General features: G+C 39.7%; 1 long non-coding RNA gene and 1 pseudogene across 1 annotated transcript; one reads left to right on the top strand and one right to left on the bottom strand.

The window, feature by feature from the left end:
- LOC123733074 (NLR family CARD domain-containing protein 3-like) overlaps positions 1-20,432 on the bottom strand; it is a 26,168-nt pseudogene extending 5,736 nt beyond the window's left edge.
- Positions 20,433-51,398: 30,966 nt separating this feature from the next.
- Positions 51,399-62,783, top strand: LOC123733073 (uncharacterized). Its single transcript, XR_006763554.1, has 3 exons — positions 51,399-51,460; positions 58,677-58,781; positions 62,718-62,783. It is a non-coding gene; the product is annotated as an uncharacterized lncRNA (long non-coding RNA).
- The last annotated feature ends 9,306 nt before the right edge of the window (positions 62,784-72,089 follow it).

The raw sequence follows: 72,089 nt of genomic DNA, 5'->3' as shown, positions 1-72,089 counted from the left end.
CAGATCCATTACTAAAATGCATAGGCTGATCCATAGAGAAGTAGCTCTTCATGGACAGATGACTGGGTACTGGAGAGACTGATCTCTGGAGAGACTGAGTTTGCTTGGAGATTCTGAAAAACATAATGAATCACCATGTAACTACATTTCAAAATATATCCAAATTATATATCGATAGATTACATACATTACATAAAGCATTAAAATATATGGCATTACATAAAGCAAAAAACATACACTGAGTGTACAAAACATTAAGAACACCCTCCTAATACTGAGTGCCCCCCCCCCACCTTTTTGCCCTAAAATTAACCTCAACTCGTCAAGGCATTGACTCTTCAAGGTGTCGAAATCGTTCCACAGAGATGCTGGCCCATGTTGACTCCTATGATTCTCACAGTTGTGTCAAGTGGGCAGGATGTCCTTTGGGTGGTGGACCATTTTTGAGACACATGGGAAACTGTTAAGCGTGGAAAAACCCAGCAGCGTTGCAGGTCTTAACACTAATCTGTGCGCCTGGCACTGATTGATGTGGATTCAACAAGTGACATCAACAAGGGATCATAGCTTTTCATGTTTCAAGGAGCGGGAGTAAACAAAACTGTCAAGGAGGTGTGTAAACAAAACTCCTTAAAAATTTGGCAAGATAAGAAGTTGGGGTATGGGGGAGACAAAATACTGATGCCTACATAGAAAAACATTTTGGTTTACATAACTTAAAATGCATTTAATAAATAAATATCTTTAGGGTTACGGTATATTTTGGAGTTTTGGACAATGTTTTCATATGACCTCAATATTCTAAAAGTGTTACTGAGTTAACCTGGAAGCCTATAAGAAATCCTGCTATGCCCTCCAATGAACCATCAAACAGGCAAAGCATCAATACAGGACTGAGATCGAATACAACTACACCAGCTCTTCCGGACGACTATGTGATCACGCTCTCAGCAGTCAATGTAAGACCTTTAAACAGGTCAACATTCACAAGGCCGCAAGGCCAGACGGATTACCAGGATGTGTACTCTGAGCATGCGCTGACCAACTGGCAAGTGTCTTCACTGACATTTTCAACCTTTCCCTGTCCGAGTCTTTAATACCAACATATTTTAAGCAGACCACCATAGTCCCTGTGCCTAAGAACACTAAGGTAACCTGCCTAAATGACTACCGACCCGTAACACTCACATCTGTAGCCATGAAGTGCTTTGAAAGGCTGGTCATGGCTCACATTAACACCATCATCCCAGAAACCCAAGACCCACTGCAATTTGCATACAGCCCCAACAGATCCACAGATGATGCAATCTCTATTGCACTCCACACTGCCCTTTCCCACCTGGACAAAAGGAACACCTATGTGAGAATGATATTCATTGACTACAGCTCAGCGTTCAACACCATAGTGCCCTCAAAGCTCATCACTAAGCTAAGGACCCTGGGACTAAACACCTCCCTCTGCAACTGGATCCTGGACTTCCTGACGGGCCGCCCCCAGCTGGTAAGGGTAGGTAACAACACATCCGCCACGCTGATCCTCAACACGGGGGCCCCTTAGGGGTGCGTGCTCAGTCCCCTCCTGTACTCCCTGTTCATTCATGGCTGCACGGCCAGGCACGACTCCAACACCATCATTAAGTTTGCTGATGACACAACAGTGGTAGGCCTGATCACCAACAACGATGAGACAGCCTATAGGGAGGTCAGAGACCTGGCCGTGTGGTCCCAGGACAACAACCTCTCCCTCAACGTGATCAAGACCAAGGAGATGATTGTGGACCACAGGAAAAAGAGGACCAAGCACGCCCCCATTCTTATCGACGGGGCTGTAGTGGAGCAGGTTGAGAGCTTCAAGTTCCTTGGCGTCCGCATCACCAACAAACTAACATGGTCCAAGCACACCAAGACAGTCGTAAAGAGGGCATGACAAAACCTATTCCCCCAAAGAATACTGAAAAGATTTAGCATGGGTCTTCAGATCCTCAAAAGGTTCTACAGCTGCACCATTGAGAGCATCCTGACTGGTGGCATGACTGCATGGTATGGCAACTGCTCGGCCTCCGACCGCAAGGCACTACAGAGGGTAGTGCGAACGGCCCAGTACATCACTGGGACCAAGCTTCCTGCCATCCAGGACCTCTATACCAGACGGTGTCAGAGGAATTGCCCTAAAAATTGTCAAAGACTCCAACCACCCAAGTCATAGACTGTTCTCTCTGCTACCGCACGGCAAACGGTACCGGAGCGCCAAGTCTAGGTCCAAGAGGCTTCTAAACAACTTCTACCCCCAAGCCATAAGACTCCTGAACACCTAATCAAATTGCTACCCAGACTATTTGCATTGCCCCCCCCCTCCCCTATACGCCGCTGCTACTCTCTGTCATCATCTATGCATGGTCACTTTAATAACTCTACCTACATGTACATATTACCTCGACTAACCAGTGCCCCCGCACATTGACTCTGTACCGGTACCCCCTGTATATAGTCTAGCAATTGTTATTTTACTGCTGCTCTATACTTTTATCTCTTATTCTCATTCATACTTTTTAAACTGCATTGTGGGTTAGGGCTTGTAGGAAAGCATTTCACTGTATTCGGCGCATGTGACTGATAAAATTTGATTTGATTCAACTTGTCAATCTACGTCATGGAAAGAGCAGGTGTTCATAATGTTTTGTAAACACAGTGTCTTAAAATATATGACATAAACAACAAATGATAAGCAGATGCTTTACAGTATATACTCAGATACACAAAATACATCTGGTTTCAGATCTTGAAGGTTCTCCTCTTCAATAGTAATATCATCAATTCTGACCGGTAACTTACCTGGGGTCAAAGGTCCCTGATCCATTACTAAAATGCATAGGCTGATCCATAGAGAAGTAGCTCTTCATGGACAGATGACTGGGTACTGGAGAGACTGATCTCTGGAGAGACTGAGTTTGGTTGGAGATTCTGAAAAACATAATGAATCACCATGTAACTACATTTCAAAATGTATCAAAATTATATATCAATAGATTACATACATTACATAAAGCATTAAAATATATGGCATTACATAAAGCAAAAAACATACACTGAGTGTACAAAACATTAAGAACACCCTCCTAATACTGAGTGTCCCTCCTCTTTTTGCCCTACAATTAGCCTCAACTTGTCAAGGCATCGACTCTTCAAGGTGTAGAAAACGTTCCACAGAGATGCTGGCCCATGTTGACTCCTATGATTCCCACAGTTGTGTCAAGTGGGCTGGATGTCCTTTGGGTGGTGGACCATTTTTGAGACACACGGGAAACTGTTGAGCATTAACAACCCAGCAGCGTTGCAGTTCTTGATACAAATCGGTGCGCCCGGCAGCAAGAAAGTAAAATAAATAGGTTTTGATTATGTTTTAATGGTAATGGCGACATACAGTGGGGGAAAAAGTATTTGATCCCCTGCTGATTTTGTACGTTTGCCCACTGACAAAGAAATGATCAGTCTATCATTTTAATGGTAGGTTTATTTGAACAGTGAGAGGCAGAATAACAACAAAAAAATCCAGAAAAACGCATGTCAAAAATGTTATGAATTGATTTGCATTTTAATGAGGGAAATAAGTATTTGACCCCTCTGCAAAACATGACTTAGTACTTGGTGGCAAAACCCTTGTTGGCAATCACAGAGGTGGCTGGCTGAGGGAAGGAGGTTCTCACCCAAGATTTGACGTTACATGGCCCCATTCATCATCTCTTTGATGCGGTGAAGTTGTCATGTCCCCTTAGCAGAAAAAGACCCCAAAGCATAATGTTTCCACCTCCATGTTTGACGGTGGGGATGGTGTTCTTGGGGTCATAGGCAACATTCCTCCTCCTCCAAACAGGGCGAGTTGAGTTGATGCCAAAGAGCTCCATTTTGGTCTCATCTGACCACAACACTTTCACCAGTTGTCCTCTGAATCATTCAGATGTTCATTGGCAAATTTCAGACGGGTATGTATATGTGCTTTCTTGAGCAGGGGGACCTTGCAGGCGCTGCAGGATTTCAGTCCTTCACGGCGTAGTGTGTTACCAATTGTTTTCTTGGTGACTATGGTCCCAGCAGCCTGACAAGATCCTCCCGTGTAGTTCTGGGCTGATTCCTCACCGTTCTCATGATCATTGCAACTTCACGAGGTGAGATCTTGCATGGAGCCCCAGGCCGAGGGAGATTGACAGTTCTTTTGTGTTTCTTCCTTTTGCGAATAATCGCACCAACTGTTGTGTCATGACGTTGGCCTGTGGGTAAGGTTTATGACCCCCCCCCCATAAATACCTTTCTCCCCCTCTCTGAATCTACTGAAGGACTTGAATAGCCTGTGTTAAATATAGAGAGTCTTGGAACATCAAACAAATGGGGAAAGGTACCACATATTTTGTTAATAAAACCAGTTGGAAATATGCTTGGGAACGTAATGAGTATGTATGTCAGTTCGGTTGTCATCTGAGACATTATGACTGTTGACAGGACGACATAAACTGTATCTGAGAAAGTATACGCCCAGTAGTTATCAGAGTCACATGGAATTGTTATGCAATTGAAATGTTTGATATTGAAAATGTTTGTTAGGAGATGAAATGTAATTTTAGCTTCCGAATGAGAGATTTGGGTTTTCATAAGGAAAGTGCCCTGCTCGATCAGTGGCCCAACCCTGTGAAGAGACAGGGGTTATAAACGATGAAACACCTCCCTCCCCCCTCTCCACTATATAATCCTTTGACGAAAAGATAACCAGGTGGTTCCAGTACTTCCGAGTACGGAAGGTCTGTTGGCCAACCCGGCCAGCATCTACGACCAATCTACCGAAGCGCAGCTCAGAGTAAATATTTATTGCATTTTCCTTTTCCAAATGGGCGGTAATTTAGAATGCATAAGATAATGTATTTACGATAGCATAGCTGCTGTTTCTTTGTTCCTAAATCTTCCCGCTCTTTCATTCAAGCCCAACCCCTTTCCTTTGTGTAACCAGCTTTCATACAGGTTCCGTCCACCAGGGATGTTTTCTGTATGACATCATTGTATTCTGTGTATTTGTAATTCTGTGTGATTAGTTAGGTATTTAGTAAATAAATAATTAAACCCAATTTTGTATTGCTGATTCAACTTGTTAGCCAGGGTTCGTGAAGATAACCAAGAATTTACAACTTTCATTATGAGACTGAAAATAAGACAAGGGTTAACATTGACTGCTATCGATGTAAAATATTACTAAGTATTTTAAGAGTTTATTCGGAAGATAACGGCTCTATAAACGTTCTTCCGTGGTGCCCCGACTTTCTAGTTAATTACATTTACATGATTAGCTTAATCAGGTAATATTAATTACAGAGAAATCATTTTCTAAGTTAGCATGTCATATCACTTAATCCGGCATAGCCAAAGACACGACAGTTGTCACCTTTTCACCAAGCTGCTTGGCGATGGTCGTGTTGCCCATTCCAGCCTTGTGTAGGTCTACAATCTTGTCCCTGACATCCTTGGAGAGCTCTTTGGTCTTGGCCATGGTGGAGAGTTTGGAATCTGATTGATTGATTGCTTCTGTGGACAGGTGTCTTTTATACAGGTAACAAACTGAGATTAGGAGCACTCCTTTTAAGAGTGTGCTCCTAATCTCAGCTCGTTACCTGTATAAAAGACACCTGGGAGTCAGAAATCTTTCTGATTGAGAGGGGGTCAAATACTTATTTCCCTCATTAAAATGCAAATCAATTTATAACATTTTTGACATGCGTTTTTCTGGATTTTTTGTTGTTGTTATTCTGTCTCTCACTGTTCAAATTAACCTACCATTAAAGTTATAGACTGATCATTACTTTGTCAGTGGGCAAACGTACAAAATCAGCTGGGGATCAAATACTTTTTTCCCCTCACTGTACGTAAATGCCAACAAAATAACTTTTTGGTCTGTGTGTGTGTGTGTGTGTGTGTGTGTGTGTGTGTGTGTGTGTGTGTGTGTGTGTGTGTGTGTGTGTGTGTGTGTGTGTGTGTGTTTCAACTATTTAACTGTAGTAGAATGCTGAGAAGGCAGCTAAAATTTTAAATATCGGTTATCGGTATCGGGTTGTTTGGCAAGGAAAATATCGGATATCGGGTTGTTTGGCAAGGAAAATATCGGATATTGGGTTGTTTGGCAAGAAAAATATCGGATATCGGGTTGTTTGGCAAGGAAAATATCGGATATCGGGTTGTTTGGCAAGGAAAATATCGGATATCGGGTTGTTTGGCAAGGAAAATATCAGATATCGGGTTGTTTGGCAAGGAAAATATCGGATATCGGGTTGTTTGGCAAGAAAAATATCGGATATCGGGTTGTTTGGCAAGGAAAATATCGGATATCGGGTTGTTTGGCAAGAAAAATATTGGATATCGGGTTGTTTGGCAAGGAAAATATCGGATATCGGGTTGTTTGGCAAGGACAATATCGGATATGGGTATCGGCCAAAAATGTCATATCGATGCATCCCTATTAAACCTGTCTGGTCCCCTTCATCTACACTGATTGAAGAGGATTTAACAAGTGGCATCAATAAGGATCATTGCTTTCACCTGGATTCACCTTGTCAATCTACGTCATGGAAAAAGCAGGTGTTCATAATGTTTTGTGCACTTACTGTATAAAAATATATGACATAAACAACAAATGATAAGCAGATGCTTTACAGTATATACTCAGATACACAAAATACATCTGGTTTCAGATCTTGAAGGTTCTCCTCTTCAATAGTAATATCATCAATTCTGACCGGTAACTTACCTGGGGTCAAAGGTCCCTGATCCATCACTAAACTGTACAGGATGATGCATAGAGGAGTCACTCTTCATGGACAGATGACTGGGTACTGGAGAGACTGGTCTCAGAGTTTGGTTGGGGATTCTGAAAAACATAATGAATCACCATGTAACTACATTTCAAAATGTATCAAAATTATATATCAATAGATTAAATACATTACATAAAGCATTAAAATATATGGCATTACATAAAGCAAAAGACATACACTGAGTGTACAAAACATTAAGAACACCCTCCTAATACTGAGTGTCCCCCTCTTTTTTGTCCTCAGAACAGCCTCAACTCATTAAGAAATGGACACATAAGGTGTGGAAAGCGTCCCACAGGGATGCTGGCCCATGTTGACTCCAATGCTTCCCTCAGTTGTGTCAAGATGGCTGGATGTCCTTTGTGTGGACCATTCTTGATTCCTACCTGTCTCCTCCCCTTCATCTACACTGATTGAAGTGGATTTAACAAGTGTAACTTAATTGTAACATAATCACATAGGCCTACTGATTCACTTCATCTCAGTTCCACTTGAATCCTTCAGAGTCTATTGATGCACATACTTCATAGTATGTCCATATGTACAGTACCAGTCAGAAGTTTGGACACACCTCCTCATTGCAGGGTTTTTCTTTATTTTTACTATTTTCTACATTGTAGAATAATAGTGAAGACATCAAAACTATGAAATAACATATGTGGAGTCATGTAGTAACCAAAAAAGTGTTAAACAAATCAAAATATATTTTATATTTGAGTTTCTTCAAAGTAGCCACCTTGATGACAGCTATGCACACTCTTGGCATTCTCTCAACCAGCTTTTTGAGGTAGTCACCTGGAATGCATTTCAATTAACAGGTGTACCTTGTTAAAAGTTAATTAGTTAATTAATTTCCTTCTTAATACATTTGAGCCAATCAGTTGTGTTGTGAAATGGTAGGGGTGGTATACAGAAGATTATTTATTTTACCTTTATTTAACTAGGCAAGTCCGTTAAGAACAAATTCTTATTTTCAATGACAGCCAAGGAACAGTGGGTTAAAACTAGTTAGGGCTAGGGGGCAGTATTGAGAATTTTGAAAAAATATGTGGCCATTTTTAACTGCCTCCTACACCAACTCAGAAGCTAGGATATGCATATTATTAACGGATTTGGATAGAAAACACTCTGAATTTTCTAAAAACTGTTTGAATGGTGTCTGTAAGTATAACAGAACTCATATGGCAGGCAAAAACCTGAGAAAAATACAAGCAGGAAATTAGAATTTTGTGGCTGTACTATCTTTGAGTCATTGCCAATAGAACACACAGTGACAAAGGATTCATTTTGCACTTCCTACGGCTTCCACTAGATGTCAACGATCTTTATAAAGTTGTTTGAAGCGTCTATGATGAACAGAGACCGGATGAGAAGGAAGGGAAGTTGACGTCCCTGGGATGTCGTCACTTCATTATTGCGCGCTCATGTGAGATGAGACTTTGTATTTCAAACGTTTATCAAGACACAGGAGAGGTCCTGTTGAAATATTTATCCGTTTCACGTTCTCAAGGCCCTAAAGATTGATGCTAAACAACGTTTGACATGTTTGAACGAACGTAAATAGATTTTTTTTTTTACTTTTTGTCGTGACTTTTCCCTCCCCCGCCCTACATTTTGAGTAGCCTACCGAACGCGCTAACAACATGGAACAACTTGGAGTTATTTGGACATAAATTATGAACTTTGTCGAAAGAAACAACATTTGTTGTGGACCTGGGATTCCTGTGCCGTCTGATGAAGATTATTAAAGGTAAGGGAATAGTTCTAATGTTATTTATGATGTTAGATGACTCCAACATGCCAGTTAACTGTATAGCCTAGTGTATTTTTCTGAGTGCAGTAGTCAGATTATTGCAAAGTGTGCTTTCCCAGTAAAGTTATTTTGAAATCTGTCAATGCGGTTACTTTCACGAGATATTAATCTATAATTCTTTGAATAACAGTTTAATATTTTATCCACGTTTTATAATGAGTATTTTAGAAAATTCACCGGCAGTTTTTGGGGGAACACATTTTCTGAACATCACGCCACCGATGTAAAATGCTGTTTTTAGATATAAATATGAACATGATGGAACAGAAAATGCATGTATTGTCTAACATAATGTCCTAGGAGTGTCATCTGATGAAGATTGTCAAAGGTTAGTGCATAATTTTAGCTGGTTTTCTGCTTTTGGTGACGCCTGTCTTTGCATTGACAAAACATTACACACAGCTATTTTCAATGTACTCTCCTAACATAACCTAACTTTATGCTTTCGCCGTAAAACCTCTTTGAAATCGGACAATGTGGTTGGATTTAGGAGATGTTTATCTTTCAAATGGTGAAAAATAGTTGATTGCTTGAGAAATGGAAATTATTTGATTCATGCAGTTTTGAATTTCCCGCCATGGTATCTTGTCAAGCAATCCCGTTACCGGGATCAGAGCGGAAGGGGTCCCCAACATATATAGTGATTTTGGTTTATGTCAGTTTAATTGTTTGTTATGGTATAAGTTGTTATTTTATGATTGTAAGTGATAAAATGAACTAGTAATTCTGAGTAATTACTACTCTAGTAAGGAATAACACATGTTTCAGTACTACTGCAGTTGTTACATAATTCCAATAGATGGCAGCATAAGACCACAAATGATATTTCAGAATACTAGTTTAGCTTTTTCCCTGGATGCATCGCCACTCCCCTCACAGGAAAACTCCTGTGTGGCTTCTTTCTGTCCATTTCCACACTGCTAACGCAAGAGGAAGGACTGAAAAAGCATTTAACCTGTTGGGTCTAGGGGGGCAGCATTTGCACGTCTGGATAAAAAAAATGTACCCGATTTAATCTGGTTACTAATCCTACCCAGTAACTAGAATATGCATATACTTATTATATATGGATAGAAAACACTCTAAAGTTTCCAAAACTGTTTGAATGGTGTCTGTGAGTATAACAGAACTCATTTGGCAGGCAAAACCCTGAGACATTTTCTGACAGGAAGTGGATACCTGATGTGTTGTATTGAGTTTAAACCTATCCCATTGAAAAACACAGGGGTTTAGGAATATTTTGGCACTTCCTATTGCTTCCACTAGATGTCACCAGCCTTTACAAAGTGTTTTGAGTCTTCTGGAGGGAGATCTGACCGAACAAGAGCCATGGAACGGTGATGTCCCATTAGACACCTGGCGCGCTACTTCATGTTGGGTACCCTCGTTCCAATACGTTATAAAAGGCTATGCATTCGTCCACCTTGAATATTATTCATGTTCTGGTTAAAAAGGCCCTAATGATTTATGCTATACAACGTTTGACATGTTTGAACGAACGGAAATATATTTTTTCCCTCGTTCATGACGAGAAGTCCGGCTGGCTTACATCATGTGCTAACGAGACGGAGATTTTTGGACATAAATGATGAGCTTTTTTGAACAAAACTACATTCGTTATGGACCTGTGATACCTGGAAGTGACATCTGATGAAGAGAATCAAAGGTAATGGATTATTTACATAGTATTTTCGATTTTAGATCTCCCCAACATGACGTCTAGTCTGTATCGCAACGCGTATTTTTCTGGGCACAGTGCTCAGATTATTGCAAAGTGTGATTTCCCAGTAAGGTTATTTTTAAATCTGGCAAGTTGATTGCGTTCAAAAGATGTAAATCTATAATTCTTTAAATGACAATATAATATTTTACCAATGTTTTCTAATTTTAATTATTTAATTTGTGACGCTGACTTGACTGCCGGTTATTGGAGGGAAACGATTTCCTCAACATCAATGCCATAGTAAAACGCTGTTTTTGTATATAAATATGAACTTGATAGAACTAAAAATGCATGCATTGTCTAACATAATGTCCTAGGAGTGTCATCTGATGGAGATTGTAAAAGGTTAGTGTATCATTTTAGCTGGTTTTATGGTTTTGGTGACCCTGTCTTTGACTTGACAAAACATTACACACAACTCTTGTAAATGTACTGTCCTAACATACTCTAAATTTATGCTTTCGCCGTAAAACCTTTTTGAAATCGTAAAACGTGGTTAGATTAAGGAGATGTTTATCTTTCAAATGGTGTAACATAGTTGTATTTTTGAAAAATTTTAATTTTGACATTTATTTGGATTCAAATTTGCCGCTCTTGAAATGCACCTGCTGTTGATGGAGTGCACCACGGGTGGCACGCTAGCGTCCCACCTAGCCCCAAGAGGTTAACAGATTACTGTGAAGTAATATAACGATCGTTGATGTTTATTATTCCCTGTTTTTATGCTCATGTTTTACACTTCATTAATATAACGATTATCATTAAGCCTGAACATTAATTCAGTCACCTCTGGTCGAGAAAAACATATTTTCCCAGTACATTCATTCTCTAATTCATCAACCAGCATCGACCCGCTCTGCCTTCTCGAGCAAGCCAGGGGCATGTGGAGGTAAATTTAATTTAAAGGTAAAATGTTGAGGTAAATTTACTAACCGGGAGGGTTGAATTATGTCATTTATTGGCGGGCTGGAAGACATGCTCATCTTTTCTATTCCGAGGTTGTTTACTCGCAATATCAGATATTAAGATGATGTTTCATAATGTATGTATACTGAGGTTGAAGTTCTGAGTAGTGATCATTTACCAGGGGTTCAATACCTGCTATAGTCACTATTTATTTGCTCTCCCAAAAGCAACACAGGCCTAATACGAGATATATAGCTAACTAAAGTAATGAGTGACCATTTTAGAAAATCAGGGACATATAGTCTGTGGTTGCATGCTATTTTATTTCAATCATATTGCTGCTTGTAGCCTATAACTGATGCTTCGTGGTCTTATGCTGCCATCTATTGAAAATATTTAGCAATTAAAAGTTATTAATTCACCTACAGACATTGGTGAGGCAGCTGAGAATTAAAAAAAACGTCATGTGTCCAGCCTACTTGAGGCGCCCTGAAAATAATATTCAAAAGATTAGTCCTTGGATACAGAGGGGTTAAACACTAAAGTTACCGTCCATCTAGTGAAGAGAGGAGAACCTGACAGAGGTAGCCAGCATCCGTCAACGATAGAGGGACAAGCCCTCCACGGGATTGAACAGGTGGAAGAAACAACTGGGGAGCTCCATCGGTCCACAAGAAATGCAGGCAGCCGGTGATGATGTACTGGTAGCTAGGATAACTAGGATACTGCTGGTAGAGTAGCTAGCTAGCTTACCTAGCTGTACCGACTAGCTAGGATAACTAGGATGCTGCTGGTAGAGTAGCTAGCTAGCTTACCTAGCTGTACCGACTAGCTAGGATAACTAGGATGCTGCTGGTAGTAAATGAATTTATAACATTTTTGACATGCGTTTCTCTGGATTTTTTTGTTGTTATTCTGTCTCTCACTTTTCAAATAAACCTACCATTAAAATTATAGACTGATCATTTCTTTATCAGTGGGCAAACGTACAAAATCAGCAGGGGATCAAATACTTTTTTTCCCCCACTGTAAAAGTGTAAAATAAACACGTTTTTCTTTTGATTATTTAATTATCTACATCATGTTATTTCAAGATATCCCTTTGGAGCGCAACATCACGTTGTTAAAAAATAATCCTAAATTGGGCATGGCTATAAATTAGGCAAATTGAAGGCATCTCGGGCGTAATATGTGTTTGATGAAAATGAACATTGTATGCAACGTTGTAGGCAACATTATTGGCAAGGGACTTGATGCCTACTATGCTAAAGCTATTTAGAGTTGTTAAACGGGAGTGAAGAGTGTGTTGATATAACGGTAAAATTGTCAAAATTGTTATTGTAACAACGATCAGAATTGGTAAAGAAAATATGCATTCCATTATATTAGGCAATAATTAAGAGTAGGAAAAGTGGTCGTGTCATGTGAAAATTCTATCAAATGTGTTACATTGCAACGAGTACAGTCAGGGTGCCGTAGAGCCCCTGCAGTACCTCCACAGACCCCGGATTGAGATCCCCTGATTTAGCAGATGCTCTTATCCAGAGAGATTTACAGTAACTGCATTCATCTTAACATAGCTATTTATTTTGGAAATAAACTTAATAAATTATTCATAAAACTGTCATCTTACCTCTTAGCTTTGTTGTCATGTCTCCCAGAGATTCTCATTTTAGAGGCAGGGCCCCCCTCTTCTCTCTCCCCAGAGAGACTCATTTTAGAGCACTGACCCCTAAACAGAGATCCTGCATGTTGGTTGTGGTTAACACAGTAACAACTAATTCTTGATTGTCAATTGTTCTCATTTATTCATTATCTCTTTGATAAATAAAACATTTACTAACAGACATAGAAACAGTCAGGTGATTTAATGCATCACATTAACTTGTAGGTGTGACATTTCATCTCCATGGTAACTGTCAATAATAATAATAAGTCACTGTTTGTTAAGGTAGTTCTAGACAGTACAGCAACAACAATAATAATAATAATAATAATAATAAGTCACTGTTTGTTAAGGTAGTTATAGACAGAACAACAACAATAATAATAATAATAATAATAATAATTATGTCACTGTTTGTTAAGGTAGTTCTAGACAGTACAGCAACAACAATAATAATAATAATAATAATAATAATAATAAGTCACTGTTTGTTAAGGTATTTATAGACAGTACAGAAACAATAATAATAATAATAATAATAATAAGTCACTGTTAGTTAAGGTAGTTCTAGACAGTACAGCAACAACAATAATAATAATAATAATAATAATAAGTCACTGTTTGTTAAGGTAGTTACAGACAGTACAGCAACAATAATAATAATAATAATAAGTACTGTTTGTTAAGGTAGTTATAGACAGTACAGCAACAATAATAATAATAATAATAATAATAATAATAATAATATGACACTGTTTGTTAACCTGTTTAGGATAGGGGGAAGTATTTTCACGGCCGGATAAAAAAACGTACCCGATTTAATCTGGTTATTACTCCTGCCCAGAAACTAGAATATGCATATAATGATTTGATTTGGATAGAAAACACCCTAAAGTTTCTAAAACTGTTTGAATGGTGTCTGTGAGTATAGCAGAACTCATACGGCAGGCCAAAACCTGAGAAGATTCTATATGGGAAGTGCCCTGTCTGAACATTTCTTGGCCTTCTGTAGCCTCTTTATCAAAAATAGAGGATCTCTGCTGTAACGTGACATTTTCTAAGGCTCCCATAGGCTCTCAGAAGGCGCCAGAACGGGGAATGATAACTCTGCAGTCCCTGGGCGAAAAACAGTAGGGCTTTTGGAAAGTGGTTGTTCTGAGAACAATGACACTGGTGCGCGCGTGCATGTGAAGACTCCATTTTCTATTTTCAGTGTTTGAACAAAAACAAGGTCTCCCGGTCGGAATATTATCGCTTTTTTACGAGAAAAATCGCATAAAAATTGATTTTAAACAGCGTTTGACATGCTTCGAAGTACGGTAATGGAATATTTAGAATTTTTTTGTCACGATACACGCCGGCGTCACCCTTCGGATACTGTCTTGAACACAAGAACAAAACGCAGCTATTTGGATATAACTATGGATTATTTGGAACCAAAACAGCATAGGTAATCCAATTTTTCTTATAGTAAATCTGAGTTTGGTGAGTGCCAAACTTGGTGGGTGTCAAAATAGCTAGCCATGATGGCCGGGCTATCTACTCAGAATATTGCAAAATGTGAGTAATCGTGAGTAATTTTGTAAATTCACCGGAAGTTTTCGGTGGGTATGCTAGTTCTGAATGTCACATGCTAATGTAAAAAGCTGATTTTTTATATAAATATGAACTTGATTGAACAAAACATGCATGAATTGTATAACATAATGTCCTAGGAGTGTCATCTGATGAAGATCATCAAAGGTTAGTGCTGCATTTAGCTGTGGTTTTGGTTTTTGTGACATTATATGCTAGCTTGAAAAATGGGTGTCTGATTATTTCTGGCTGGGTACTCTGCTGACATAATCTAATGTTTTGCTTTCGTTGTAAAGCCTTTTTGAAATTGGACAGTGTGGTTAGATTAATTAGTCCCGTGCTTCGACTACTCAGACCCCTCACACATCCGGTCCATTCTGATGACCTCACAGACACCATACCACTTCTGACACCAATGTAGCAAACAGCTGGGCAGGGAAGTGAACCCAGGTCGCACATGTAAAAGGCCAACAACCTACGCATCGCGCCATTGGCACCAATTGGGTCACTTGGTTGGAATTGTGAAGTGGCTCATATAGCGAGGATCACTGCACTTTAGTGGAGCTATGATACAATTACATTATCATATGAAATGTAGAGGATCACTACATTAAAGTGGAACTATGATACAATTACATTATCATATAAATGTAGAGGATCACTGCACTTTAAGAACTATATACAATTAATTATCATATGAAATGTAGAGGATCACTACACTATAGTGGAACTATGATACAATTACATTATCATATGAAATGTTAAATGTAGAAGTATAATATATGAATATTGATATATTGAATTTGACTTGACCAAGTCGTCCAGAATGGACCACGTCCATTCTGTCAAAACACTAACACATGTTTTCTATCCAAGAGGAACATATAATCAATCATAGCACAACGACTTTCAAAATACTAACAGTTGATGGCATTACATAAACTGCATTACTTTTCATGTTTCAGTTCTACCTGCAGACAATAGACAATATAAAATCCATTGTTTTTTATAATTCAGTTTCCTTTTACTGTAAACCACTCTAGATTTTACTGTAAACCACTCTAGATTTTACTGTAAACCACTCTAGATTTTTGTGTTGAGTGTCGAATGTGTGCATTTTTGGCAACATACTGTGACGACCCTCCCACTCTGTCTGCCGAATTCTTTCTCTTTGCTCTTGTTTTCCTTAATAGGATGTCGGTGGGCGGAGCCTGGAGGGTCGTTAGCGAAATGGGACACACCTTGGCTCGGGTGTGTCCCGGGATAAATACCCCACTTCCCCATTCATTGAAGACTCTCTCCATGCATCATATTGTTTGGTTGTGGCATTTTTGTGTTTGTTTTGTTTGTTTGCTTTGGCACCATTCAAAATGAGTCATCTTTACTTTATAGAATGTACAGTAGAAACAAACAGGAAGTGACAGAATTGCTTCAGTAAAAGCTTTTTTAGCAACCTGAAATTGCTGCCAGTGATCAACAACAAATCCAACATACATGGCCTTTGGTTCCAAATGTGTAAAAATAAAACACAATTACAGTAAAGAAGGGAAAAAACACAAAAATGCACAGTCCTGTTCTAATCTATACAATCTTCAGCATTTGGCCACATGCTAGGTGCCTTACATATGAAACAGCCTACAAGGCAACATCCTCTGAGGCTGCTATTGAATCTGATCATCCTGTCAGGAATAGAGCTCACCAACTCTGGATTACAGTATATGTATCAGCCTATAAAACACTGGCAGCTAATCTGCCTGCATGGTGCTTTACCTATGAAACAGCCAACTAGGCAGCATCCTGATTGAATCTGATCAGCCTGTCAGGAATGGAGCTCACCCACTCTGTACATTTAAATATTATCCATAAAACATGAAGTGTCCCTTACAATTAAACACATATCAGTTATGCAAGCTAACAACCAACATAGATAAGAGGACTACATAGCTAACTAGCTAGCTAGCAAACAACCAACATAGATAAGACTACATAGCTAACTAGCTAGCTAGCTAACAACCAACATAGATGAGAAGACTACATAGCTAACTAGCTAGCTAGCTGACAACCAACATAGATAAGAAGACTACATAGCTAACTAGGTAGCTAGCTGACAACCAACATAGATAAGAAGAATACATAGCTAACTAGCTAGCTAGCTGACAACCAACATAGATAAGAAGACTACATAGCTAGCTAGTGTCGTGTCTTTGGCTATGCCGGATTAAGTGATATGACATGCTAACCTATAAAATTCTCTCTGTAATTAATATTACCTGATTAAGCTAATCATGTAACTGTAATTAACTAGAAAGTCGGGGCACCACGGAAGAACGTTTATAGAGCCGTTATCTTCCGAATAAACTCTTAAAATACTTAGTAATATTTTACATCGGTAGCAGTCACTATTAACCCTTATCTTATTTTCAGTCTCATAATGAAAGTTGTAAATTCTTGGTTATCTTCACGAACCCTGGCTAACAAGTTGAATCAGCAATACAAAATTGGGTTTAATTATTTATTTACTAAATACCTAACTAATCACACAGAATTACAAATACACAGAATACAATGATGTCATACAGAAAACGTCCTGGTGGACGGAACCTGTATCATGGCTAGTTACACAAAGGAAAGGGGGTTGGGCTTGAATGAAAGAGCGGGAAGATTTAGGACCAGAGAAACAGCAGCTATGCTATCGTAAATACATTATCTTATGCATTCTAAATTACCGCCCATTTGGAAAAGGAAAATGCAATAACTATTTACTCTGAGCTGCGCTTCGGTAGATTGGTCGTAGATGCTGGCCGGGTTGGCCAACAGATCTTCCTGTACTCGGAACAATGTCTCTGGTGGTAAATTCGATACGTGGTGGTATCTTCGTCTGTTTGTTAGACTGGATCCGTCGTCCGTCCTTTCCTAGCCCACGTCGACAGCGGCTAGGAAGTATCACTTCTGTAGTGAATAAGCTCAAAGTTCATACCATTCGCCATCAAAGCTCACGCCGAGGTTGGCATTTTCTGTACTTGACCTGTGTGTCCTTCTAACGTAGAGGCTGCAGACCTCCCGTACTGGAACTACGTGGTTATCTTTTCGTCAAAGGCTTATATAGTGGAGAGGGGGGAAGGAGGTGTTTCATCGTTTATAACCCCTGTCTCTTCACAGGGTTGGGCCACTGATCGAGCAGGGCACTTTCCTTATGAAAACCCAATTCTCTCATTTGGAAGCTAAAATTACATTTAATCTCCTAACAAACAATTTCAATATCAAACATTTCAATTGCATAACAATTCCAGGTGACTCTGATAACTAGAGGGTGTATACTTTCTCAGGTACAGTTTATGTCGTCCTGTCATCAATCATAATGTCCCAGATAACAACGAACCTGACATACATACTCATTACGTTATCAAGCATATTTCCAACTGGTTTTATTACCAAAATATGGTTCCTTTCCTCATTTGTTTGATGTTCCCAGACTCTCTATATTTAACAGGACAGCAGTCCTTCATAGGGTCAGTAAGAGAGGGGAAGGGAGAAAGGTATTTATGGGGGGGGGGGGTCATAAACCTTACCCACAGGCCAACGTCATGACACTAGCTAACAACCAACATAGATAAGAAGACTACATAGCTAACTAGCTAGCTAGCTAGCTAAAAACCAACATAGATAAGAAGAATACATAGTTAACTAGCTAGCTAGCTGACAGCCAACATAGATAAGAAGACTACATAGCTAACTAGCTAGCTGACAACCAACATAAATAAGAAGACTACATAGCTAGCTAGTGTTGGGATATATTTTCTTAAACTAGATGTGGTGCATAGCTTATGAATGCATGAATGTTAAACATAACAGGTTTGTATTGTATTAACATAGATTGAGCAACATATAATAGACGTGACTAACTGGAGGGTTGCTGTGCAGCAGGGGTGTAGGCTGAGTTAGACTCGTGACACACACACACACACACACACACACACACACACACACACACACACACACACACACACACACACACACACACACACACACACACACACACACACACACACACACACACACACACACACAAGCCTGGTTGTGAAGCTGCTCAAGGACATGTGTCCGTGAGGAACTGGTAGAGTGGAAAATAACTGTAGCATAAAAACAGGCACTGTCCTTGGGGTTGCTGACTCTCGGGTGCAAACACGAAGATAAGCTGGAAGACAGTGATGCGCCAAGAGGCTGGGACCAGCCTGGGCGCCTGCGATAGGCTGAGCAAGTCTAAACCACGCTCAGCCTCTACTCTGACAGGCCTGCTCTGAGCGGGAACTATCTCTGTCAGAGTATTAAAGAAGAACTTTGTGTTTGAACAGTTAGTTCTCTGTTTGCCCTGCGTGGAGGGAACCCATGTACACGAAGATTGCATTTACCATTTATCGCTTGACTATAATAAAAAGACATAGAATATATTCGGTGACTCCGTGTCGCACTTTGTCCTGATACCAGATTTGATTGACGCAACCTAACACTAGCTTGCTCACAAGACTAGCCAAGTTAGCTGCATTGTTGCATGCGATTGGCTGTGTTCTTGGGGATAGCAGAGAGCCTGGAGGACAGTGTTGCCTGTCAAGCATTGTTCAGGGTTTAAATGCCCCTCCAGTGTTTAGCTGCCTAAACTGATAATGAGCTCCAAACACAAATGAAAGCATGATGCCATCAGGAAATGTACCATCCCTTATTGTAGCAATCAATACAAATGTATGCGTTTCCCCACCGTGGGCTCTGCATCCTCAGCCATACTGTCAATCTATCATCGATATGTCCACTCCTAATTATAGAGTTTATCTCGTGTTCTCAACAAAACAACTTTTGTTATTAGTGATCATGAGATAAATAAAGTGTGATCTCAACATAACGTGGGAGTTATTTTATATTCATATGTCCTCTCTGGACATCCTGATGACTAGCGCGCCATATATTCTTATGGATGAGCTCTAATGTGAAGCTAACTGAAGCTGGCTAGCTTTAGAAAACCAGTATATCAAGCCTGTATCATAGTATACCCCTCAGGCTACGTTCAGGTTTCAGCAAGAGGCAGGCATCAACATGCCGAGTCGTAGGCAACAACCTGGGTTGTATTCATTAGTTTACTCCACAGCCAACAGTTTTGCAACATTGCATAAACAGTTTACTCCAAATGCTGTACAATGTGACCTAAATGGTTTAAGCTGCCAAACATTTTGCTATGGTGGGCACTAATGAATTCACTCAACCTGTTTTGAGGAAGTGTAAGTTGTTGTAAGTCTCTTCACAATATTTATTTGTCTCTCTTTCAAACAACATACCTTCCTGAGTGAAAAGAGTTAACAGTAGATTAGAAAGAGAAAATGTTTGTTTGTTGCTTGTTGTGATTTAAGCCTGTTTAGAGAAGACAAGTCTATAGACCTACGATACAGTAGGAGATCACCCTGGGGAACACAGGTGGGCACTGAACGAATCCACATCTAATTTACATCAAATACATTTTAAGGAGAGTAGGCCTATTATAACACTCTGTCCACCAAAAACATCAACTATATTAATACACATAACAATATCATCAACTATATGAATACACATAACAATATCATCAACTATATTAATACACATAACAATATCATCAACTATATTAATACACACAACAATACCATCAACTATATTAATACACATAACAATATCATCAACTATATTAATACACACAACAATATCATCAACTATATTAATACACATAACAATATCATCAACTATATGAATACACAATCGTCGTCTTACCTTTTATCTCTCTCTCAACAGAAGCAGAGTCTGGAATGATCCTTCGTCGTCAAAAGTTAATTTCAGTTGCTCAACTCTTATTTATTTTTTCAGGTTCAGGCCTGTTCTCTCTCACTCCCTCTCTCTTTGTCTCTTTCTGTCTCTCTGTTTCTCTCTTTCTCTCACACAGCCAACCAATGGAACAAATACATTTTCTTTCTAATAAACGAAAATAATACAGACATGTACAGAAACATATCCTTGACTCAAAAGTTCCAAGAAATACTATATTTTAGTATCAACTAATATTGTATTCTAATGACATCATCATGATTTATCAATTAAACTTTAATTTGAGCCATTAGTATGTAAGAGACATGATTTTGTCAAAACTATGTCAATGTATACCAGCATAAAGTACAACAACAGATCGATGTCAATGTAGATCTGCATAAAGTACAACAACAGATCTATGTCAGTGTAGACCAGCATAAAGTACAACAACAGATCTATGTCAATGTAGACCAGCATAAAGTACAACAACAGATCTATGTCAATGTAGACCAGCATAAAGTACAACAACAGATCTATGTCAATGTAGACCAGCATAAAGTACAACAACAGATCTATGTCAATGTAGACCAGCATAAAGTACAACAACAGATCTATGTCAATGTAGACCAGCATAAAGTACAAGAACAGATGGATTGCAGTGATGAGTAACATACACCTACAGGTAACTGCCAAAACAAAGGAAACACCAACATAGTCTTACAGTTTTTTTTTACAATCGCTTACAAGTGTTTACCTGTACATACTTTTACTAAACTCATTACAGCAACACACCTACATCACACAATTAGCCAAATAGTACATTTTCTGCTCAAACCACGTTTTATTCATTAATAAACACCAAATCTACATTTCAAAATGCAAAAAAACTTTCTCTACATACACTAACTCTATCAAAACACGGCAGACCCAACTCAATATCTAATAATTCAGTCAAAAGACTAGCTGTCACGATCGTCGAAATGAGTAGACCAAGGTGCAGCGTGCCTAGAGTTCCACATGTTTATTAGATGAAACTCACAGAAACCAATAAAGAGCAAACCAAAACATGCCTCTCGTAGGCAACTATACATAGACAAGATCCCACAAACAACAGCTGGGAAAAGGCTGCCTAAATATGATCCCCAATCAGAGACAACGATAGACTCTGATTGGGAACCATATCAGGCCAACATAGAAATACAAAAAACTAGAGTACCCACCCTAGTCACACCCTGACCTAACCAAAATAGAGAATAAAAAGGTCTTCTAAGGCAGGGCCCCCCTCCTCTTTCTCCTCAGAGAGACTCATTTTAGAGCACTGACCCCTGTAAACAGAGATCCAGCATGTTGGTTGTGGTTAACACAGTGACAACTAAACAGAGATCCAGCGTGTTGGTTGTAGTTAACACAGTGACAACTAAACAGAGATCCAGCATGTTGGTTGTGGTTAACACAGTGACAACTAAACAGAGATCCAACATGTTGGTTGTGGTTAACACAGTGACAACTAAACAGAGATCCAGCATGTTGGTTGTGGTTAACACAGTGACAACTAAACAGAGATCCAACATGTTGGTTGTGGTTAACACAGTGACAACTAAACAGAGATCCAACATGTTGGTTGTGGTTAACACAGTGACAGGTGATTTAATGCATCACATTAACATGTAGTTGTGACATTTCATCTCCATGGTAACTGTCAATAATAATAATAATAATAATTAGCCACTGTTTGTTAAGGTAGTTATAGACAGTACAGCAACAATAACAATAACAATAACAATAATAATAATAATTAGCCACTGTTTGTTAAGGTAATTATAGACAGTACAGCAACAATAATAATAATAATAATAAGTCACTGTTTGTTAAGGTAGTTATAGACAGTACAGCAACACAAGGCCATGTCTCACACATATTTGTATTCACTAACAGTAGGCTATTTATTGTCTTTCAATCTGTTATTTTCTAAACGTATCTGAGAATTTATCTGAGAGAGCAGCTTCCTGATGACTAGCGCTCTGTATATTCTGATGGATGAGGCCTGAGCTGGAATGTGAAGCTAACTGAAGCTGGCTAGCTTTAGAAAACCAGTATATCAAGCCAGTATCATAGTATACCCCTCAGGCCACGTTCAGGTTTCAGCATCAGGCCGATTCGTAGGCTGCAACCTGGGTCGCATTCACTAGTTTACTCTACAGCCAACATTTTTGCAACATTGCATAAACAGTTTACTCCAAATGCTGTACAGCGTGACCTAAACGGCTACCGTTGTCAAATATTTTGCTACGGTGGGCACTAATGAACACACACAACCTGTTTTGAGGAGGCGTAAGTTGTTAGTCTTTCCACAATATTTATTAGTCTCTCTTTCACACAAAATACCTTCCTGAGTGAAAAGAGTTAACTGTAGATTAGAAAGAGAAAATCTCTCTCTTTTTATAATCTCTAACAAGTGTTTACCTGTAATTAATATACTTTTACTAAACTCTTATCACAGCAACACACCTACATCACACAATTAGCCAAATAGTTACTTTTCTGCTCAAAACCACATTTTCTTCATTAAATACCAACTCTACATTTCAAAATGCTAAAAAAGAAAAATCTCTACATACACTAACTCAGCAAACCCGACTCAATATCTAATCATTCTGTCAAAACACTAACACATGTTTTCTATCCAAGAGGAACATATAATCAATCATAGCACAACGACTTTCAAAATACTAACAGTTGATGGCATTACATAAACTGCATTACTTTTCATGTTTCAGTTCTACCTGCATACAATAGACAATATGAAATCCATTGTTTTTTATAATTCAGTTTCCTTTTACTGTAAACCACTCGAATGTGTTGCATTTTTTGTCAACATACTATCTAAAAGTGAATGAGTCATCTTTACTTTATAGAATGTACAGTATAAAAAAATAGCATGTGACAGAATTGCTGCAGTAAAAGCTTGATTAGCAACCTGAAATTGCTGCCAGTGATCAACAAAACATCCAACATACATAGCCTTTGGTTCCAAATGTGAAAAATAAAACACAATTACAGTAATAAAGGCACAGAAGGGAAAAAACACAAACATGCACAGTCCTGTTCTAATCTATACAATCTTCAGCATTTGGACACATGTTCTCATCCACATCACATCTTATGTCATCTCTCGCTATGCACCTTGGATAGAAACGCTTGGCATGTCTTATCCACCCCTGGCATGTCTTATCCACCACTGGCATGCCTTATCCACCCCTGGCATGCCTTATCCACCCCTGGCATGCCTTATCCACCCCTGGCATGCTTTATCCACCCCTGGCATGCCTTATCCACCCCTGGCATGCCTTATCCACCCCTGGCATGCTTTATCCACCCCTGGCATGCCTTATCCACCCCTGGCAGGCCTCATCCACCCCTGGCATGCCTTATCCACCCCTGGCATGCCTTATCCACCCCTGGCAGGCCTTATCCACCCCTGGCAGGCCTTATCCACCCCTGGCATGCCTTATCCACCCCTGGCAGCATCCACCCCTGGCATGCCTTATCCACCCCTGGCATGCTTTATCCACCCCTGGCATGCCTTATCCACCCCTGGCATGTCTTATCCACCCCTGGCATGCCTTATCCACCCCTGGCATGCCTTATCCATCCTGGCATGCCTTATCCACCCCTGGCATACCTTATCCACCCCTGGCATGCCTTATCCACCCCTGGCATACCTTATCCACCCCTGGCATACCTTATCCACCCCTGGCATGCCTTATCCACCCCTGGCATGCCTTATCCACCCTGGCATGCCTTATCCACCCCTGGCATACCTTATCCACCCCTGGCAGGCCTTATCCAACCCTGGCATACCTTATCCACCCCTGGCAGGCCTTATCCACCCCTGTCAGTATTCAGCTGAGATGTCTCTGCAGCCGACATCCATTGCATCCAGGAAGGACATTTGGCCATGTGGCCGATAATCATCCACTTTCCACCTCCAGGCAGAAAAATGTTTGTCAATGGGGTTGAGGAAAGGTGAGTAGGGGGGAGGAAAGGTGAGTAGGGGGGAGGAAAGGTGAGTAGGGGGGAGGAAAGGTGAGTAGGGGGGAGGAAAGGTGAGTAGGGGGGAGGAAAGGTGAGTAGGGGGAGGAAATGTGAGTAGGGGGAGGAAAGGTGAGTGGGGGAGGAAAGGAGAGTAGGGGGGGAAAGGTGAGTGGGGGAGGAAAAGTGAGTAGTGGGGAGGAAAGGTGAGTAGGGGGAGGAAAGGTGAGTAGGGGGGAGGAAAGGTGAGTAGGGGGGGAGGAAAGGTGAGTAGGGGGGAGGAAAGGTGAGTAGGGGGAGGAAAGGTGAGTGGGGGAGGAAAGGAGAGTAGGGGGGGAAAGGTGAGTGGGGGAGGAAAAGTGAGTAGTGGGGAGGAAAGGTGAGTAGGGGGAGGAAAGGTGAGTAGGGGGAGAAAAGGTGAGTAGGGGTGGAGGAAAGGTGAGTAGGGGGGAGGAAAGGTGAGTAGGGGGGGAGGAAAGGTGAGTAGGGGGGAGGAAAGGTGAGTAGGGGGGAGGAAAGGTGAGTAGGGGGAGGAAATGTGAGTAGGGGGAGGAAAGGTGAGTGGGGGGAGGAAAGGAGAGTAGGGGGGGGAAAGGTGAGTGGGGGGAGGAAAAGTGAGTAGTGGGGAGGAAAGGTGAGTAGGGGGGAGGAAAGGTGAGTAGGGGGGAGAAAAGGTGAGTAGGGGGGGAGGAAAGGTGAGTAGGGGGGAGGAAAGGTGAGTAGGGGTGGAGGAAAGGTGAGTAGGGGGGGAAAGGTGAGTAGGGGGGAGGAAAGGTGAGTAAGGGGGAGGAAAGGTGAGTAGGGGGGAGGAAAGGTGAGTAGGGGGGAGGAAAGGTGAGTAGGGGGGAGGAAAGGTGAGTAGGGGGGAGGAAAGGTGAGTAGGGGGGAGGAAAGGTGAGTAGGGGGGAGGAAAGGTGAGTAGGGGGGAGGAAAAGGGAAACCATTCTTGGATGAGCTGCAAACCAGTTTGTGATTACATGTGAATGGTGGAATGCTACATTGTCCCATGCAATCAGAACTGTCCTCATGTTTCCTCCCAGCTGTTCCCTTTCTGCTTCTGGCACCAGTTGTTGTTCAATCATTCTTCCCCAGCTGTTCCCTTTCTGCTTCTGGCACCAGTTGTTGTTCAATCAGAACTGTCCTGTTTCCTCCCAGCTGTTCCCTTTCTGCTTCTGGCACCAGTTGTTGGTGGAGGTCATCTAAACACAGCAGAAGGAGCTCAGTGTTGTAGGAACCAATCTGACATTTCTGCAGGACCAAACCAGCACTCCAGATTACAACACACATTGTGATACTTGCTCCTCTCAGACCCGGCACATCAACAGTGGTCCTTTTCCCGATTACATTTCTTCCCCTCCGACGTGTTTCTGCCAGGTTAAACCCTGCCTCGTCTACAATCATGATTTAATGTGGGGTCTGATTAGCCTCCAACTCCATGACTCTCTGAAAGAAATCAAACACAGTATGTGTACATGCTTTTCAGTATGTCCTACTGTCTGTACTGTAACCCATGTTAACATGTAGAGTAGCATAGTGTCCTACTGTATGTACTGTAACCCATGTTAACATGTAGAGTAGCATAGTGTCCTACTGTATGTACTGTAACCCATGTTAACATGTAGAGTAGCATAGTGTCCTAATGTATGTACTGTAACCCATGTTAACATGTAGAGTAGCATAGTGTCCTACTGTATGTACTGTAACCCATGTTAACATGTAGAGAAGCATAGTGTCCTACTGTATGTACTGTAACCCATGATAACATGTAGAGTAGCATAGTGTCCTACTGTATGTACTGTAACCCATGTTAACATGTAGAGTAGCATAGTGTCCTACTGTAACCCATGTTAACATGTAGAGTAGCATAGTGTCCTACTGTATGTACTGTAACCCATGTTAACATGTAGAGTAGCATAGTGTCCTACTGTATGTACTGTAACCCATGTTAACATGTAGAGTAGCATAGTGTCCTACTGTATGTACTGTAATCCATGTTAACATGTAGAGTAGCATAGTGTCCTACTGTAACCCATGTTAACACGTAGAGTAGCATAGTGTCCTACTGTATGTACTGTAACCCATGTTAACATGTAGAGTAGCATAGTGTCCTACTGTATGTACTGTAACCCATGTTAACATGTAGAGTAGCATAGTGTCCTACTGTAACCCATGTTAACATGTAGAGTAGCATAGTGTCCTACTGTATGTACTGTAACCCATGTTAACATGTAGAATAGCATAGTGTCCTACTGTAACCCATGTTAACATGTAGAGTAGCATAGTGTCCTACTGTATGTACTGTAACCCATGTTAACATGTAGAGTAGCATAGTGTCCTACTGTATGTACTGTAACCCATGTTTAAATGTAGAGTAGCATAGTGTCCTACTGTCTGTACTGTAACCCATGTTTACATGTAGAGTAGCATAGTGTCCTACTGTATGTACTGTAACCCATGTTTACATGTAGAGTAGAATAGTGTCCTACTGTATGTACTGTAACCCATGTTTACATGTAGAGTAGCATAGTGTCCTACTGTATGTACTGTAACCCATGTTTACATGTAGAGTAGCATAGTGTCCTACTGTATGTACTGTAACCCATGTTAACATGTAGAGTAGCATAGTGTCCTACTGTATGTACTGTAACCCATGTTAACATGTAGAGTAGCATAGTGTCCTACTGTATGTACTGTAACCCATGTTAACATGTAGAGTAGCATAGTGTCCTACTGTATGTACTGTAACCCATGTTAACATGTAGAGTAGCATAGTGTCCTACTGTATGTACTGTAACCCATGTTAACATGTAGAGTAGCATAGTGTCCTACTGTATGTACTGTAACCCATGTTAACATGTAGGTTAGCATAGTGTCCTACTGTATGTACTGTAACCCATGTTAACATGTAGAGTAGCATAGTGTCCTACTGTATGTACTGTAAACCATGTTAACATGTAGAGTAGCATAGTGTCCTACTGTATGTACTGTAACCCATGTTAACATGTAGAGTAGCATAGTGTCCTACTGTATGTACTGTAACCCATGTTAACATGTAGAGTAGCATAGTGTCCTACTGTATGTACTGTAACCCATGTTAACATGTAGAGTAGCATAGTGTCCTACTGTATGTACTGTAACCCATGTTTACATGTAGAGTAGCATAGTGTCCTACTGTAACCCATGTTAACATGTAGAGTAGCATAGTGTCCTACTGTATGTACTGTAACCCATGTTAACATGTAGAGTAGCATAGTTTCCTACTGTATGTACTGTAACCCATGTTAACATGTAGAGTAGCATAGTGTCCTACTGTATGTACTGTAACCCATGTTAACATGTAGAGTAGCATAGTGTCCTACTGTATGTACTGTAACCCATGTTAACATGTAGAGTAGCATAGTGTCCTACTGTATGTACTGTAACCCATGTTAACATGTAGAGTAGCATAGTGTCCTACTGTATGTACTGTAACCCATGTTAACATGTAGAGTAGCATAGTGTCCTACTGTATGTACTGTAACCCATGTTTACATGTAGAGTAGCATAGTGTCCTACTGTAACCCATGTTAACATGTAGAGTAGCATAGTGTCCTACTGTATGTACTGTAACCCATGTTAACATGTAGAGTAGCATAGTGTCCTACTGTATGTACTGTAACCCATGTTAACATGTAGAGTAGCATAGTGTCCTACTGTATGTACTGTAACCCATGTTAACATGTAGAGTAGCATAGTGTCCTACTGTATGTACTGTAACCCATGTTAACATGTAGAGTAGCATAGTGTCCTACTGTATGTACTGTAACCCATGTTAACATGTAGAGTAGCATAGTGTCCTACTGTAACCCATGTTAACATGTAGAGTAGCATAGTGTCCTACTGTATGTACTGTAACCCATGTTAACATGTAGATTAGCATACTGTCCTACTGTATGTACTGTAACCCATGTTAACATGTAGAGTAGCATAGTGTCCTACTGTATGTACTGTAACCCATGTTAACATGTAGAGTAGCATAGGGTCCTACTGTATGTACTGTAACCCATGTTAACATGTAGAGTAGCATAGTGTTCTACTGTATGTACTGTAACCCATGTTAACATGTAGAGTAGCATAGTGTCCTACTGTAACCCATGTTAACATGTAGAGTAGCATAGTGTCCTACTGTATGTACTGTAACCCATGTTAACATGTAGAGTAGCATAGTGTCCTACTGTAACCCATGTTAACATGTAGAGTAGCATAGTGTCCTACTGTATGTACTGTAACCCATGTTAACATGTAGAGTAGCATAGTGTCCTACTGTATGTACTGTAACCCATGTTAACATGTAGAGTAGCATAGTGTCCTACTGTATGTACTGTAATCCATGTTAACATGTAGAGTAGCATAGTGTCCTACTGTAACCCATGTTAACACGTAGAGTAGCATAGTGTCCTACTGTATGTACTGTAACCCATGTTAACATGTAGAGTAGCATAGTGTCCTACTGTATGTACTGTAACCCATGTTAACATGTAGAGTAGCATAGTGTCCTACTGTAACCCATGTTAACATGTAGAGTAGCATAGTGTCCTACTGTATGTACTGTAACCCATGTTAACATGTAGAGTAGCATAGTGTCCTACTGTAACCCATGTTAACATGTAGAGTAGCATAGTGTCCTACTGTATGTACTGTAACCCATGTTAACATGTAGAGTAGCATAGTGTCCTACTGTATGTACTGTAACCCATGTTAACATGTAGAGTAGCATAGTGTCCTACTGTAACCCATGTTAACATGTAGAGTAGCATAGAGTCCTACTGTAACCCATGTTTACGTGTAGAGTAGCATAGTGTCCTACTGTATGTACTGTAACCCATGTTAACATGTAGAGTAGCATAGTGTCCTACTGTAACCCATGTTAACATGTAGAGTAGCATATTGTCCTACTGTATGTACTGTAACCCATGTTAACATGTAGAGTAGCATAGTGTCCTACTGTATGTACTGTAACCCATGTTAACATGTAGAGTAGCATAGTGTCCTACTGTAACCCATGTTAACATGTAGAGTAGCATAGTGTCCTACTGTATGTACTGTAACCCATGTTAACATGTAGAGTAGCATAGTGTCCTACTGTAACCCATGTTAACATGTAGAGTAGCATAGTGTCCTACTGTATGTACTGTAACCCATGTTAACATGTAGAGTAGCATAGTGTCCTACAGTAACCCATGTTAACATGTAGAGTAGCATAGTGTCCTACTGTAACCCATGTTAACATGTAGAGTAGCATAGTGTCCTACTGTAACCCATGTTTACATGTAGAGTAGCATAGTGTCCTACTGTATGTTCTGTAACCCATGTTAACATGTAGAGTAGCATAGTGTCCTACTGTAACCCATGTTTACATGTAGAGTAGCATAGTGTCCTACTGTATGTACTGTAACCCATGTTAACATGTAGAGTAGCATAGTGTCCTACTGTAACCCATGTTAACATGTAGAGTAGCATATTGTCCTACTGTATGTACTGTAACCCATGTTAACATGTAGAGTAGCATAGTGTCCTACTGTATGTACTGTAACCCATGTTAACATGTAGAGTAGCATAGTGTCCTACTGTAACCCATGTTAACATGTAGAGTAGCATATTGTCCTACTGTATGTACTGTAACCCATGTTAACGTGTAGAGTAGCATAGTGTCCTACTGTATGTACTGTAACCCATGTTAACATGTAGAGTAGCATAGTGTCCTACTGTAACCCATGTTAACATGTAGAGTAGAATAGTGTCCTACTGTAACCCATGTTTACATGAAGAGTAGCATAGTGTCCTACTGTAACCCATGTTAACATGTAGAGTAGCATAGTGTCCTACTGTAACCCATGTTAACATGTAGAGTAGCATAGTGTCCTACTGTATGTACTGTAACCCATGTTAACATGTAGAGTAGCATAGTGTCCTACTGTATGTACTGTAACCCATGTTTACATGTAGAGCAGCATAGTGTCCTACTGTATGTACTGTAACCCATGTTAACCTCTATGGGCTAGGTGGGACGTTTGCGTCCCACCCCAGTCAACAGCCAGTGGAATCCCGTGGCGCGATATTCAAATACCTTAGAAATGCTATTACTTCAATTTCTCAAACATATGACTATTTTACACCATTTTAAAGACATGACTCTCGTTAATCTAACCACACTGTCCGATTTCAAAAATCAAAACATTAGATTATGTCAGCAGAGTACCCAGCCAGAAATAATCAGACACCCATTTTTCAAGCTAGCATATAATGTCACAAAAACCAAAACCACAGCTAAATGCAGCACTAACCTTTGATGATCTTCATCAGATGACACTCCTAGGACATTATGTTATACAATACATGCATGTTTTGTTCAATCAAGTTCATATTTATATCAAAAACCAGCTTTTTACATTAGCATGTGACTAGCATGTGACTAGCATTCCCATGGAACACTTCCGGTGAATTTACTAAATTACTCACGATAAACGTTCACAAAAAACATAACAATTATTTTAAGAATTATAGATACAGAACTCCTTTATGCAATCGCGGTGTACGATTTTAAAATAGCTTTTCGGTGAAAGCACATTTTGCAATATTCTAAGTACATAGTCCAGCCATCACAGGCTAGCTATTTTGACACCCACCAAGTTTGCTACTCACCAAACTCAGATTTACTATAAGAAAAATTGGATTACCTTTGCTGTTCTTCATCAGAATGCACTCCCAGGACTTCTACTTCAATAACAAATATTGGTTTGGTTCCAAATAATCCATAGTTATATCCAAATAGCGGCGTTTTGTTCATGCGTTCAAGACACTATCCGAAGGGTAAAGAAGGGTGACGCGCCTGGCGCGTTTCGTGACAAAAAATGTCAAAATATTCCATTACCGTACTTCGAAGCATGTCAAACGCTGTTTAAAATCAATTTTTATGCGAGTTTTCTCGTAAAAAAGCGTTAATATTCCGACCGGGAGTCGTTGTTTTCGTTCAAAGACTGAACATGTAAACATGGTGTCGTCTCGTGCACCCGTGCGCCAGTCTCATTGTTCTCAGATCGACCACTTACCAAAAGCCCTACTGTTTTTCAGCCATGGCCTGCAAAGGCATCATTCAACGTTCTCCCGCCTTCTGAGAGCCTATGGGAGCGTTAGAAAATGTCACGTTATGCCAGAGATCCCCTGTTTTGGATAGAGATGATCAAGAAGGCCAATAAATGGTCAGAGAGGGCGCTTCCTGTTTGGAATCTTCTCAGGTTTTGGCCTGCCAAATGAGTTTTGTTATACTCACAGACACCATTCAAACATTTTTAGAAACTTTAGGGTGGTTTCTATCCAAATCAAACAATTATATGCATATTCTAGTTATTGGGCAGGAGTAGAAACCAGATTAAATCGGGTATGTTTTTTATCCGGCCGTGCAAATACTGCCCCCTATCCCCAACAGGTTAACATGTAGAGTTGCACCCCTTCTCAAAAAACCTACACTCGATCCCTCCGATGTCAACAACTACAGACCAGTATCCCTTCTTTCTTTTCTCTCCAAAACTCTTGAACGTGCCGTCCTTGGCCAGCTCTCCTGCTATCTCTCTCAGAATGACCTTCTCGATCCAAATCAGTCAGGTTTCAAGGCTGGTCATTCAACTGAGACTGCTCTTCTCTGTGTCACGGAGGCTCTCCGCACTGCTAAAGCTAACTCTCTCTCCTCTGCTCTCATCCTTCTAGACCTATCTGCTGCCTTTGATACTGTGAACCATCAGATCCTCCTCTCCACCCTCTCCGAGTTGGGTATCTCCAGCGCGGCTCACTCTTGGATTGCGTCCTACCTGACAGGTCGCTTCTACCAGGTGGCGTGGCGAGAATCCGTCTCCGCACCACGTGCTCTCACCACTGGTGTCCCCCAGGGCTCAGTTCTAGGCCCTCTCCTATTCTCGCTATACACCAAGTCACTTGGCTCTGTCATATCCTCACATGGTCTCTCCTATCATTGCTACGCAGACGACACACAATTAATCTTCTCCTTTCCCCCTTCTGATAACCAGGTGGCAAATCGCATCTCTGCATGTCTGGCAGACATATCAGTGTGGATGATGGATCACCACCTCAAGCTGAACCTCGGCAAGACGGAGCTGCTCTTCCTCCCGGGGAAGGACTGCCCGTTCCATGATCTCGCCATCACGGTGGACAACTCCATTGTGTCCTCCTCCCAGAGTGCTAAGAGCCTCGGCGTGACCCTGGACAACACCCTGTCGTTCTCCGCTAACATCAAGGCGGTGACCCGATCGTGTAGGTTCATGCTATACAACATTCGCAGAGAACGACCCTGCCTTTCACAGGAAGCGGCGCAGGTCCTAATCCAGGCACTTGTCATCTCCCGTCTGGATTACTGCAACTCCCTGTTGGCGGGGCTCCCTGCCTGTGACATTAAACCCCTACAACTCATCCAGTATGCCGCAGCCCGTCTGGTGTTCAACCTTCCCAAGTTCTCTCACGTCACCCCGCTCATCCGCACACTCCACTGGCTTCCAGTTGAAGCTCGCATCTGCTACAAGACCATGGTGCTTGCCTACAGAGCTGTGAGGGGAACGGCACCTCCGTACCTTCAGGCTCTGATCAGGCCCTACACCCAAACAAGGGCACTGCGTTCATCCACCTCTGGCCTGCTGGCCCCCCTACCTCTGCGTAAGCACAGTTCCCGCTCAGCCCAGTCAAAACTGTTCGCTGCTCTGGCACCCCAATGGTGGAACAAGCTCCCTCACGACGCCAGGACAGCGGAGTCAATCACCACCTTCCGTAGACACCTGAAACGCTACCTCTTTAAGGAATACCTGGGATAGGATATAGTAATCCCTCTAACCCCCCCCCGTCAAAAAAAGATATAGATGTACTATTGTAAAGTGGTTGTTCCACTGGATATCATAAGGTGAATGCACCAATTTTTTTGTCGCTCTGGATAAGAGTGTCTGCTAAATGACGTAAATGTAAATGTAAATGTAGCATAGTGTCCTACTGTATGTACTGTAAACCATGTTAACATGTAGAGTAGCATAGTGTCCTACTGTATGTACTGTAACCCATGTTAACATGTAGAGAAGCATAGTGTCCTACTGTATGTACTGTAACCCATGTTTACATGTAGAGTAGCATAGTGTCCTACTGTATGTACTGTAACCCATGTTAACATGTAGAGTAGCATAGTGTCCTACTGTAACCCATGTTAACATGTAGAGTAGCATAGTGTCCTACTGTAACCCATGTTAACATGTAGAGTAGCATAGTGTCCTACTGTATGTGCTGTAACCCATGTTAGCATGTAGAGTAGCATAGTGTCCTACTGTATGTACTGTAACCCATGTTAACATGTAGAGTAGCATAGTGTCCTACTGTAACCCATGTTAACATGTAGAGTAGCATAGTGTCCTACTGTAACCCATGTTAACATGTAGAGTAGCATAGTGTCCTACTGTATGTACTGTAACCCATGTTAACATGTAGAGTAGCATAGTGTCCTACTGTATGTACTGTAACCCATGTTAACATGTAGAGTAGCATAGTGTCCTACTGTATGTACTGTAACCCATGTTAACATGTAGAGTAGCATAGTGTCCTACTGTAACCCATGTTAACATGTAGAGTAGCATAGTGTCCTACTGTATGTACTTTAAGCCACGTCTGACACATGCCAATCCCCCAACCCCTGCCACCCTGCCAGCACCCCCCCAAAGCATTCAGAGACAAATCCAATTCATCTTCCAAATGTGCCAAATGCAAAGCAGGTGATATCAGACTTCTTCAGTTTTCACCTGCGAGTTTTATGTCAGTTTACTGCCAATCAATGTGTGAGTCACTCAAGTGTGGACTAATGACTAACTCTTACAGTATGTGAAGCAGATTTTAAATGACCACAAAAGCTTAGTCATGATGTAGAATGTTAATTTCAGACAGTTTGCTACAGCATGAAAATAATCCAATGTGAATTATCATGTGGATTATAATTAATGGACATTTTTCTAGTGGTTGTAACATTTTTCTTAAGGGAAAATCAAGTCTGAAATTTCGAAGTGGAAATTACAAACTTCAGAAGCCATTTTAAACCTCAAATACAGTACAGGTTGTACATGTCCTGTATTGCAGGGACGTCCTCCTGCAACAGGGTGATTACATTAACATCCTACCTCCTGTAGTTCCTTTAATACAAAGTTTGTTTATTGACGAATAGAAGATTCACTATCAAACCTGGATTTATTTCCTAGTTTTGGGCTGTGCAGCATGGTTGTGCAAAGACATTCCAGTCAACTTGAGCTACGAAGTCTTCGGGAAAGCTAGCCCTGCTCACTTCATTTCCAAGTGTTAAGGCCCAAGTGTTAAGGTCCAAGTGTTAAGGCCCAAGTGTTAAGGCCCAAGTCAACCCCATTGCAATAACGGGAAGACGGATCATTAGCCGAACATATCGATGCCACGCCACAACTTCAATAACAAATGCCTACTTAATAATGAACTAATGCCTCTTCAGTAATCAGCTAATGGTTCTGGTTATAAATGATACATAAACGTAGGGGTGTATAGCTTTCTCCTTTATCCCTTCATTTAACTAATTCAATCTCTTTATTTTATAACACTGGTTTCCTTGCTATATGAAATAAATCGAGGGTTTATGTCATGCAGTTAGTTTTATTTTTCATGCCAGCTCAGAATCTGGATGTTGGGACATTGTCTACGATATCCATTCATGTCAGGAACTCAATGGTGGGACATATGTCCACGATATCGGTTCGCTGCAAGAATCTCAACGTTGCGACATTTGTCCACGATATGAAATCACTGACTGCAAGCAACTCTTATAAAAAAGGGTTCTTCAGCTGTCCCCATAGTAGAACCCTTTTTGGTTCCAGGTTGAACTATTTTGGGTTCCATGTAGGAAAGGGATCTACATGGAACTCAGAAGGGCTTTAACTGGAAGCAAAAAGGGTTATTCAAAGGCGTCTCCTATGGGGACAATCGTAGAACCCTTTTAGGTTCTAGATAGCACTTTTCTTTCTAAAAGTGTAGTACATCACTGGTGGAAATTTGGCCATAGGCATGTGCCTCCTTAGCAGTTTAGACATTGAGTGAGATCTTCCATCAGAGCAACCCAAATGCAGGCTTTCTATACCTGGTGGGAGGTGCCAATTCCAGCATTCTGATTGGTGCTTGCACACAACCACACCTGATGCTTCTCCACAGTGAGCAGGCTCACACCTGATTCTGTTTTCCTTGAGTAGCAGGAGGTATTGTGCCCCCAAGTAGAACATCAAGGTGGTGTTTCCCTGCTCAGATGTTGCATGCTCAATGGTTACGTGCCGTTGGTCACCAGATTGCTATAACGTGATGTGGTTAGCCAATATGTAAAATACCTAAGGCGTTGTAAGATCTGGCGGAATACATGACAATGTAATGCTGCATTCTTAACCAAGTGGGAAGTGGGAATGTACCACATACGACTAATAAAAAATCTACATTAACGGCCCTCCAACTGGTAATTACTAGTGGGAAACTCGTCTATCATCCTGAGCTCCCACTACTCCCACATGCTGACCTCTGACATCACCTACAAACCAAATTACCTCCATAACAACGTTTTTGGCAGTTTAATACAACAACAAATCATTATTTATTTAAAGTGATCTATTAATATGGTTATGGAACACTATAATTTGTTTACAAGCATGATAGCTGTACTTTTAGTTGATGTTTTACGCAGCTTGTTGCCATTAGCTAATCGGCGTTTCTCAATGAGTTCAAAGCACGTGAATGCATACAACTGGTATTTACGACTTAACAACTGGTAAATTCCCACCTCCCACTTACGAATGCAACACAACACCAAGCATAAGCAGCTGACACAAACAATGTCAATAGGAAGACCAAGATGCTGGACCCTAGTAGACTAAGTCTTATTCTACTTTGATGAGGACGGGGGAAAGAGATGGAAATGGAAGATTGAATAATGGCTGTTCTGTTGTCCCCTCCGTCACCCCACGTTTCAGGACAACATGATGGAAATGGAAGATTGAATGATGGCTGTTCTGTTTTCCCCTCCGTCACCCCACGATTCAGGACAACATGATGGAAATGGAAGATGGAATAATGGCTGTTCTGTTGTCCCCTCCGTCACCCCACGTTTCAGGACAACATGATGGAAATGGAAGATGGAATAATGGCTGTTCTGTTGTCCCCTCCGTCACCCCACGTTTCAGGACAACATGATGGAAATGGAAGATGGAATAATGGCTGTTCTGTTGTCCCCTCCGTCACCCCACGTTTCAGGACAACATGATGGAAATGGAAGATGGAATAATGACTGCTATGTCACCCCACGTTTCCACATCTGTTCCTTTGTAAGCGCGGAGTCACTGCGCTGATAGGGAAATGACCTGTTAGTGGTGAGCTCCCACTGCTACGTCTTACTGGCCGTCATAGTGACCACCTAGCTGTGTCTGTCGGACCAACCTGCTGCACCAGACCAGCCACGACAATGACGGTATTCAGAAAGTAGGGTTTTAGGGCACAGCTTGACACTAATACAAAACGAAGAATGGAAGTAGAAAATGTAATGCAAATGTTCTTGGTGGGAAAGTAGGCCAACCACTTCCTCTAACTACTCAGGTTTTCTTGGAATTTGATAAGTGTTAGCCCTGTGCCTCTGGCTTTGTTATTATTGAGAACATTAGCTATTATAAAGAGACTTTACTGTGACCGTGGGACAGGATTCCTGTTATATAAGGACAAGACAAGACCGTGGGACAGGATTCCTGTTATATAAGGACAAGACAAGACCGTGGGACAGGATTCCTATTATATAAGGACAAGACAAGACCGTGGGACAGGATACCTGTTATATAAGAGACAAGACCGTGGGACAGGATTCCTGTTATATAAGGACAAGACAAGACCGTGGGACAGGATTCCTGTTATATAAGGACAAGACAAGACCGTGGGACAGGATTCCTGTGAAGACACTGTAAGGACATGGAAGTGTAGTCCCCAGCAGACATGGCAGAGGCGTTAGGAGACCCTTTAAGGCATGTCTGTCTGACTGACCAGCTGCACCAGACCAGCCACGATGATGACGCTCTTCAGAAAGTAGAGTTTTAGGGCACAACTTGATACAAAAAAACTCTAATAAAAAACAGAAAGTAAAAAAGGTAAGGTTATGTTAATAGATAATGCGTGTGGTTCTTGTTAGAAAAGAAGGACAAAGCCTTTCTCACTCAGATTTCCTTGGGATATAGTGTAAGCGCAATGGCTCTGTCTCAGCTGTTGAGATCATTGACAATTTATTGTGCAGACCTTATTGAGATAGTGGGACACGGACAGGGTTCCACTAAGGACATTATAAGGACACTAGGGTGTACAAGTACCAGCAGACATGGCTTTATCATCACACTGAAGGGCTTTACTTCAACAGGTGGACATGTACCTTGTACAGTGGCAGCCATTGGAAACGCTTTGATGTCATAGCATATGAGGTTTTTTTGGAGACCCTTTAAAACCTGTTAGGGCTAGGGGGCAGCATTTGCACGTCTGGATAAAAAAATGTACCCGATTTAATCTGGTTACTAATCCTACCCAGTAACTAGAATATGCATATACTTATTATATATGGATAGAAAACACTCTAAAGTTTCTAAAACTGTTTGAATGGTGTCTGTGAGTATAACAGAACTCATTTGGCAGGCAAAACCCTGAGACATTTTCTGACAGGAAGTGTATACCTGATGTGTTGTATTACCTTTAAACCTATCCCATTGAAAAACACAGGGGCTGAGGAATATTTTGGCACTTCCTATTGCTTCCACTAGATGTCACCAGCCTTTACAAAGTGTTTTGAGTCTTCTGGAGGGAGATCTGACCGAACAAGAGCCATGGAACGATGATGTCCCATTAGACACCTGGCGCGCGAGTTCATGTTGGGTACCCTCGTTCCAATACGTTATAAAAGAGTATGCATTCGTCCACCTTGAATATTATTCATGTTCTGGTTAAAAAAGGCCCTAATGATTTATGCTATACAACGTTTGACATGTTTGAACGAACGTAAATATATTTTTTCCCCTCGTTCATGACGAGAAGTCCGGCTGGCTTAGATCATGTGCTAACAAGACAGAGATTTTTGGACATAAATGATGAGCTTTTTTGAACAAAACTACATTCGTTATGGACCTGTGATACCTGGAAGTGACATCTGATGAAGAGAATCAAAGGTAATGGATTATTTACATAGTATTTTCGATTTTAGATCTCCCCAACATGACGTCTAGTCTGTATCGCAACGCGTATTTTTCTGGGCGCAGTGCTCAGATTATTGCAAAGTGTGATTTCCCAGTAAGGTTATTTTTAAATCTGGCAAGTTGATTGCGTTCAAGAGATGTAAATCTATAATTCTTTAAATGACAATATAATATTTTACCAATGTTTTCTAATTTTAATTATTTAATTTGTGACGCTGACTTGACTGCCGGTTATTGGAGGGAAACGATTTCCTCAACATCAATGCCATAGTAAAACGCTGTTTTTGGATATAAATATGAACTTGATAGAACTAAAAATGCATGCATTGTCTAACATAATGTCCTAGGAGTGTCATCTGATGGAGATTGTAAAAGGTTAGTGCATCATTTTAGCTGGTTTTATGGTTTTGGTGACCCTGTCTTTGACTTGACAAAACATTACACACAACTCTTGTAAATGTACTGTCCTAACATACTCTAAATTTATGCTTTCGCCGTAAAACCTTTTTGAAATCGTAAAACGTGGTTAGATTAAGGAGATGTTTATCTTTCAAAGGGTGTAAAATAGTTGTATGTTTGAAAAATTTGAATTTTGACATTTATTTGGATTCAAATTTGCCGCTCTTGAAATGCACCTGCTGTTGATGGAGTGCACCACGGGTGGCACGCTAGCGTCCCACCTAGCCCATAGAGGCTAAGAATGGTCTAATGTTCTGTTGGCCATTAGCCCTGTATGGAATGTTTGTGCACATTCCTCAGAGGAAAACAGGAACCAAGTCGTATACTCAGGCCAGGATTCAAATGGAGGCTGCGTTGGAGAACACTTGACAGTTAAAGGTAATTTCCGATTCAACCGACATCTGCAGCGTTTACCATAAATTCCATCACTGCTGACACAGGAACATTGCCTTTAAAAAGGTCTAAGGGCCCAGGGATGGGTTTCTACTAAGCTGACATAGGGAATTGTTTTAAGATGGTCATACCAAGTATCATTTAGATATTTCATTTGGACTTTTAGGACCCCTGTAAGTAATGAAAACAGATATTTGATTAGACATTGAATTTGGCCTTACTGCTATTAGCCCACAGAAACACATTGAATAACAACAGTTCTGTAAGGTTATACATGTATATGATGTAGCCTACATAGATAACGCATGCAGACACGTGCACAAAAAACACACATGCAAGCACATGTGTCGGATAGCTACGCACGCACACACACATCCACACACAAACACACCCCAATTAATGATGCGATGGAAGTGAGTCAAATGACCAAATTTCCCTCTAGTGACCTCATGGGTGGAACCTTATTAATATGTTTCATCATTTCATCATTAATAAACATTATATTGGTTTAAACTGCGAAAATATGGTGTTTCTGTGTCAAATGGTTTTGTTATATTTCAGTCTTCTGTGATGTATATAAAGTGTAATATTGGGAGGCAAACTCAAAATTAAATACACTATATATATATATATATATACACTATATATGGACACCCCTTCAAATTAGTGGATTCGTCTATTTCAGCCACACCCGTTGCTGACAGGTGTATAAAATCGAGCACACGGCCAAGCAATCTCCATAGGAAAACATTGGCAGAAGAAAGGCCCTACTGAAGAGCTCAGTGACTTTCAACGTGGCACCGTCATAGGATGCCACCTTTCCACAAAGTCAGTTCATCACATTTCTGCCCTGCTAGAGCTGCCCCGGACAACTGTAAGTGCTGTTATTGTGAAATAGAAATGTCTTGGAGCAACAACGGCTCAGCCACGAAGTGGTAGGCCACACAAGCTCACAGAATGGGACCACAGAGTGCTGAAACGGATAGCACGTAAAAATCATCTGTCCTCGGTTGCAACACTCACTACCGAGTTCCAAACTGCCTCTGAAAGCAACGTCAGCACAAACACTGTTCATTGGGAGATTCATGGAATGGGTTTCCATGGCCTGCAGCCGCCACTTTGTAAATGTATTAAACTGGGATAGAGGATCACTCTGTAAATGTATTAAACTGGGATAGAGGATCACTCTGTAAATGTATTAAACTGTGATAGAGGATCACTCTGTAAATGTATTAAACTGTGATAGAGGATCACTTTGTAAATGTATTAAACTGGGATAGAGGATCACTCTGTAAATGTATTAAACTGTGATAGAGGATCACTATGTAAATGTATTAAACTGGGATAGAGGATCACTATGTAAATGTATTAAACTGGAATAGAGGATCACTCTGTAAATGTATTAAACTGGGATAGAGGATCACTCTGTAAATGTATTAAACTGTGATAGAGGATCACTCTGTAAATGTATTAAACTGGGATAGAGGATCACTCTGTAAATGTATTAAACTGTGATAGAGGATCACTATGTAAATGTATTAAACTGTGATAGAGGATCACTCTGTAAATGTATTAAACTGTGCATTTTAACAATTCCAGTCCCCTTCCTCCTGGGGATACTTATTGAGAAGCTCTGTTCTGAGAAACTCAGTTCTGGTGACCAAATAAAAGTACATTCTACTCCAAAATGTATCAAAATAAAATTATGCTGACACCATCTAAAATATAATTTCCACCTCCAGAAATGAGCCCAATAAGATATTGGTAAACATGATAAATGATTTTAACACATTGGAACAAAAAACCTGTATGGATGGTATATTATCAGCTATTAGCAATAAACATTATCAACTGATGCAGCACAGTGGCTATAAATACATAGCCTGAAGCATGGGGTTTGTCTATCTACATTATCACCTGTATCAACTGATGCAGCATAGTGTCTATAAATACATAGGCTGAAGCATGGGGTATGTCTATCTACATTATCACCTGTATCAACTGATGCAGCAGTGTCCACATGGTCTGATAAACACTCCTAACAACCCCACCGCTAGGAGGTGTCCACATGGTCTGATAAACACTCCTAACAACCCCACCACTAGGAGGTGTCCACATGGTCTGATAAACACTCCTAACAACCCCACCACTAGGAGGTGTCCACATGGTCTGATAAACACTCCTAACAACCCCACCACTAGGAGGTGTCCACATGGTCTGATAAACACTTCTAACAACCCCACCGCTAGGAGGTGTCCACATGGTCTGATAAACACTCCTAACAACCCCACCACCAGGAGGTGTCCACATGGTCTGATAAACACTCCTAACAACCCCACCACTAGGAGGTGTCCACATGGTCTGATAAACACTCCTAACAACCCCACCGCTAGGAGGTGTCCACATGGTCTGATAAACACTCCTAACAACCCCACCACTAGGAGGTGTCCACATGGTCTGATAAACACTCCTAACAACCACACCACTAGGAGGTGTCCACATGGTCTGATAAACACTCCTAACAACCCCACCACTAGGAGGTGTCCACATGGTCTGATAAACACTCCTAACAACCCCACCACTAGGAGGTGTCCACATGGTCCTAAATCACACCGTTTCCTCATTTTGTATCACATTCCAATGATAAAACTGGTCATGTTGCCTAGTGGTTAGAGTGTTGGGAATGTAGCTGAAAGGTCACTGGTTTGAATACCTGAGCTGTCAAGGTGTAAATCTGTCTATGTGCCGTTAAGCAAGGCACTTAACCCTAATTTGCTCCAAGGGAACCGTACTACTATGGCTGACCCTGTAAAACAACATATTTCACTGCACCAATATGGTGTTTGTGACAATAAAACATTTTATGTATTTTTCTCTCAATTACAACAATTCATTTAACAATGCTGGTAACAGATCTTGATGACATTCCTCCAAGGACACCTTGACTTGCATTACATTCTCACTGCAGAAAAATATTCTCATGTTATTGAACCATAAATTGTACATATATGTGTTAGATAATAACCCTGGATGATGAATGTGTGAACTATCTTGTCATCTTTTTGGGTAACCACAATGGAACATTCTAGTCTTGAAGGACATGAACTGGCAGAACAGGTTTCAGCAAAGTATGGAGTCATTGTTTTCAGGAAGGTGCAACCATGGTGATAGGAGAGACAGGAGGCAGACTAAGGGAAAGGGATAACAAACCAGGGTCACCATACTACTGTCTGACCCTGTACAACAACATCTATCATACTACTGGCTGACCCTGTAAAACAACACATTACACTGCACCTATCATACTACTGTCTGACCCTGTAAAACAACACATTACACTGCACCTATCATACTACTGTCTGACCCTGTACAACAACACATTACACTGCACCTATCATACTACTGGCTGACCCTGTACAACAACACATTACACTGCACCTATCATACTACTGTCTGACCCTGTACAACAACACATTACACTGCACCTATCATACTACTGTCTGACCCTGTACAACAACACATTACACTGCACCTATCATACTACTGTCTGACCCTGTACAACAACACATTACACTGCACCTATCATACTACTGTCTGACCCTGTACAACAACACATTACACTGCACCTATCATACTACTGTCTGACCCTGTACAACAACACATTACACTGCACCTATCATACTACTGTCTGACCCTGTACAACAACACATTACACTGCACCTATCATACTACTGTCTGACCCTGTACAACAACACATTACACTGCACCTATCATACTACTGTCTGACCCTGTACAACAACACATTACACTGCACCTATCATACTACTGTCTGACCCTGTACAACAACACATTACACTGCACCTATCATACTACTGTCTGACCCTGTACAACAACACATTACACTGCACCTATCATACTACTGTCTGACCCTGTACAACAACACATTACACTGCACCTATCATACTACTGTGGCTGACCCTGTACAACAACACATTACACTGCACCTATCATACTACTGTCTGACCCTGTACAACAACACATTACACTGCACCTATCATACTACTGTCTGACCCTGTACAACAACACATTACACTGCACCTATCATACTACTGTCTGACCCTGTACAACAACACATTACACTGCACCTATCATACTACTGTCTGACCCTGTACAACAACACATTACACTGCACCTATCATACTACTGTCTGACCCTGTACAACAACACATTACACTGCACCTATCATACTACTGTGGCTGACCCTGTACAACAACACATTACACTGCACCTATCATACTACTGTCTGACCCTGTACAACAACACATTACACTGCACCTATCATACTACTGTGGCTGACCCTGTACAACAACACATTACACTGCACCTATCATACTACTGTCTGACCCTGTACAACAACACATTACACTGCACCTATCATACTACTGTCTGACCCTGTACAACAACACATTACACTGCACCTATCATACTACTGTCTGACCCTGTACAACAACACATTACACTGCACCTATCATACTACTGTCTGACCCTGTACAACAACACATTACACTGCACCTATCATACTACTGTCTGACCCTGTACAACAACACATTACACTGCACCTATCATACTACTATGGCTGACCCTGTATAACAACACATTACACTGCACCTATCATACTACTATGGCTGACCCTGTACAACAACACATTACACTGCACCTATCATACTACTGTCTGACCCTGTACAACAACACATTACACTGCACCTATCATACTACTGTGCTGACCCTGTACAACAACACATTACACTGCACCTATCATACTACTGTCTGACCCTGTACAACAACACATTACACTGCACCTATCATACTACTGTCTGACCCTGTACAACAACACATTACACTGCACCTATCATACTACTGTCTGACCCTGTAAAACAACACATTACACTGCACCTATCATACTACTATGGCTGACCCTGTAAAACAACACATTACACTGCACCTATCATACTACTGTCTGACCCTGTATAACAACACATTACACTGCACCTATCATACTACTGTCTGACCCTGTACAACAACACATTACACTGCACCTATCATACTACTGTCTGACCCTGTACAACAACACATTACACTGCACCTATCATACTACTGTCTGACCCTGTACAACAACATCTATCATACTACTATGGCTGACCCTGTAAAACAACACATTTCACTGCACCTATCATACTACTATGTCTGACCCTGTAAAACAACACATTACACTGCACCTATCATACTACTATGGCTGACCCTGTATAACAACATCTATCATACTACTATGGCTGACCCTGTATAACAACACCTATCATACTACTATGGCTGACCCTGTAAAACAACACCTATCATACTACTATGGCTGACCCTGTAAAACAACACCTATCATAATACTATGGCTGACCCTGTAAAACAACACCTATCATACTACTATGGCTGACCCTGTAAAACAACACATTTCACTGCATCTATCGTACTACTATGGCTGACCCTGTAAAACAACACCTATCATACTACTATGGCTGACCCTGTAAAACAACACCTATCATACTACTATGGCTGACCCTGTAAAACAACACCTATCATACTACTATGGCTGACCCTGTAAAACAACACCTATCATACTACTATGGCTGACCCTGTAAAACAACACCTATCATACTACTATGGCTGACCCTGTAAAACAACACCTATCATACTACTATGACTGACCCTGTAAAACAACACCTATCATACTACTATGACTGACCCTGTAAAACAGCACCTATCATACTACTATGGCTGACCCTGTAAAACAACACCTATCATACTACTATGACTGACCCTGTAAAACAACACCTATCATACTACTATGGCTGACCCTGTAAAACAACACCTATTATACTACTATGACTGACCCTGTAAAACAACACCTATCATACTACTATGACTGACCCTGTAAAACAACACATTTCACTGCACCTATAATACTACTATGGCTGACCCTGAAAAACAACACATTTCACTGCACCTATCATACTACTATGGCTGACCCTGTAAAACAACACATTTCACTGCATCTATCATACTACTATGGCTGACCCTGTAAAACAACACATTTCACTGCACCTATCATACTACTATGGCTGACCCTGTAAAACAACACATTTCACTGCATCTATCGTACGACTATGGCTGACCCTGTAAAACAACACATTTCACTGCACCAATCATACTACTATGGCTGACCCTGTAAAACAACACATTTCACTGCACCTATCGTACTACTATGGCTGACCCTGTAAAACAACACCTATCATACTACTATGGCTGACCCTGTAAAACAACACATTTCACTGCACCTATCATACTACTATGGCTGACCCTGTAAAACAACACATTTCACTGCACCTATCATACTACTATGGCTGACCCTGTAAAACAACAGCTATCATACTACTATGGCTGACCCTGTAAAACAACACATTTCACTGCACCTATCATACTACTATGGCTGACCCTGTAAAACAACAGCTATCATACTACTATGGCTGACCCTGTAAAACAACACATTTCACTGCATCTATCATACTACTATTGCTGACCCTGTAAAACAACACATTTCACTACACCTATCATACTACTATGGCTGACCCTGTAAAACAACACATTTCACTGCATCTATCATACTACTATGGCTGACCCTGTAAAACAACAGCTATCATACTACTATGGCTGACCCTGTAAAACAACACCTATCATACTACTATGGCTGACCCTGTATAACAACACATTACACTGCATCTATCATACTACTATGGCTGACCCTGTAAAACAACACCTATCATACTACTATGGCTGACCCTGTAAAACAACACATTTCACTGCATCTATCCGCTGTCTGTGACAATAAAACATTTTTAAAGCAAGCTAACATAGAAAATGACAGCATTGATTTTTTTTTTTATATAACAACAGTTAATTTAACAATGCTGGTTATAAATCTTGTTGACATACATCCAAGGACAGCTTGACTTGCATTACACTCTCACTGCAGAAAAATATTCTCATGAAATCACATGATTTCTAGTTAGAGAAAAGGATTCCTGTAAACACGGGCTGCTACAAGCAGGAAACAAGTTATGGACGAACCAGAAATGTCACATGTCTGTTTGATAGTAACCCTGGATGATGAATGTGTGAACTATCTTGTCATCTCTTTGGGTAACCACATTGGAACATTCTAGTCTTTAAGGACATGAACTGGCAGAACAGGTTTCAGCAAAGTATGGAGTCATTGTTTTCAGGAAGGTGTACCCATGGCCAGTGGTGTAAAGTACTTCAGTAAAAATACTATAAAGTACTACATAAGTCGTTTTTTTGGGGTATCTGTACTTTACTTTTGAATTTATATTTTTGCAAATTTTACATCACTACAGTCCCAAAGAAAATAATGTACTTTTTAATCTATACATTTGACCTGACACCCAAAATAACTCATTACATTTTGAATGCTTAGACAGGACAGGAAAATGGTCATCTCTACTGCCTCTGATCTGGCGGAGCCAGGAAACACAAATGCATCTTTTGTAAATTACGTCTTCGTTTTGGTATGTGCCCCCTATCCATACATTTTAAAAACAAGAAAATGGTGACGCCTGATTTTCTTAACAAAAGGAATTTGAAGCGATTTATACTTTTAATTTTACTTTTCATACTTAAGTATATTTAGAACCAAATATTTTTGTACTTTTACTCAGGTATGACAATTGAGTACTTTTTCCACAACTGTCTATGATGATAGGAGAGACAGGAGGCAGACTAAGAGCAAGGGCAGCCACCTGAACTACTGCCCTAGAAAAGACAAGGAGCAGTCTACACACACAGCCACCTGAACTACTGCCCTAGAAAAGACAAGGAGCAGTCTACACACACAGCCACCTGAACTACTGCCCTAGAAAAGACAAGGAGCAGTCTACACAAACAGCCACCTGAACTACTGCACTACAAAGACAAGGAGCAGTCTACACAAACAGCCACCTGAACTACTGCCCTAGAAAAGACAAGGAGCAGTCTACACAAACAGCCACCTGAACTACTGCCCTAGAAAAGACAAGGAGCAGTCTACACACACAGCCACCTGAACTACTGCCCTAGAAAAGACAAGGAGCAGTCTACACACACAGCCACCTGAACTACTGCCCTAGAAAAGACAAGGAGCAGTCTACACAAACAGCCACCTGAACTACTGCCCTAGAAAAGACAAGGAGCAGTCTACACAAACAGCCACCTGAACTACTGCCCTAGAAAAGACAAGGAGCAGTCTACACAAACAGCCACCTGAACTACTGCCCTAGAAAAGACAAGGAGCAGTCTACACACACAGCCACCTGAACTACTGCCCTAGAAAAGACAAGGAGCAGTCTACACAAACAGCCACCTGAACTACTGCCCTAGAAAAGACAAGGAGCAGTCTACACAAACAGCCACCTGAACTACTGCCCTAGAAAAGACAAGGAGCAGTCTACACACACAGCCATCTGAACTACTGCCCTAGAAAAGACAAGGAGCAGTCTACACAAACAGCCACCTGAACTACTGCCCTAGAAAAGACAAGGAGCAGTCTACACACACAGCCACCTGAACTACTGCCCTAGAAAAGACAAGGAGCAGTCTACACAAACAGCCACCTGAACTACTGCCCTAGAAAAGACAAGGAGCAGTCTACACAAACAGCCACCTGAACTACTGCCCTAGAAAAGACAAGGAGCAGTCTACACAAACAGCCACCTGAACTACTGCCCTAGAAAAGACAAGGGGCAGTCTACACACACAGTGAATCTGAGAAAAATGGTTTCAAGTTTGTTTTTTAGTCCATGCATATCAACCATGACCACTGATCTGACCTATGACCCCTAAAACACAAAAGAAAAGTGTAATATCTAGAAATCTGAATGTGTTTATCCAGCTTTCTTGTTGTTTTTCTGTTTGATGGAACTAGTTGAGAGTTCTGTGTTATTTCTTATTTTATGTACCTTTATTTAACCAGGTAGGCCAGTTGAGAACAAGTTCTCATTTATAACTGCGACCTGGCCAAGATAGAGCAAAGCAGTGTGACAGAAACAACACAGAGTTACACATGTGATAAATGTCACGTCCTGACCAGTAAAAGGGGTTATTTGTTATTGTAGTTTGGTCAGGGCGTGGCAGGGGGGGTGTTTGTTTTGTGTGTTTCGGGGTTTTGATGTATGTTCTATATTTTCTATTTCTATGTTTATTCTAGGTTTCTCTTTCTATGTTGTATTTTTTCAATGACCTCCAATTAGAGGCAGCTGGTGGTTGTTGTCTCTAATTGGAGGCCATATTTAGTGTGTTTTCGTTTTCACTTGTGTTTGTGGGTGGTTGTTTCCGGTTTAGTCTGTGCACCTTACTGGACTGTTATCGTCGTTATTTTGTTTGAGTGTGTTTACCTTCAATAAATACGAAGATGAGCAATATACCCGCTGCATATTGGTCCGATGATTTTTCCTCTTCAGACGATGAAGTTTATGACAATTAACAAACGTACAGTCAATAACACAATAGAAAAGTCTATATACAGTGTGTGCAAATGTAGTAAGATTAGGGAGGTAAGGCAATAAATAGGCCAGAGTGGAGAAATAATTACAATTTAGCAATTAAACACTGGAGTGATAGATGTGCAGAAGATGAATGTGCAAGTAGAGATACTGGGGTGCAAAGGATAACAAAAAAAACAAAATGGGGATGAGGCAGTTGGTTGGGCAATTTACAGATGGGCTATGTACAGGTGCAATGATCGGTAAGCTGCTCTGACAGCTGATGCTTAAAGTTAGTGAGGGAGATGTGAGTCTCCAGCTTCAGTGATTTTTGCAGTTCGTTCCAGTCATTGGCAGCAGGGAACTGGAAGGAAAGGCGGCCAAAGGAGGAATTGGCTTTGGAGGTGACCAGTGAAATATACCTGCTGGAGCGCATGCTACGGGTGGGTGCTGCTATTGTGACCAGTGAGCTGAGATAAGGCATGGCTTTACCTAGCAAAGGACCTGGAGCCAGTGGGTTTGGCGACGAATATGAAGCGAGGGCCAGCCAACGAGAGCATACAGGTCGCAGTGATGGGTAGTATATCGGGCTTTGGTGACAAAACGGATGGCACTGTGATAGACTACATCCAATTTTCTGAGTAGAGTGTTGGAGGATATTTTGTAAATGACATCACCGAAGTCAAGGATCGGTAGGATAGTCAGTTTTACAAGGGTATGTTTGGCAGCATGAGTGAAGGATGCTTTGTTGCAGAGTTGTATGGCATTGAAGGTCGTTTGGAGGTTTGTTAACACAGTGTCCAAAGAAGGGCCAGATGTATACAGAATGGTGTCGTCTGCGTAGAGGTGGATCAGAGACTCACCGGCAGCAAGAGCGACATCATTGATGTATATAGAGAAAAGAGTTGGCCCGAGAATTGAACCCTGTGGCACCCCCATAGAGACTGCCAGAGGTCCGGACAACAGGCCCTCCGATTTGACACACTGAACTCTATCTGAGAAGTAGTTGGTGAACCAGGCGAGGCAATCATTTGAGAAACCAAGGCTGTTGAGTCTGCTGATAAGAATACGGTGATTGACAGAGTCGAAAGCCTTGGCCAGGTCGATGAAGACGGCTGCACAGTATTTTCTTTTATCAATGGCGGTTATGATATCGTTGAGGACCTTGAGCGTGGCTGAGGTGCACCCATGGTCAGCTCTGAAACCAGATTGCATAGCGGAGAAGGTACGGTGGGATTCGAGATGGTCGGTGATCTGTTTATTAACTTGGCTTTCGAAGACTTTAGAAAGGCAGGGCAGGATAGATATAGGTCTTTAACAGTTAGGGTCTAGAGTGTCACCCCCTTTGAAGAGGGGGATGACCGCGGCAGCTTTCCAGTCTTTAGCGATCTCAGACGATACGAAAGAGAGGTTGAACAGGCTAGTTATGTAGTTGTGTTTTCATGTTTTGAATGTTGTATTGCAGTAGGCCTAACCCTCACCAATTATTCTGGTGATGGAGAGAGACACCAGACAAGACACAGAGACAGCAACAGAAGAATAGGATATGATGGAGAGACACCAGACAAGACACAGAGACAGCAACAGAAGAATAGGATATGTGTGTGAGAGAGAGAGAGAGAGAGAGAGAGAGAGAGAGAGAGAGAGAGAGAGAGAGAGAGAGAGAGAGAGAGAGAGAGAGAGACTTTAATCAGTTTGGCTCATTGGACAGGTCAGAGTCTATGTTTGAAGTTGTTGAGTCATTTTTGGCAATACACTGGTGTTGTATTCATGGTTTTAGCAGTTGAAATTCCGTCCCGGACCCCCCTACTGGCTATGAGCTAAGCCACCAATGTCTTCACATCCTAGGGGAGAGAGGAGCTGCTACCCCTGGGGAGAGAGGAGCTGCTACCCCTGGGGAGAGAGGAGCTGCTACCCCTGGGGAGATAGGAGCTGCTACCCCTGGGGAGAGTGGAGCTGCTACCCCTGGGGAGAGAGAGGAGCTGCTACCCCTGGGGTGAGAAGAACTGCAACCAGCAGAGACTGCGACCATGCTCGGGAAGAGCTTAGTGATTGGTGATTGTTGGGGCATGATTGGCAGGAGCTTCAGTAATGAAGACTGCTGCACTTGCTGATGTTTCACAATATGCCACGGCCGTCTCAGTCACCAGGTCTCAACACAATAGAACACCACCATCCCTCCAATAGACTTCCAGACAGTTGTAGAATGTTTGCCAAGGCTCATTGTAAGAGCTGTAAAGAGAGAGGGACTCGGAGAGAGAACAGGTAGAACCTGATATGTAAATGAGCAGAGCAAACGAAAGTAACTTTCAACGACCGAATGATCATTCAGACTGTTTCTATTGAGAGATAAAAGGTAAGACGACGATTGTTGTGTGTATTAATATAGTTGATATTGTTATGTGTATTAATATAGTTGGTGATATTGTTGTGTGTATTCATATAGTTGATGATATTGTTGTGTGTATTAATATAGTTGATGATATTGTTATGTGTATTCATATAGTTGATGATATTGTTATGTGTATTCATATAGTTGATGATATTGTTATGTGTATTAATATAGTTGATGATATTGTTGTGTGTATTCATATAGTTGATGATATTTTTGGTGGACAGTGTTATAATAGTCCTACTCTCCTTAAAATGTTTTGGATATAAATTAGATGCGTGGGGTGAATTCGTTCTGTGCCCATCTGTGTGCCCCAGGGTGATCGCTCCTACACTATCTACAATCTAAAAGGGTTCTTTGGCTGTCCCCATAGGAGAACCCTTTGTAGAACCCTTTTTGGTACTAGGTAGAACACTTCTGGGTTCCGTGAAGAACCCTTTCCACAGAGGGTTTTACATGGAAGCCAGAAGGGTTCTACCTGGAACCCAAAAGCGTTCTCCTATGGGGACGGCCGGAGGACCCGTTTGGAACCCTTTATTCTAAGAGTGTACTGTATCATAGGTCTATAGACTTGTCTTCTCAAAACAGGCTTAAAACACAACTAGCAACAAACAAACATGTTCTCTTTATAATCTACAGTTAACTCCTTTCACTCAGGAAGGTATGTTGTGTGAAAGAGAGACAAATAAATATTGTTCGAGAGACTAACAACAACTTACACTTCCTCAAAACAGTTTGTGTGTATTCATTAGTGCCCACCGTAGCAAAACGTTTCGGCAACAGAAACCGTTTAGGTCACATTGTACAGCGTTTAGAGTAAACGGTTTATGTTTTATTTAACATCTTAAAACTGTTGGCTGTGGAGTAAACTAATGAATACAACCCAGGTTGTCGCCTACGACTCGGCATGTTGATACCTGCCTCTTGCTGAAACCTGAACGTAGCCTGAGGGGTATACTATGATACAGGCTTGATATACTGGTTTTCTAAAGCTAGTCAGCTTCAGTTAGCTTCACATTCCAGCTCAGGCCTCACCCATCAGAATATACACAACAGAACAGAAAAAAATCTCAATGAAGTTTCAAGGTGAGAATCCTGCCAGGGATTATTGTAAAGTGTGTAGATAAATTAAATGTAATGTTAGTATAGTGAATGACAGTAAAACACTCCTGACAGTCTACTACTACTGAGACAGGTTGGTGTAATGTTAGTATAGTGAATGACAGTAAAACACTCCTAACAGTCTACTACTACTGAGACAGGTTGGTGTAATGTTAGTATAGTGAATGACAGTAAAACACTCCTAACAGTCTACTACTACTGAGACAGGTTGGTGTCAGTTTAATCAGACAAAATGGAGCTGACTGGACGTGGTCAAGTCAAATTCAATATATCAATATTCATATATTATACTTCAACATTTAACATTTCATATGATAATGTAATTGTATCATAGTTACACTATAATGTAGTGAACCTCTACATTTCATATGATAATGTAATTGTATCATAGTTCCACTATAGTGCAGTGATCCTCTACATTTCATATGATAATGTAATTGTATCATAGTTCCACTATAGTGTAGTGATCCTCTACATTTCATATGATAATGTAATTGTATCATAGTTCCTCTATAGTGCAGTGATCCTCGCTATATGAGCCACTTCACAATTACAACCAAGTGACCCAATTGGTACCAATGGCGCGATGCGTAGGTTGTTGGCCTTTTACATGTGAGACCTGGGTTCACTTCCCTGCCCAGCTGTTTGCTACATTGGTGTCAGAAGTGGTATGGTGTCTGTGAGGTCATCAGAATGGACCGGATGTGTGAGGGGTCTGAGTAGTCGAAGCACGGGACTAATTAACATATTGATACTGGGTTAACCCTATTGATACTGATACTGGGTTAACCCTATTAATACTGATACTGGGTTAACACTATTTATACTGATACTGGGTTAACACTATTGATACTGATACTGGGTTAACCCTATTAATACTGATACTGGGTTAACCCTATTGATACTGATACTGGGTTAACCCTATTGATACTGATACTGGGTTAACCCTATTAATACTGATACTGGGTTAACACTATTAATACTGATACTGGGTTAACCCTATTGATACTGATACTGGGTTAACCCTACTGATACTGGGTTAACACTATTGATACTGATACTGGGTTAACACTATTAATACTGATACTGGGTTAACCCTATTGATACTGATACTGGGTTAACCCTATTGATACTGATACTGGGTTAGCCCTATTGATACTGATACTGGGTTAACCCTACTGATACTGGGTTAACACTATTGATACTGATACTGGGTTAACACTATTGATACTGATACTGGGTTAACACTATTGATACTGATACTGGGTTAACACTATTAATACTGATACTGGGTTAACCATATTAATACTGATACTGGGTTAACACTATTGATACGGATACTGGGTTAACCCTATTGATACTGGGTTAACACTATTGATACTGATACTGGGTTAACCCTATTGATACTGGGTTAACCCTATTAATACTGATACTGGGTTAACCCTATTGATACTGATCCTGGGTTAACCCTATTGATACTGATTCTGGGTTAACCCTATTGATACTGATACTGGGTTAACCCTATTAATACTGATAGTGGGTTAACACTATTTATACTGATACTGGGTTAACCCTATTGATACTGATACTGGGTTAACCCTATTTATACTGATACTGGGTTAACCCTACTGATACTGATACTGGGTTAACCCTATTAATAGTGATACTGGGTTTACCCTATTGATACTGATACTGGGTTAACCCTAATAATACTTATACTGGGTTAACACTATTGATACTGATACTGGGTTAACCCTATTGATACTGATACCGGGTTAACCCTATTGATACTGATACTGGGTTAACCCTATTGATACTGATACTGGGTTAACCCTATTGATACTGATACTGGGTTAACCCTATTGATACTGATACTGGGTTAACTCTATTGATACTGATACTGGGTTAACCCTATTGATACTGATACTGTGTTAACCCTATTGATACTGATACTGGGTTAACCCTATTCATACTGATACTGGGTTAACTCTATTGATACTGATACTGGGTTAACCCTATTAATACTGATACTGGGTTAACCCTATTGATACTGATACTGGGTTAACCCTATTGATACTGATACTGGGTTAACCCTATTAATACGGATACTGGGTTAACACTATTGATACTGATACTGGGTTAACCCTATTGATACTGATACTGGGTTAACCCTATTAATACTGATACTGGGTTAACACTATTGATACTGATACTGGGTTAACCCTACTGATACTGATACTGGGTTAACCCTATTAATACTGATACTGGGTTAACCCTATTGATACTGATACTGGGTTAACCCTATTAATACTGATACTGGGTTAACACTATTAATACTGATACTGGGTTAACCCTATTGATACTGGGTTAACACTATTGATACTGATACTGGGTTAACACTATTGATACTGATACTGGGTTAACACTATTGATACTGATACTGGGTTAACACTATTAATACTGATACTGGGTTAACCCTATTAATACTGATACTGGGTTAACACTATTGATACTGATACTGGGTTAACCCTATTGATACTAGGTTAACACTATTGATACTGATACTGGGTTAACCCTATTGATACTGATACTGGGTTAACCCTATTAATAGTGATACTGGGTTTACCCTATTGATACTGATACTGGGTTAACCCTAATAATACTTATACTGGGTTAACACTATTGATACTGATACTGGGTTAACCCTATTGATACTGATACTGGGTTAACACTATTAATACTGATACTGGGTTAACCCTATTAATACTGCTACTGGGTTAACACTATTTATACTGATACTGGGTTAACCCTATTGATACTGATACTGGGTTAACCCTATTGATACTGATACTGGGTTAACCCTATTGATACTGATACTGGGTTAACCCTATTGATACTGATACTGGGTTAACTCTATTGATACTGATACTGGGTTAACCCTATTGATACTGATACTGGGTTAACCCTATTGATACTGATACTGGGTTAACCCTATTTATAATGATACTGGGTTAACCCTATTGATACTGATACTGGGTTAACCCTATTGATACTGATACTGGGTTAACCCTAATAATACTTATACTGGGTTAACACTATTGATACTGATACTGGGTTAACCCTATTGATACTGATACCGGGTTAACCCTATTGATACTGATACTGGGTTAACCCTATTGATACTGATACTGGGTTAACCCTATTGATACTGATACTGGGTTAACTCTATTGATACTGATACTGGGTTAACCCTATTGATACTGATACTGGGTTAACCCTATTGATACTGATACTGGGTTAACCCTATTTATACTGATACTGGGTTAACTCTATTGATACTGATACTGGGTTAACCCTATTAATACTGATACTGGGTTAACCCTATTGATACTGATACTGGGTTAACCCTATTAATACTGATACTGGGTTAACACTATTGATACTGATACTGGGTTAACCCTATTAATACTGATACTGGGTTAACACTATTGATACTGATACTGGGTTAACCCTATTGATACTGATACTGGGTTAACCCTATTGATACTGATACTGGGTTAACCCTATTAATACGGATACTGGGTTAACACTATTGATACTGATACTGGGTTAACCCTATTGATACTGATACTGGGTTAACCCTATTAATACTGATACTGGGTTAACACTATTGATACTGATACTGGGTTAACCCTACTGATACTGATACTGGGTTAACCCTATTAATACTGATACTGGGTTAACCCTATTGATACTGATACTGGGTTAACCCTATTAATACTGATACTGGGTTAACACTATTAATACTGATACTGGGTTAACCCTATTGATACTGGGTTAACACTATTGATACTGATACTGGGTTAACACTATTGATACTGATACTGGGTTAACACTATTGATACTGATACTGGGTTAACACTATTAATACTGATACTGGGTTAACCCTATTAATACTGATACTGGGTTAACACTATTGATACTGATACTGGGTTAACCCTATTGATACTAGGTTAACACTATTGATACTGATACTGGGTTAACCCTATTGATACTGATACTGGGTTAACCCTATTAATACTGATACTGGGTTTACCCTATTGATACTGATACTGGGTTAACCCTAATAATACTTATACTGGGTTAACACTATTGATACTGATACTGGGTTAACCCTATTGATACTGATACTGGGTTAACACTATTAATACTGATACTGGGTTAACCCTATTAATACTGCTACTGGGTTAACACTATTTATACTGATACTGGGTTAACCCTATTGATACTGATACTGGGTTAACCCTATTGATACTGATACTGGGTTAACCCTATTGATACTGATACTGGGTTAACCCTATTGATACTGATACTGGGTTAACTCTATTGATACTGATACTGGGTTAACCCTATTGATACTGATACTGGGTTAACCCTATTGATACTGATACTGGGTTAACCCTATTTATACTGATACTGGGTTAACCCTATTGATACTGATACTGGGTTAACACTATTGATACTGATACTGGGTTAACCCTATTGATACTGATACTGGGTTAACCCTATTGATACTGATACTGGGTTAACACTATTAATACTGATACTGGGTTAACCCTATTGATACTGATACTGGGTTAACACTATTAATACTGATACTGGGTTAACCCTATTGATACTGATACTGGGTTAACCCTATTGATACTGATACTGGGTTAACACTATTAATACTGATACTGGGTTAACCCTATTAATACTGATACTGGGTTAACACTATTTATACTGATACTGGGTTAACCCTATTGATACTGATACTAGCTTAACCCTATTGACACTGATACTGGGCCCTATTGATACTGATACTGGGTTAACCCTATTGATACTGATACTGGGTTAACCCTGTTCATACTGATACTGGGTTAACCCTATTGATACTGATACTGGGTTAACCCTATTGATACTGATACTGGGTTAACCCTGTTCATACTGATACTGGGTTAACCCTATTGATACTGATACTGGGTTAACACTACTACTTGTGGCGGCTCCAATCTGTTCAATCTATCTGTTAAATGAAGAGACACCACAATATGAGTGAAAGGATTTCAGGATAATATCAGTGAGTGTTGATTTAGAGTTGTCTTCTGGGTTCATCCTTGTAGCTGCCTTTATCAACAGGCTGAAATGTAACAAATGACATCAGAGTTGGGAGGTAACCAGTCCTTGTTTAAATCACCATGACAACCATGTCATTATTTCTCCAGAGCAGCAAGGGAATCTAGAGACTCAACCTTTGTAGAATCGCAATCACCTTTATTCACCAAGTACATTTGCACGTACATATGTAGGATCTTAATTTGATCCAGTTTACTACAGCAGGAAAATATTCCTGCAGCAACAGAAAATGTGAATTATTATGTGAATTATAATTAATGGACATTTTTGTAGGGGTTACTACATTTTCCGTAAAGAAAACTCAAGTCTGAAATTTCTAAGTGTAAATTACAAACTTCAGAAGCCTTTTTAAACCTCAAATACACTACAAGTTTTACATTTCCTGCATTGCTGGAAAGTTCTTCTGCAGTGGGGGGTGATCAAATTAAGATCCTACATCTGTACACATAATTGTACATGGGGATATGTATGCGAGTCTATAACATCCAATCACAGAGGTTTACATCAGCTGACAGTTGCAATGTTATCGCTAATAACTCAAACTGCCCTTTTCAGATAAAGACATAAACTCTGTACAGATGTAAGATCTTAATTTGATCACCCTGATGCAGAAAAACTAAACTTGTAGTGTATTTGAGTGTAATTAAACTTTAGAAAAGGTTTCTGAAGATGATAAATTCCACATACTCATTTTATAACTGTTCATTAATTATAATCCATAAAATAATTCAAATGTCCTGTTTCTGCAGGATTATTTTCCTGGTGTAGCAAACTGGCTCAAATTAAGATCCAACATCTGCAGCAATATACCTCTCTCTAATGTATGTGGCTCTATTGAGATTCACTTTTGACCATTTGACATCTTGTATTTACTGTTGTTTAGGCTGGTTGAATGAGTTGCCTATGAAAGCTACTTCATCTGCAAGAAAACAGGCGGCTGCACCAGTGACTGTCAGAAGTTTTGTGATTTCCTCATATGAACGTGAAAGTAAGTGTGTTGTCTACGCAGTTACAAAAATGGCTGTTGAAACTGTGGCACATATTTCTCTGTGACATTGAATAAATGTGTTGGTATGTAGGAAAGACGGGCAGACTCTCGTACTGTTGGTCTAGACTACCTACAAACTATTATAAGGCTATGATCACTTATCATGCCGACAAACCTGATGTTCTCTGTGAACTGATCTGAACAGGTTTAGGCTGGTCATCTATGATATGTAGGTTATATACAGTACATTCTCTGTCCTGCTACTGGTAGGACTATAACATTATGTTGATCTGAACAGGTTTAGACTGGTCATCTATGATATGTAGGTTATATACAGTACATTCTCTGTCCTGCTACTGGTAGGACTATAACATTATGTTGATCTGAACAGGTTTAGACTGGTCATCTATGATATGTAGGTTATATACAGTACATTCTCTGTCCTGCTACTGGTAGGACTATAACATTATGTTGATCTGAACAGGTTTAGACTGGTCATCTATGATATGTAGGTTATATACAGTACACTCTCTGTCCTGCTACTGGTAGGACTATAACATTATGTTGATCTGAACAGGTTTAGACTGGTCATCTATGATATGTAGGTTATATACAGTACATTCTCTGTCCTGCTACTGGTAGGACTATAACATTATGTTGATCTGAACAGGTTTAGACTGGTCATCTATGATATGTAGGCTATAGCCGAGGTATAGACCTTGATCTGCATATCACTAACAAACTGCTATTATACATTATAACCTAGTCTACTTTAAATAATATAAAATCTCTCACTTGATGCAAAAAACCTTTCTGAATGGTTCAACAATTTCCTCCTCGGATCAATCATGCCCGTTTTAGCCCTTCTGTCTATATTCTCAGATATGTTTAGAAAAGAACAGATTGAAAGACAATAAATAGCCTACTGTTAGTGAATACAAATACGTGTGAGACATGGCCTTGTGTTGCTGTACTGTCTATAACTACCTTAACAAACAGTGACTTATTATTATTATTATTATTATTATTATTATTATTATTATTGTTATTATTATTATTGTTGCTGAACTGTCTATAACTACCTTAACAAACAGTGACTTATTATTATTATTATTATTAATATTTTTATTGTTGCTGTACTGTCTATAACTAACTTAACAAACAGCGACTTATTATTATTATTATTATTATTATTATTATTATTATTATTATTGTTGTTGTTGCTGTTCTGTCTATAACTACCTTAAAAACAGTGAATTATTATTATTATTATTATTGTTGTTGCTGTACTGTCTATAACTACTTTAACAAACAGTGACTTGTTATTATTATTATTATTAATATTATTATTTTTGTTATTATTATTATTGTTGCTGTACTGTCTATAACTACCTTAACAAACAGTGACTTATTATTATTATTATTATTATTATTGTTATTGTTGTTGTTCTGTCTATAACTACCTTAACAAACAGTGACTTATTATTATTATTATTATTAATGTTATTGTTGCTGTACTGTCTATAACTACCTTAAAAACAGTGACTTATTATTATTATTATTATTATTATTATTATTATTGTTGCTGTTCTGTCTATAACTACCTTAACAAACAGTGACTTATTATTAATTAATTATTATTATTATTATTATTATTGTTGTTATTGTTGTTGTTCTGTCTATAACTACCTTAACAAACAGTGACTTATTATTATTATTATTATTATTATTATTATTGTTGTTGTTGTTGTTCTGTCTATAACTACCTTAACAAACAGTGACTTATTATTATTATTGACAGTTACCATGGAGATGAAATGTCACAACAACATGTTCATGTGATGCTTTAAATCACCTGACTGTTTCTATGTCTGTTAGTAAATGTTTTATTTCTCAAAGAGATAATGAATACATGAGAACAATTGACAGTCAAGAACTAGTTGTCACTGTGTTAACCACAACCAACATGCTGGATCTCTGTTTAGTTGTCACTGTGTTAACCAACATGCTGGATCTCTGTTTAGTTGTCACTGTGTTAACCACAACCAACATGTTGGATCTCTGTTTAGTTGTCACTGTGTTAACCACAACCAACATGCTGGATCTCTGTTTAGTTGTCACTGTGTTAACCACAACCAACATGCTGGATCTCTGTTTAGTTGTCACTGTGTTAACCACAACCAACATGCTGGATATCTGTTTAGTTGTCACTGTGCCTCTTACATCTAGACGTTCCGCTAGCGGAACACCTGCTCTAATATCCAATGATAGGCGTGGCGCGAATTACAAATTCCTCAAAAATACAAAAACTTCATTTTTTCAAACATATTACTATTTCACAGCATTTTAAAGACAAGACTCTCCTTTATCTAACCACACTGTCCGATTTCAAAAAGGCTTTACAGCGAAAGCAAAACATTAGATTATGTCAGCAGAGTTCCAGCCAGAAATAATCAGACACCCATTTTTCAAGCTAGCATATAATGTCACAAAAACCCAGAAGACAGCTAAATGCAGCACTAACCTTTGATGATCTTCATCAGATGACACACCTAGGACATTATGTTATACAATACATGCATGTTTTGTTCAATCAAGTTCATATTTATATCAAAAAACAGCTTTTCACATTAGCATGTGACGTTCAGAACTAGCATACCCCCCGCAAACTTCCGGGGAATTTACTAACAATTTACTAAATTACTCACGATAAACGTTCACAAAAACCATAGCAATTATTTTAAGAATTATAGATACAGAACTCCTCTATGCACTCGATATGTCCGATTTTAAAATAGCTTTTTGGTGAAAGCACATTTTGCAATATTCTAAGTACATAGCCCAGCCATCACGGGCTAGCTATTTAGACACCCGGCAAGTTTAGCCTTCACCAAAATCAGATTTACTATATCAAAAATGTTATTACCTTTTGTTGTCTTCGTCAGAATGCACTCCCAGGACTGCTACTTCAATAACAAATGTTGGTTTGGTCCAAAATAATCCATCGTTATATCCGAATAGCGGCATTTTGTTCGTGCGTTCCAGAAACTATCCAAAATGGTAAATCAGGGTCGAGCGCATGGCGCAATTCGTGACAAAAAAATTCTAAATATTCCATTACCGTACTTCGAAGAATGTCAACCGCTGTTTAAAATCAATTTTTATGCAATTTATCTCGTAAAAAAGCGATAATATTCGGACCGGGAATCTCCTTTTCGGCAAACAGAGGAAAAATCACAAAGACGGGGGCGGCCAGGGCCCGCGCCTAAGCCCAAAGTCCCTTGATCGGCCACTTGAGAAAGGCGATAATCTGTTTCAGCCTGGGGCTGGGATGACGACATTCAGGTTTTTCCCGGGCTCTGAGCGCCCATGGAAGACGTAGGAAGTGTCATGTTAGAGCAGAGATCCTTTGTAAAAGATAGAGATGGCAAAGAAGTTCAAGAAATGGTCAGACAGGCCACTTCCTGTAAAGGAATCTCTCAGGTTTTGACCTGCCATTTGAGTTCTGTTATACTCACAGACACCATTCAAACAGTTTTAGAAACTTTGGAGTGTTTTCTATCCAAAACCAATAATTATATGCATATTCTTGTTACTGGGCAGGAGTAGTAACCAGATTAAATCGGGTACGTTTTTTATCCAGCCGTGAAAATACTGCCCCCTAGCCATAACAGGTTAACCACAACCAACATGCTGGATCTCTGTTTAGTTTTTAATGTGTTAACCACAACCAACATGCTGGATTTCTGTTTAGTTGTCACTGTGTTAACCACAACCAACATGCTGGATCTCTGTTTAGTTGTCACTGTGTTGACCACAACCAACATGCTGGATCTCTGTTTAGTTGTCACTGTGTTAACCACAACCAACATGTTGGATCTCTGTTTAGTTGTCACTGTGTTAACCACAACCAACATGCTGGATCTCTGTTTACAGGGGTCAGTGCTCTAAAATGAGTCTCTCTGGGGAGAGAGAGGAGGGGGGCCCTGCCTCTAAAATGAGTCTCTCTGGGGAGAGAGAGGAGGGGGCCCCTGCCTCCAAAATGCATCTCTCTGGGGGACATGACACCAAAGCTAAGAGGTAAGATGACAATTTTATGAAGAATTGATTTAGTTTATTTCCTAAATAAATAGCTATCTTAAGGTGAATGCACTTACTGTAAATCTCTCTGGATAAGAGCATCTGCTAAATCAGGGGTTCTCAATCCGGGGTCTGTGGAGGTACTGCAGGGGTTCTGCAGGAAGCATGGGGAGTGGTGGTGTATCCAGGGAGAAAACTAAACTAATATTCTGAAATGTCATTGTGGTCTTATGTTCCCATCTATTGGAATTATTTAGCAACTGCAGTAGTGCTGAAAAAATGTGTTATTCCTTACTAAAGTTGTAATTACTCAGAATTACTAGTTAATTTTATCACTTACAATCATAAAATAAGAAATTATACCATAACAAACAATTAAACTGACATAAACCAAAATCACTATATATGTAGTTATTTAGTTAATTACCAAATTGAGCCGGTCGGTCACATTTGAGAGTGAGGGAGATATATAGCATTTTGCATAAAAAAAACATGATTTTTGTCTCTCTGAAATGAAACCATCAAGTGATAGATTTTAAACAAATCCTTGTCTGTGAGAGATGTAATAATTAATACATAATTTTTTTAAACAATAAAAGCTCATTTCTGTAAAGTGATATGTTGCGTTTTGGAACTCTTCTTATGTTTCCCATCTGAGCTCAGAGTAGATGAGAGATGTAATGTTTGTCTCTGTTGTGTTGAAGTCCAATCAAGCAGGAGAGACCAGCCTCCCCTGTTCCCAGCTGTGTGTCCATGAAGAGTGACTGGTCTATGGAACCTCCTATGAAGTTTAGAGGGGGAGACTTTTCTACTGAACAAAGGTAAGAAGAACTCATGGGTCATGGTCAGTGAGTTAAACAACACTGTCTCTAGTCATTTCTACTCTCCCATTTTCCCATTTATTTTTTCAATTTTCATAGTCCTTAAACAATATTAAACAAACACAACATTCCCTCCCTGTTTGTGTGTGTGTGTGTGTGTGTGTGTGTGTGTGCACTCCCTGGATGAAGAGATATAATCTCTATCCTGATTGCCTAGTCACTTTTACCCCTACCGACATGTACATATTACCTCAACTACCTGGTACCCCTGCACATTGACTCAGTACTGGTAATCCTTATAGTCTCATTATTACCTCAACTACCTGGTACCCCTGCACATTGACTCAGTACTGGTACTCCTTATAGTCTCATTATTACCTCAACTAACTCGTACCCCTGCACATTGACTCAGTACTGGTAATCCTTATAGTCTCATTATTACCTCAACTACCTGGTACCCCTGCACATTGACTCAGTACTGGTACTCCTTATAGCCTCATTATTACCTCAACTACCTGGTACCCCTGCACATTGACTCAGTACTGGTACTCCTTATAGTCTCATTATTACCTCAACTACCTGGTACCCCTACACATTGACTCAGTACTGGTAATCCTTATAGTCTCATTATTACCTCAACTACCTGGTACCCCTGCACATTGATTCAGTACTGGTACTCCTTATAGTCTCATTATTACCTCAACTACCTGGTACCCCTGCACATTGACTCAGTACTGGTACTCCTTGTAGCCTCATTATTACCTAAACTACCTGGTACCCCTGCACATTGACTCAGTACTGGTACTCCTTATAGTCTCATTATTACCTCAACTACCTGGTACCCCTGCACATTGACTCAGTACTGGTACTCCTTATAGTCTCATTATTACCTCAACTACCTGGTACCCCTGCACATTGACTCAGTACTGGTACTCCTTACAGCCTCATTATTACCTCAACTACCTGGTACCCCTGCACATTGACTCAGTACTGGTACTCCTTATAGCCTCATTATTACCTCAACTACCTGGTACCCCTGCACATTGACTCAGTACTGGTACTCCTTATAGCCTCATTATTACCTCAACTACCTGGTACCCCTGCACATTGACTCAGTACTGGTACTCCTTATAGTCTCATTATTACCTCAACTACCTGGTACCCCTGCACATTGACTCAGTACTGGTACTCCTTGTAGTCTCATTATTACCTCAACTACCTGGTACCCCTGCACATTGACTCAGTACTGGTACTCCTTATAGTCTCATTATTACCTCAACTACCTGGTACCCCTGCACATTGACTCAGTACTGGTACTCCTTTTATTCTCATTAATACCTCAACTACCTGGTACCCCTGCACATTGACTCAGTACTGGTACTCCTTATAGTCTCATTATTACCTCAACTACCTGGTACCCCTGCACATTGACTCAGTACTGGTACTCCTTATAGTCTCATTATTACCTCAACTACCTGGTACCGCTGCACATTGACTCAGTACTGGTACTCCTTATAGTCTCATTATTACCTCAACTACCTGGTACCCCTGCACATTGATTCAGTACTGGTACTCCTTATAATCTCATTATTACCTCAACTACCTGGTACCCCTGCACATTGACTCAGTACTGGTACTCCTTATAGTCTCATTATTACCTCAACTACCTGGTACCCCTGCACAATGACTCAGTACTGGTACTCCTTATAGTCTCATTATTACCTCAACTACCTGGTACCCCTGCACATTGACTCAGTACTGGTACTCCTTTTATTCTCATTAATACCTCAACTACCTGGTACCCCTGCACATTGACTCAGTACTGGTACTCCTTATAGTCTCATTATTACCTCAACTACCTGGTACCCCTGCACATTGACTCAGTACTGGTACTCCTTATAGTCTCATTATTACCTCAACTACCTGGTACCCCTGCATATTGACTCAGTACTGGTACTCCGTATAGCCTGATCTCTGAGAGTGAGACAGATATATATTATTACTGTGTTAAACCTAGCTGTACTACTGATTTCTCTGAGAGGCAGATATATATTATTACTGTGTTAAACCTAGCAGTACTACTGATTTCTCTGAGAGGCAGATATATATTATTACTGTGTAAAACCTAGCAGTACTACTGATTTCTCTGAGAGTGAGGGAGATATATATTATTACTGTGTAAAACCTAGCAGTACTACTGATTTCTCTGAGAGGCAGATATATATTATTACTGTGTTAAACCTAGCAGTACTACTGATTTCTCTGAGAGTGAGGCAGATATATATTATTACTGTATTAAACCTAGCAGTACTACTGATTTCTCTGCGAGTGAGGCAGATATATATTATTACTGTATTAAACCTAGCAGTACTACTGATTTCTCTGAGAGGCAGATATATATTATTACTGTATTAAACCTAGCAGTACTACTGATTTCTCTGAGAGGCAGATATATATTATTACTGTATTAAACCTAGCAGTACTACTGATTTCTCTGAGAGGCAGATATATATTATTACTGTGTTAAACCTAGCAGTACTACTGATTTCTCTGAGAGGCAGATATATATTATTACTGTGTTAAACCTAGCATTACTACTGATTTCTCTGAGAGGCAGATATATATTATTACTGTTTTAAACCTAGCAGTACTGCTGATTTCTCTGAGAGTGAGGCAGATATATATTATTACTGTATTAAACCTAGCAGTACTACTGATTTCTCTGCGAGTGAGCAAGATATATATTATTACTGTATTAAACCTAGCAGTACTACTGATTTCTCTGAGAGGCAGATATATATTATTACTGTGTTAAACCTAGCATTACTACTGATTTCTCTGAGAGGCAGATATATATTATTACTGTGTAAAACCTAGCAGTACTACTGATTTCTCTGAGAGTGAGGGAGATATATATTATTACTGTGTAAAACCTAGCAGTACTACTGATTTCTCTGAGAGGCAGATATATATTATTACTGTGTTAAACCTAGCAGTACTACTGATTTCTCTGAGAGTGAGGCAGATATATATTATTACTGTATTAAACCTAGCAGTACTACTGATTTCTCTGCGAGTGAGGCAGATATATATTATTACTGTATTAAACCTAGCAGTACTACTGATTTCTCTGAGAGGCAGATATATATTATTACTGTATTAAACCTAGCAGTACTACTGATTTCTCTGAGAGGCAGATATATATTATTACTGTATTAAACCTAGCAGTACTACTGATTTCTCTGAGAGGCAGATATATATTATTACTGTGTTAAACCTAGCAGTACTACTGATTTCTCTGAGAGGCAGATATATATTATTACTGTGTTAAACCTAGCATTACTACTGATTTCTCTGAGAGGCAGATATATATTATTACTGTTTTAAACCTAGCAGTACTGCTGATTTCTCTGAGAGTGAGGCAGATATATATTATTACTGTATTAAACCTAGCAGTACTACTGATTTCTCTGCGAGTGAGGCAGATATATATTATTACTGTATTAAACCTAGCAGTACTACTGATTTCTCTGAGAGGCAGATATATATTATTACTGTATTAAACCTAGCAGTACTACTGATTTCTCTGAGAGGCAGATATATATTATTACTGTGTTAAACCTAGCAGTACTACTGATTTCTCTGAGAGGCAGATATTTATTATTACTGTGTTAAACCTAGCATTACTACTGATTTCTCTGAGAGGCAGATATATATTATTACTGTTTTAAACCTAGCAGTACTGCTGATTTCTCTGAGAGTGAGGCAGATATATATTATTACTGTATTAAACCTAGCAGTACTACTGATTTCTCTGAGAGTGAGGCAGATATATATTATTACTGTGTTAAACCTAGCAGTACTGCTGATTTCTCTGAGAGGCAGATATATATTATTACTGTGTTAAACCTAGCATTACTACTGATTTCTCTGAGAGGCAGATATATATTATTACTGTTTTAAACCTAGCAGTACTGCTGATTTCTCTGAGAGTGAGGCAGATATATATTATTACTGTATTAAACCTAGCAGTACTACTGATTTCTCTGCGAGTGAGCAAGATATATATTATTACTGTATTAAACCTAGCAGTACTACTGATTTCTCTGAGAGGCAGATATATATTATTACTGTGTTAAACCTAGCATTACTACTGATTTCTCTGAGAGGCAGATATATATTATTACTGTGTAAAACCTAGCAGTACTACTGATTTCTCTGAGAGTGAGGGAGATATATATTATTACTGTGTAAAACCTAGCAGTACTACTGATTTCTCTGAGAGGCAGATATATATTATTACTGTGTTAAACCTAGCAGTACTACTGATTTCTCTGAGAGTGAGGCAGATATATATTATTACTGTATTAAACCTAGCAGTAGTACTGATTTCTCTGCGAGTGAGGCAGATATATATTATTACTGTATTAAACCTAGCAGTACTACTGATTTCTCTGAGAGGCAGATATATATTATTACTGTATTAAACCTAGCAGTACTACTGATTTCTCTGAGAGGCAGATATATATTATTACTGTATTAAACCTAGCAGTACTACTGATTTCTCTGAGAGGCAGATATATATTATTACTGTGTTAAACCTAGCAGTACTACTGATTTCTCTGAGAGGCAGATATATATTATTACTGTGTTAAACCTAGCATTACTACTGATTTCTCTGAGAGGCAGATATATATTATTACTGTTTTAAACCTAGCAGTACTGCTGATTTCTCTGAGAGTGAGGCAGATATATATTATTACTGTATTAAACCTAGCAGTACTACTGATTTCTCTGCGAGTGAGGCAGATATATATTATTACTGTATTAAACCTAGCAGTACTACTGATTTCTCTGAGAGGCAGATATATATTATTACTGTATTAAACCTAGCAGTACTACTGATTTCTCTGAGAGGCAGATATATATTATTACTGTGTTAAACCTAGCAGTACTACTGATTTCTCTGAGAGGCAGATATTTATTATTACTGTGTTAAACCTAGCATTACTACTGATTTCTCTGAGAGGCAGATATATATTATTACTGTTTTAAACCTAGCAGTACTGCTGATTTCTCTGAGAGTGAGGCAGATATATATTATTACTGTATTAAACCTAGCAGTACTACTGATTTCTCTGAGAGTGAGGCAGATATATATTATTACTGTGTTAAACCTAGCAGTACTGCTGATTTCTCTGAGAGGCAGATATATATTATTACTGTATTAAACCTAGCAGTACTACTGATTTCTCTGAGAGTGAGGCAGATATATATTATTACTGTATTAAACCTAGCAGTACTACTGATTTCTCTGAGAGTGAGGCAGATATATATTATTACTGTATTAAACCTAGCAGTACTACTGATTTCTCTGAGAGTGAGGCAGATATATATTATTACTGTGTTAAACCTAGCAGTACTACTGATTTCTCTGAGAGGCAGATATATATTATTACTGTATTAAACCTAGCAGTACTACTGATTTCTCTGAGAGGCAGATATATATTATTACTGTTTTAAACCTAGCAGTACTGCTGATTTCTCTGAGAGTGAGGCAGATATATATTATTACTGTATTAAACCTAGCAGTACTACTGATTTCTCTGCGAGTGAGGCAGATATATATTATTACTGTATTAAACCTAGCAGTACTACTGATTTCTCTGAGAGGCAGATATATATTATTACTGTGTTAAACCTAGCAGTACTACTGATTTCTCTGAGAGGCAGATATATATTATTACTGTGTTAAACCTAGCATTACTACTGATTTCTCTGAGAGGCAGATATATATTATTACTGTATTAAACCTAGCAGTACTGCTGATTTCTCGGAGAGTGAGGCAGATATATATTATTACTGTATTAAACCTAGCAGTACTACTGATTTCTCTGAGAGTGAGGCAGATATATATTATTACTGTGTTAAACCTAGCAGTACTGCTGATTTCTCTGAGAGGCAGATATATATTATTACTGTGTTAAACCTAGCAGTACTGCTGATTTCTCTGAGAGGCAGATATATATTATTACTGTATTAAACCTAGCAGTACTACTGATTTCTCTGAGAGTGAGGCAGATATATATTATTACTGTATTAAACCTAGCAGTACTACTGATTTCTCTGAGAGTGAGGCAGATATATATTATTACTGTATTAAACCTAGCAGTACTACTGATTTCTCTGAGAGTGAGGCAGATATATATTATTACTGTGTTAAACCTAGCAGTACTAGTGATTTCTCTGAGAGGCAGATATATATTATTACTGTATTAAACCTAGCAGTACTACTGATTTCTCTGAGAGGCAGATATATATTATTACTGTTTTAAACCTAGCAGTACTGCTGATTTCTCTGAGAGTGAGGCAGATATATATTACTACTGTATTAAACCTAGCAGTACTACTGATTTCTCTGCGAGTGAGGCAGATATATATTATTACTGTATTAAACCTAGCAGTACTACTGATTTCTCTGAGAGGCAGATATATATTATTACTGTATTAAACCTAGCAGTACTACTGATTTCTCTGAGAGGCAGATATATATTATTACTGTGTTAAACCTAGCAGTACTACTGATTTCTCTGAGAGGCAGATATATATTATTACTGTGTTAAACCTAGCATTACTACTGATTTCTCTGAGAGGCAGATATATATTATTACTGTATTAAACCTAGCAGTACTGCTGATTTCTCGGAGAGTGAGGCAGATATATATTATTACTGTATTAAACCTAGCAGTACTACTGATTTCTCTGAGAGTGAGGCAGATATATATTATTACTGTGTTAAACCTAGCAGTACTGCTGATTTCTCTGAGAGGCAGATATATATTATTACTGTGTTAAACCTAGCAGTACTGCTGATTTCTCTGAGAGGCAGATATATATTATTACTGTATTAAACCTAGCAGTACTACTGATTTCTCTGAGAGTGAGGCAGATATATATTATTACTGTATTAAACCTAGCAGTACTACTGATTTCTCTGAGAGTGAGGCAGATATATATTATTACTGTATTAAACCTAGCAGTACTACTGATTTCTCTGAGAGTGAGGCAGATATATATTATCACTGTGTTAAACCTAGCAGTACTACTGATTTCTCTGAGAAGCAGATATATATTATTACTGTATTAAACCTAGCAGTACTACTGATTTCTCGGAGAGTGAGGCAGATATATATTATTACTGTGTTAAACCTAGCAGTACTACTGATTTCTCTGAGAGTGAGACAGATATATATTATTACTGTGTAAAACCTAGCAGTACTACTGATTTCTCTGAGAGGCAGATATATATTATTACTTTGTTAAACCTAGCAGTACTACTGATTTCTCTGAGAGGCAGATATATATTATTACTTTGTTAAACCTAGCAGTACTACTGATTTCTCTGAGAGTGAGGCAGATATATATTATTACTGTGTTAAACCTAGCAGTACTACTGATTTCTCAGAGAGTGAGGCAGATATATATTATTACTGTGTTAAACCTAGCAGTACTACTGATTTCTCAGAGAGTGAGGCAGATATATATTATTACTGTGTTAAACCTAGCAGTACTACTGATTTCTCTGAGAGTGAGACAGATAGATATTATTACTGTGTAAAACCTAGCAGTACTACTGATTTCTCTGAGAGGCAGATATATATTATTACTTTGTTAAACCTAGCAGTACTACTGATTTCTCTGAGAGGCAGATATATATTATTACTGTGTTAAACCTAGCAGTACTACTGATTTCTCAGAGAGTGAGGCAGATATATATTATTACTGTGTTAAACCTAGCAGTACTACTGATTTCTCAGAGAGTGAGGCAGATATATATTATTACTGTGTTAAACCTAGCAGTACTACTGATTTCTCTGAGAGTGAGACAGATATATATTATTACTGTGTTAAACCTAGCAGTACTACTGATTTCTCTGAGAGTGAGGCAGATATATATTATTACTGTATTAAACCTAGCAGTACTACTGATTTCTCTGAGAGTGAGGCAGATATATATTATTACTGTGTTAAACCTAGCAGTACTACTGATTTCTCTGAGAGGCAGATATATATTATTACTGTGTTAAACCTAGCAGTACTACTGATTTCTCTGAGAGGCAGATATATATTATTACTGTATTAAACCTAGCAGTACTACTGATTTCTCTGAGAGGCAGATATATATTATTACTGTGTTAAACCTAGCAGTACTACTGATTTCTCTGAGAGGCAGATATATATTATTACTGTGTTAAACCTAGCATTACTACTGATTTCTCTGAGAGGCAGATATATATTATTACTGTATTAAACCTAGCAGTACTGCTGATTTCTCGGAGAGTGAGGCAGATATATATTATTACTGTATTAAACCTAGCAGTACTACTGATTTCTCTGAGAGTGAGGC

The sequence above is a fragment of the Salmo salar genome, unplaced genomic scaffold (assembly GCF_905237065.1).
Source record: "Salmo salar unplaced genomic scaffold, Ssal_v3.1, whole genome shotgun sequence".
NCBI lineage: Eukaryota > Metazoa > Chordata > Actinopteri > Salmoniformes > Salmonidae > Salmo > Salmo salar.
The sequence above is the reverse complement of the archived record's forward strand: the minus strand, read 5'-3'. Positions and strand labels throughout refer to the sequence as shown.